We start from the raw sequence: 60,948 nt of genomic DNA on the forward strand, positions 1-60,948 counted from the left end.
TCCACAAAAATGCACATATAGTACGTCGTTCAAGATCTGTGTTATAAATCACTTATCTAATAATCAAAAATACTATTGAAAGATTTATATCAATAATCATGACAATCACAAGCCGTTTCATAGATGTTGGGTTTGGGGAATGGGGGGACTGGGCTTATAGAGTTTCCCTGTCCACCTTTTCAACGAGTACATACCATTGTATGGATGCACTTATGCTCGGATTCTATTTCTTTTTAAATATGAAATCTTTTTGTTGAACAGGTTTATTGATGCTAAAAAACGCTATTAAATTCCGTTGCGCCGCGCTCTGGGGAAACTGCGTTGAATGCATGTAAGTATGCACGGGCTAATCAAGGACGACACCTTCCGCTTTTACGATATGTCTTGTTAATTTTTTCGTCTCTTCTAAAATCCAGTCAAGGCGAAAACTATCGTATTATGTGATAAAAGGTTATGAAATCTTATAAACTTTATTTATCTGATACTGTATTTATTTTATTTCAACTGCACCAACAAGTTATAATACTGTTGCTCTAGTGTTTATTTACTATTGAATGATTAAGTTGTAATTATTTCGAATTTATATTATATGTATTACTTTTGAATTTTAATTGCAATGCAATAAGGTTAATATTTATTTACACGTACGTGTTTTTGAAATATTCTTGCTTAGAATTCTTGGTGCAGAATTCCTCCAATAGATAAGTGTGTGGTTAGGCTAGCCATCAACCGGTTTAAACCCGAGATGCGTTGAATTGAGCGCGCAAAGGCGGTGACTGAAGTTTTTAATCATTGATTTGTGGTTTGTGTTTGGTGTTTGTGAGGTAGTTTTATTCTGTGTGCAAAGATAACTTTACAATATCTTCAAATAAAAGACTTATCAAGATGACCAAGAATGATCTCCTGGTAACGTTTCTGAGGTTTAATGTGTCATTTGTATGAGGTAATTTCCGTCCGAATTAAAAACCACGCTCTCGTATTCTTTAAAGCTACTATGAACATACTACCGTTTCTTGCGTATTATAGATTGTTTGATTGACACGAAAATTCAAATCTAGACTTTGTGTGAAATATTCCAATAAGTTTGTTCCCGAGCGTGACTTCGCATTCTGGGTCACATGTACATGTATGCTGTATTAATTAAATCGGAAAAGTGAGTCTGTGAACACACCAATTAAATGTACAAACACATGGACGATTTTAACACTATTTGGTTAACAACCATTTTTAGGATTAAACAAATGTTCACATTATTTTAGTGTACACTGAAATCGGAGTCTGGTCCATTATAGTTGACCTTTTCCTAAACGAGTTAATACGATCTTGTTTTTTTTTCTCACGTTCTTATTCATGTATTGGTTTAAGATGGCGAAAATAAACTATCATTATTAAAATCGTCTATACTCGCTTAAACGTATGAAACGTTTGCTGGGTGGACATATAGTGCATCACGGTAATCATTATTTTGATCGATGGGTACTATCAGTATTGCACAACCGTGCATATAACAGCAGGTTAAAATACAGCACACTGTATCATTAGTGATAGCTATAATCAGTTTCGTATGTCTTACGTACGCTTCACATTGTAATTGCCTGTTAACGGTTGTTGAGCGGTCCGCCCTCATCATTTTAACGTTAAACGATTGAAGTATAAATTAAGTACCTTCTCTTAATATGAACACAGGCAGTTGTGCTTTCTGCGGTTTAGTGTATACCAAAAATAGGCCATATGGACAAAACGTGCAGAACAAGATGTGGATAATTCTGTAGCTGCAATATGATATGCTTGTTTATTATTAATGTTCTCATCAATGTGTTTGACTTAAGTGAAAGCTTGCCTTAATAATATAACGGATTTTGGAATACCGTTATGGAATATGTATACATATATACATACTAACACTGTTTAAATATCTATAATGACTAATTGTTCCAACGAATACCCTTCAACAGATGTGTACTATCCAGGTACGTTAAATGCACAATGTCCTGGCTGAGTATGTATTTTTTTTAAGCGTGAAGGTTTTATTTAATTTACGTTTATCCATAGCAAATATAATGTTGGAGACATTTCCCGCTAGACTCGTATGACGACAATCCCACTACCGCATTAGGCAAATTGAAAATGATATGAATGCAGCATTTTTTTTGCAAAGATGATAACCGAATGTTGAGCAGTTTAACCTCAACTCTCCAAATTAATAGATTGCATGCGTGTTCCTTAAGTCAGAGGGTGTTTACTTTAAGGCTGTGATCTTACAGTTAACAAGTATTTTTTATCTCACATTATGTGCATTGCTACGTTTTATATCATGCAGTTATTGCTATTTTTGTATTGATATCCATACATTTGTTAAAACTATTGGGTTAGCGTAGCCAGCGTTTCAGCATTAACATTTTGCGCTTTCTTTAAACCTAAGGCATTACATTTCATAGGATATCAAGGTTAAAGCACGGTCAGTCAGTATGGAAATCGTCCCTGAAAGCCAGAATAGGCTACGGGCATATTCCAGTTTTCTATTTATATCATAAACAGACTTAAATTTTCTTTCGAAAAGTATCGTGTTACATTTTTCATGTTACACACACAAGTTTATGTTAATATGTGACAATGTGAAAAGAAAACTGCGTCTATATGCAATTCTAAAATACCATATATTTCAATCGTGAAGAAACAAACTACTTTTAAATACACGGCAAAGTACCGAGCAATGATTGCGTTTTCCATATTTCCAGATGTGTCTTCTGACATTGTACTTGTTATTGGTCTCTGCATTGGAAGTATGCTTATGGTGATATGCCTGGCGATATTCGTCGAGGAAATCGTATTTATTCGAAAACATTACTATGACAACGTCTCGACTGGACGAATGATGTTGGTTCTTCTGGGACTATTTCCGGTACGGCATGTATACGTTGTTGCTTAACAAAAGCTGTATGAAAAAGACAAGAAAGTGTAAGATTTAAGTTTTAACAACCTGGACTGTTTTCTGATAAAGCATTTGTGTGTGCAAAGAATTATATATATTAAGCTTTTAAGTATTTGAAAGAATCTTGATAAACACTGGTATGAAAATATTGTGAATAAGGGATTTCGAAAAGATTTGTTATATTGAATATACCAATATATCCAATGATAATCACATTTGCTTTTATGAATATATTTTTTTTGTTTAGATATAAACTATATTATTATTGAGAATATATAATATGAATACATGGTAGAATAATTAAGCGGAAGCAATTACATCATTGTGCAAATAATGCTTACATGATTTAATGAACGATGTCTCATTATTAAGCTTAACATTTATATGTTTAGGTTAAATATATATATCGTTATGCAGATAAACATTTATATGTTTAGGTAATATGCACGACTCGAATGGTCTCAGTTTTTGTTCCAACTAGCAACGTGCTTATGAATCTTCTGTCTTCGTGGTAGGTTACAATAGTTTCTATCTTATAACAATACAAATTTTACCATTTTTATGCTCCCCTTCGAAGAAGAGGAGGTATATTGTTTGGCACATGTCGGTCCGTCCGTCAGTCGGTCCGTCTACCAAAGGTTTCCGGATGATAACTCAAGAATGCTTTGGCGTAGGATCAGGAAACTTAATAGGTACATTGATCATGACTGGCGGATGACGCTTATTGATTTTTAGGTCACTAGGTCAAAGGTCAAGGTCACAGTGACTCGAAACAGTAAAATGGTTTCCGGATGATAACTCGAGAACGCTTAGGCTAAGGATCATGAAACTTCATAGGTACATTGATCATGACTGGCCGATGACCCCTATTGATTTTCAGGTAACTTGGTCAAAGGTCAAGGTCACAGTGACCTGAAGCAGTAAAATGATTTCTGACGTATTCACACAAAAGCTGTCACTACAACTGACAGCCCATATGGGGGCATGCGTGTTTTACAAACAGCCCTTGTTTAAATAGTGTTTTTTCGTCGTTCTTATTATCTAAAATTTATTTTGATGTATTAACAGTAAATATATATGATATTACAACCAACTATTATTTATTGTTCAACAGCGGGCATAATTTTATTTTATAATTATCTAACAGAAAACAGCTTAGTGCCGTATTAAAATTCATACTAGCATATTCTTACGGTATAGATAGAATACCATGTATGCTATTTCATAAAGATTGGTAGTCATTTTTGTATTTTATATACAAGACCATTTACATTTAAGTACATGTACTCATTCGATTATCTAATTATATAATAAACGACTGTGATACGCTGTACTATATCCAATAATAACAATCGGAACGCAGTTCAAACAACATGTGGTGCACTTAAAATTATCTTAATCCAAAAAAGTTATAAATTGTCATTTTTTAAAACTGAAGTGACCTTTATTATTTTTAATAGGCGAATATTTATGTTACAAATGTGCATTACAAGAAAAATTTATTTTTATAAATATGTTGAGTTTCAAATAAGGTATATTGCATACTTATCATTGGGGCGAAATATATAAGAGCATCCGTTCCTTTTACAGCTATATTGCAGTGTGTATCTACGCTTACATTTCGATGACCATCAGTTTGTTTGGCGGAAGAGAGATGATGATAAGCATTCTGGCTAAATGCAAGATCAGCATCGTCCCAAAGTTATGCTACCGCGGCCTTCGTTGTTTATTTAAACCAATTAACATGACAAAGTAAGTGTGGCTAAAGAAGCATACTAGTGTTTATCGGGGTCTTCTCAACTTAGATAAAAACATGAAATTTGTGGCTTTAAAAAAGCTCGCTCCTTTTATGTACCAATAGATAATAATATAGTTATAGTTGATATGATAAAACTCAATGATTTTGAAAAGATTTGAAAATGGCCAGATTATTTTATCCCCCCCCCCCCCAATAAAAAAAATAACGTACTTAATTGAAGATCGAAATTTAAGAGTTAGTATATTAAACGATACCATTACACTAGAAAAACATAACATTGTATTGTTGATACTCTGCAAAAGATTGTTTTATTCGATAAGCTAAAAACATTCTTTCCATGTATACTATATTAGTAAACAAGACTATTGCCAAGCAATATAGTCCCCTACCGGCTCCACCATTGTCAGAAATTCCACCATTGTCAAAATTTTATTTTTTATTCGTTGCCAAAGCAACCAGAATTTTTTACGTAAGAACACAATGAAATGACGTGCATAATGTCCATATTGCCATCTTTCCATGTTTCAAGTTTCATGAAAAAATATTAAGAACTTTTAAAGTTATCGCAGGATCCAGAAAGCCACCATTTTCAGCAGTATTTCTAGTCTATTTGTTGCCATAGCAACCATAATTTTTGACGTAGAAACAAAATGAAATGACGTGCATAATGTCCATATTGCCATCTATCCATGTTTCAAGTTTCATGAAAAAATATTAAGAATTTTTAAAGTTATCGCAGGATCCAGAAAAGTGTGACTGACTGACTGACAGACTGACAGACTGACAGACTGACAGACTGACAGACTGACAGACTGACTGACAGACAGACAGACATAACAGACAGACAGACAGACAGACAGACAGACAGACAGACAGACAGACAGACAGACAGACAGACAGACAGACAGACAGACAGACAGACAGACAGACAGACAGACAGACAGACAGACAGACAGACAGACAGACAGACAGACAGACAGACAGACAGACAGACAGACAGACCGACCGACCGACCGACCGACCGACCGACCGACCGACCGACCGACCGACCGACCGACCGACCGACCGACCGACCGACCGACCGACCGACCGACAGACAGACAGACAGACAGAGCGCAAACTATAAGTCCCCTCCGGTGAAACCGGTAGGGTACAATAACACCAAATCTAAGGCTACTTTGTTCTCTAAGAGTACCAATTCTGACTATATAGCTTGGAAATATTAAGACTGTGAAAATTGTAGGTGCTGCGAGACTGAGGTGATTTTCAGATTGGTTAACACAGGTTCAAATGAATGTGTTTCATTCCATAAGGGTCTATAACAATCAGTACAATCTCAAAACATACAGAGAAATCGAAGAACCAATCGAGTTACGGTATACCGGTCGTTTGCAGTCTACGTATCCAACGATCGACTTATTTTTCGCATTTCGATAAATTGCCTTCTCTATGGGATTTCTGCGAACGCGAGATCGGCTTGCGGCAGACTCTGAAGCTCGACGTAGTTCTCTGTCGCTGTCAAAGCCAGTTTTAGCGTTCGCTCGTAAATGTTCGGATATCGTCGCGGGAAAGTCAAATGAGTACACAAAATTAAAACGAGCATTTTGAATCTTGTTAAATCTATTATACCATACCACATCTAGCGTTGACATTTTGGCTATTGCTATAAAGGACACTAATTTTTTATAAGGTAATTTTATTTTACGAAATATAGTACGAACTATTCGTTGATTTGAGTGTTTATGGGGCTTTGATCATTATTAAATTAATTTAAACAGAGTAGCAGAGAGTTAAACTCACACGTGATCTGCTTAAACTGTTACATTCCACTCAATAACCATGATAAAACAACGTGAATTATTGTCATTATTGCCTTATTGATAAGTATCATAGATCAAACCACATGCTAGGTTAATTATAGATTCAATATAATTTTGAAGGAAATCTTTCCGCACGTTCGAGCTCCTTGCGATGCAGTTTATGTTTGTCCGCCCCTTCCTACTCTTGATCGAAGCTGTATTCAGGACGGACAAACGCACCGAAACAGCAAAGGTGAGACCGTTATACTTGTATTTGCCTTATTTATGTAGTCTCCAACTCAGCATGCTCCTTTGCTTTACGTTATCTAATTGTGTTAAATTGTATAGTCCCTTAAATCTTGTCTCCATTTTTCATATTGATTAGTCTATTGGTCTATTTTCATGCATTGATTATGTTTTGAAATGGTTTCTTAAACTGTTGTTCGTGTTGGTTATTAATGTTCGTCTATTTGTGTTATTTTGGATGTACACTAGGAACAAGGTAGCAAATGCAACATTAATTTTGTTTTGATTAATAACAACATCAAATACAACAACAAATACCAAAAACAACAAGAAGATAATATACTGGCACTGTACAAACAACAATTAATAACTGATAACACTATTATGGATACTGTACCGGAAACAATCAATTTTTTGTCGATGTTTCAGGACTTCAAGAATCCCACCATATACATCTCACTTCTGTCTGCCATTAGCACGATTACGTCCAAGTATGCCCTAAGCGTTATCTTCAGAGCCTCGCTGTTACACTTGTCTCACTTCTGCATTGTCCTCAAGTTCGTACCTTTTATATCGGTCATTATTCTCGACGTCTTGCAGAACTTGGTGTTCAACATTCTAGCGGAACTCGATATCCCCGCGTGCCTTAACTCGTTTGGTCCAAGACTAAGGGCAAGCAGTAAGTAGTGTACTTGTTTCATTTGGAAAAAACCGAAATATGTGAAAAGAAGGGGCTCAATATTTATTTTCATTGAAAACAACCAGAACTAAATGAAGTTATGTCAAACTCACCGAACGAGTGCCACATTTAGATGTTTGGTTCTGTAAAAGCTGAATATATTCCATAAAATGATATCACTTAATTGTTTTAGTGTGATATGTGTGACTTCAGGAAGTTTATGACTAGTATTTTACCAACATTTTAGATAACTTGTGTTAATGTCTGTAACTATTCGATACATTTCTATTCTGGATTAATATCATTCATAGTTGGCTAAAGTGTATACCGGTTAACACTATGACACCTCATTCGTTCAGTTCTTAAGTTTTGCGATCGTATGAGGTTATTTTTATTCACACATGTACGTATGATTTCAGCCAATCAGGACATGAATAGTCATTTATAAAGAAATACAGTAGAATAATGACGCTTTAGAGGGAAAAACACTTTTTGGACCACACTGTTGGATACTTGTAGTTACACTTGCGAAATATACAAGTTATAGCTAATGTTATGTTTGGTTTCAGATTTCAACAATTTACTGCTGGTGTTGGAAAGCTTTATACTGTGCTTGATAGCTCATAGAGGCTACCGCATTGTGCCAACCAAACACATACTCGACCCAGGAACAACAGAAAACGAACCAAATGAGTTATACCATGATACTAACATGGCTGCAACTTATTTATGATTATTTAAAGAAAAATAAAACAGTTTAATGGGGTCAAATGACATCATGTTTTTATATTACATTTTTTCCTACTCACTGCACGGTCTTGCTCTGTAGTCAACTAACAAGCGGACCGTTATAAAACTGTTCATTTCCACTGCAAAATGTCCGATGCTGTGTGCAGCATACTAGTATAACATAATGTCAAATTAAACCACACGAATATACACTTTTAGTCGATGAGAGTTAAACTAATGTTCACTTTTTCTGTATTCAATATCGTGGCATCAATGCATACATTACAATAATAAACCGAAATATATTGATTACAAGACATAACATTTTAATTTGATTGTCAATACTTAAATTCTCTACAATTTGCTTTCATATAGGAACTAAAATTGTTATGTTAAGACAGGGCTGCGTTCAATAACGTTGGATTCGCTATCGATTCACACATGAGAAAGACAATGAGATTCCGTTTTCTTGTGCTCAACTTGACTAATATAATGCCATTAACAGAAACCGACTTGATATGTAATGTTGTTTTTCTGGTTGAAATTAGGATATCGTAATAATCGTACTGAATGTGTTGCTAAGGCGTCTAGTAAAAATATGAGAATGTACAATATGAGTATAGACACTCGCCCAATTCAGCAGCATCCTTAATGCATTTTACACACGTTCACGCTATTGTTGAACGTTATTGTTAAAATGACTTTTTAGCAGATCTCTGTACTAAACAATTTAAAGGTTTCACTATGGGTGTTTGCATAAACGACCACTGTGTTTACTATGGAATAATGGCCATTGATTTATCCGATATATACACTTTTGATCGGTTACAAACAAACTCTCTCAGTCAGTCAATATTGTCAAACGATATGGACAGTAACTTTTGATAAAATGTATACACATTCTAGTAAGCGTGCATAAAACCTTTTATCTAGAGTTACGTAAACCTTGTGCTTGAGTTATGTGTAACAGCCATGTCATTCTTCTTCTATTACAAGGCACATATGAAATAAAACTCTTTTCTTTTACAAACAGCTGGTCAACATTTACTTGACACTGACCTGCAAGAATACATTAAAGTACCATTAACAGCTAGAAGTTTTCTGAAGGATTTCACTTCCACTAGCCTAGAGGGAAAATGTGTATTTATTTTTAAACATATGCATTACAAGATGCATTGCAGCAAACGATACCATTTGTCAATCTTAATTACTTTTTTGTTGAAAATGTTATATATTTACAGAAATAAATCCGTTTTTAATTGATCTGATGATCAATTATTTTACTTTGAATCATCTTCACATAGCCTAGTTTAATTTGATTTGGTATGCCACTATACGAATTTACTTGAATTTTTGTAATTCCCCAAGGTCTTTTAATCTGACTGGGATGTGGTGACATACATGTAGATCGCTGCTTTAATTTATGATAAATATGCTATCCATAAATTGATTTATGATGAATATACAAGTTTCCATGCTGAAACCGGATTAATTAAATAAAAGTATATCCCTCAAAATTACTATTAATGTTACACTGTCATTTATTTGGTGGAACACTTGCATGAGCAAATCCGTGAATATTGAACACAATTCAAGCGTGCAAATTATGCCTAAAACTTAAACGATTTATCAGTAATTGTCAAAAGAAAATAAGTGTATTTTAGAAGTCTGACTAGTGAAAACTATGAAACATACTGAATTGCGGTAATATGTTGTGCCAGGTTAAGCATTTATTTTTGTACCAACTGTTATATTGACTGATGAGGATTGAAATAGCAAGCTGTTTCGCCCCTCACCTTTTTGCGCCCCCTTCTCTTCTGGATTGGTTAACGCGTAACGTGTTATCCTTTAAAAATTCAATTATTCAAATATCATATTGCAAATAAAAAGATTAATTAAAAAAAACGAATTCAGGTGTCAGGCTACGAAAATAATCGTTTTTAGCAAATAGTTTGAAAATATAACCAGTCTCGTCAGAATTGTCATCCCGCCACCCTTTAACAGAATCCTGGTCATTTTATGATCCTATATCTTTCCCTACGGTTTACATAACAATTACTAAAATTTGTATTTTCCAAATTGTAAGTTTACTGCGATATTTTATCCGGATTCAAAAGTTACAGGTTTTGCAAAATAAATATTATACTACTATAATGCATAATGGTCTTGCTTTTTTTCAAATTGCAAGGAACAATACAACAGGAAATCCTTGTTTTATGTCGATTCCATCAGTAACAATTAGTGGGTCGCCTCCTCCAAATTATGCTATTTTTCGTAGAATTAAATTATTTTTATGCAATGAGCCCGTTAACAGGTCTATTCATTTATATTTTTTCAACCAAAACATTTCAATTCATAATATATATATGATAATGATGATGATGATGATGATGACCATAGTACGTCTGCTATGAACAGTTCACTCACCAAATTTACGGTTTAGTTTTAGCGGTGTGTTAATAAAACGAAGTTTTGAGATTTGATTTTGATGTGGAATAAGAACATCTAATAATATAGGTGGTACATTAATAACGTGCAAAAGCTCATTTAACATGGTAAATAATTGTCGGCAAATTATTGTTGAACAAAACATGGAAAAATTGAGATTAATTGTATAAAGCTAAATTAAAAAAAGAACAGCACCAATTTTAAAAACATGTATAAAGCATGCAAAAACTTTAATCCTAGTTTTGACTTATATCAATAAAAACAATTCACTTAGCTAAAATCATGATTTAACATACATACTTATTCCTAGTCATGAACCACATACACACTAAAATGTAGTCAATTAAGATTTGGTAATACAGTAACATAAGAACATAATTTCACAACTAATAGATACCCTAAACATAATAACAAAATCTAATAAATATTTTAAATTTAGACAGCATCAAGAGTAGAATAATTAAATGGATTCCTCCATTATAAATGCAAAACCTGAAGACTAGACTAGACTTCATAAAATTGCATTTGCCATACATAAACCTAGGTTGAATGTCTACACCACAAAAAGACTTCGATAAAATCAGCATATATTTACTTAACAGATTAAAAAAAAAGTTATCTGAAGTATCAAGAAATAAATTTCAACTCATTCAGTTTAATAATTTGGGTACCAAACACACGTAGATGTTCACATGGAAAGCCTGGACTAATCAGAACTTAATAGCTCACCGGGTTGAAACGTGGTCAGTGTCGAACCGAGAGATATCATTTGAACAATCTTTGTGGAGCAACACAATCTTAAATCACAAACCAAATATAAATTCAGTGTGAACCAGTTCAATCCCACACACCAGACGGGGCATATTTGACCCCGGGACATAGACTATAGCCAGATTGCCTCAATTCACTAAGTCATCCACTCGAAACATGTAGATACATGTCAATTATGTACAGACTTTGTGATGTATATGTTTAAACTTTGGCTGTTCTATTGTTGTTAATCTGCATGAGACAGATTTGATATTGTCTGATAAAGTCATAATAAAGTGTATAATATAAAATATGTTATCCTTGGGATGTTCAAATGTTGACCACATGGGCTTGATTTCCAAGACATTTAATAGACGACCACCATATGATGTCCCACAACAAGTATTCAACAAATAAACCTTGCAATTTCAGAGAATAAGTGTTTTGTTGTAAGTTATAGTATGTAGGTCTATATAAAACATGTTACCCATGCGGCGTGGTAAGTTTTGATCATAGGATCCAAGGATTATTATTAGAAAAAACCTTGGTAAAGGAAGTCCATAGGATTTTATACACAAAATATTAAAAACCTTATACTTGAGGTTTCATAGAAGATTTGTCAAAGTTATTGAATATGAATTGACTACAAATCGTGTGGGACCATGGGCATAATTTTACGAAAAGTGTAGAGAACCACCATGTTAAGTTACTTGTCCATTCTCCAACCTTTCACCCATGCTGCTTCAGAGAAGAAGATTTTAAAGAGTTTCAATACATACACATAAGAAAATCAAGTAACCCACAGGACAGGGCCTATTCTGACCCAGGGACATGTTGTACAGGTTGTAGATGACCACTATACTATTTACAGAGCACACATTTAACCCCTGACACATGAGGGTTTTTACCAAGTTAGTCTATATAATCACATGACCCATTGAGCTTGGCCGGTTTTGATGCCAGGAAGATGGTTCGGACGAACTTAGTAAACGACAACCAGATAATATTACATACCATGCTCTTACCCTTGTGGTTTAGGAGGAGAAATTATCTTACGGTTTTTATTTTTGAAATCTAATTTGGGTCTTGTGACCTACACATTCAATTGACAAAAATGATCTGAACACTGAAAATGGTCATACAAGGGTAATGACTGTAAAATGCTGTTAAAATATGTCAAGATGTCTAGGAGGTGAAGTTAATCAAGGTAAGCTTAATAGTAACGACTACACTCACATTGTATTACAATGCTAATTGAAATGACTCAGTCGCGTTTTTTCTTCATTCATAGTTGCACTTAATCGAGTAAAGCAACAATGCCTGTTAATAAACATATATATTTTCTGCATAATTGTTTTGAAAAACATAAACGAAAAATACCTATTTCTCTCGTTTATTGCTTTTGAATTTTAATTGCGGTTCTATGAGTTTCATAAAAAGATCACTTTATTATATATCTATGGGATATATGGGATATATTAATAAGCCGAGTCTACTGGTTAGATGTTTATCACGTGACTATCGCTGCGTCATGGTGGCCATTTTTGTTATTGAAAGTTGCGAAATCGTTGATTGTTATGATTGAAGTGGTCTTTGTTAGGTATCAAAATGGACATTTGGGAATGTAAAATGGCGGTTCTTGGTCTTTGTTCGCAGGTGGGCTCTATTCGCAGGTACAATATAAAGTGAAATCGTTCGGGAGGAAATCGTTGTGGTCTTTATGGAAAGGTGGTCTCTATTAAAAGGTGGTCGCTGGGACAGGTTGGACTTTACATTAATGGGCCACTATTTCAAATTCACTTCCAACATGGAACTTCTGTCGAACGTACGCTGTCAGCTTGTGCTATGCCAAGAAACTCACATCTAAGTCTATACTACCGTGGCTATAAAATTAAAGTCGCCCAAATTTCAACAAGGTTTCGCTAGTTACAGATCTCAGTGAAAGTCAATATATATTTGAATATTTTTTAACGTAATAATGCACATGCTCATTAAAATTCTTAAAACTGACTAAAAATATTATACAAATAAGAAAAATTATACACTATTTTAATAATGACACATTAAAAATACCGGTCAAAAATTGCCCAAAGTGTTTGATAGATAGCAATTATGTAAGAACCAATGTCCGATTTGTGATAAAATCTGAATCCACACCGACTTAGAAAAGACATGCTGGGTTGATGAAACTCGGTATGAAGAAAGAAGGCCGTATTGGGGAATATGAATTTCATTACAGTATTATCTGTCCGTCCTTCTGTGTGTATGTCCAAAAAAAAAACTGAATCCTGTGATAACTCATAAAGCCATGTCAGGAATAGTAACATTATTTTAGTTCTTATATCAGACAAAAGTGTGGTTACTTTGGTTACAGACATATAAGAAAACTAAACTATGCGTCTTGGGACAACTCGAAATGTACTTCACTAGGTTGATTAAACTAGCTACATGTATGTGGATAGAGGGCTTTCTGGTGAATATGCATGTAATTTCACTATTTTCATCAGAACAGCAATATAGTTGTTTTGAACAAAGAAATAATAAAATAGCTAAAATCTGAATCCTGCCATATATAAAAAGTATATAAGCTAGGTTAAAAAACTTCTGGAGATCTTGTTCTTACTCTGACAGCATAAACATAAACACAAACATCTTTATTCAAGATTTTTTTTCCACGACATGCGTAAGGGACTTTGGTCCTTATATTTATGTGAATGTACTTGCTTAAGGTGGTAAAAAGTATGTTTAATTCTATATTTTTTACTGCAGCAATTTTGCCTCTTGGGGATTTTTTTATATTAAGGATTAATTTTGGTGTTGAAAGATGCCATAAACAATAAGTTGTTGTATAATTTTTAAAACCATTGAAGTTTTTATCCAGGTATTCAAAGAAATTGCAGAAAAGTTTGGCCTAATGTTTGACTGTGAAATTGCAAGAAGGTATTTTAAAAATAATATTCATAAAAAATTTGATTGATTAAAATTACATGTTGTTTCTTTCAATTTTTTTATTTACTAAAATAAATTTAATTCATTTTCTATTTTTGCATAGTTTTACTGTGGAATACATTTATGTACAACATAACCGACAGTTAACGCCTTTTTTCCCGATATAACAATAACAATTAAGCGTGCGTTACAATGTTCAAGCTTGTTTGGACTATAGCTTCGTCTTTATCATTACTCTAAATGTTCTTAAGGGGATCTATCTCATGTAACACCTGTTGCCCTACCTAAAAAAAGAAGATCATACTTTAGAGGTTAAGGATTCAATTTGGGTATGACTTGCCTGGATGGTTATTATGTCGTTTATAATGCAATTTTTAAATTACTTATAACAAATGACCACCATGCATTGCGTGAAACTTCTATTACTCCCAAATCAAAAGTCAAACTTAAAGGTATCTCTTCCACACTGTAACTTATTCATTCATCATGCAATTTGAACATTATTGGCCACAAATGTTCACCATGTTGAGAATGCATCTCATGCCTCATAACTGTCTCCCAAGCTCTAATGTAAACGTTGAAATAAAGAGGTAAAAGGTCAGTTTTTAAATTGAAACTAACAGGTCAATTTCAAATCTTGGCAAATTAAAGTTTGTTTTAACTTTATCATTTAAAATTCCTTTTTCACAAAATTTACAAAACATTTCTAATATATTGAGAAGGCTTGTAAACTATAGTACTTACAAACAAAATAGGCCAGTGGGCTCACCATGTTGCCTACAAGCAAATTATCAGATTGAAATATATGCATTTTATTTCATGTCTTAAAGCTGTTCATCTTTAAAGCTTATCATGTCAACCTTGTGATTATACGACCTAGAATTTTATCCCAGATCAGTGAGCATTCTAAAAAAATCTGTTGATAGACACCTTTCACAGGTTCTATCCAGGAAATGGGATTCATTGAATGGACTGCAGTGTCTTTGTAAGCTTAAAAGCTATTGACGCTATCAAGCTTTTAAGTTAAGGCTTTAACTAAGATGAGAGGCTAGCCAAAAATGCACAGTTTGCTATGTGGTATTTCAGGGGATATTACCCAAAGGGAGGTGGAGAGGTGTTTGGTACTGTGTACCCGGTCAAGCAGTTGTCCCCCGTGGTCATGTTGGGGCCAGGCAATGTCACACGTATATATGGGAGAGCTTTTATGCTTTTAAGGTTTACATTGTTAAGCATTAAACATGTCTATATTATTTTGAAAGTTTTAAACTTTTTACAATATATGTGATACATGTAATTTTGGCCATTGTTCTAAGATATATGAGTACCAGTTCAGTCAGCAAACAACAAACATAAAGGCAGTAAGTAAGTATGTTCTCAAGATTAAAAAAAGAAATTACATGCAAACGTGTTAAAAATGAATATTGGTTATTTGTATAAACCAACCATGGTGATGTTAAGGACACTACTGTTACTTGCCATGCCTTTCAAACCTAAGAATCAGATTTTCCTAATGCCCTTTAAAAACTAGAAGTTTCTAAAGTGTTTAGATCTGCCACAAGATGATACTGAGGTGATAATACCCTATCAAAACTATTAGTTTCTGAAGTATTTCACCTGCCACAATATTATTTGAGGAGTTGCATATTTTATTGAAGTTTCTGAGTTGTTTGATTGATAGATCTGCCATGAGATGGTCCAGAGCTGTCAGAGGGCAGTAAGACAGGATTACCGGGATGTGCCAGTCAAGATAGACGTAGTCAAGGAGCAGAACTGTGTGGGCAATGCTTGTGGTATCATGTACGTGCAAACGTCTTTCTGCAGTTAGGAGGGGGAATTAATCTATGCTTCCAATAACACATTGCATCATGTTTTGTTTTGTGACAGTAAGCATCTAGTGTCGAAGTTACATACCATTTAAACTTGTTATGCCTAAAAATTGACGGTCTACCATGTTGATGTCATTAAATGGGAATATAGCCTAAATTGCCTACTGGGGTGAATTGTGTCAGAATTTTCCTTGGCACAGTGTCATGATACATCAGTTGATCCTAATATTTGAAAATAACTTGGTCTTTGTGGAGAGAAATAAAGGGAGTTTTCTAAACCTTTGGCTTAGAAATTGCAGTTGCTAGTTTGATTTTAAACCTAAAAGGTATTGAGAAGTGGTAGTCATCATTGGTAAACTGTTCAAAGACTTATTAATGTAAAATGATCCATCATGATATCAGTATTATACGGCAATTATGTTGTTTTAGTGTGTGTGCAGAGACTGACAAAGTCTGTATATTTGGTGCGTCCATGTTGGGTAAAAAAATGTGAGATGTTCTAGCAGCAGACTTGTGTGATAGGGATTATATTAAAAACCTGCAATTTCTATTTGAGCCGCATTCTAGGAAAACTGGGCTTATTGCTTGTGCAAAAAGTGTCGTCCCAGATCAGCCTTTGCAGACCGCACATGCTATCTTGGAAGACACTGAGAACAGGTATTACCGTAATAACTGTAAGTTTTCGGACACTCTTAAGTTGTCAGACATCCTCTTTTTTAGCATTTTTTTTTTGTTCGTGACTAAATTTTTGGACTTACAGGTTTTTGTCCATAATTAATGTCTCTTAATTTTTTGACAGTATATTTTTACTGCGCCATTCTACAGACTTAAACCCTGTTTTTACTTATCCTATGGCACTTCGATCATGGATTATTACATCAAGAATAAGGTAATGAAACCTGGCATATGCATGCCTGAGGGCAATGGACCATTACATTTGCGTTATTTGGAAATTAACCATGTATACCGGTAGAAAATAATTGTTACACCCAACAGAATTTGAAACAGTGTCATCCTATTGAGAACGCAGAATGTTGTCTGTTTTTACTTTTTTGTTCAATATCAGTTCAGGCAAAAGTTAGCAAAGCTGTGAAGTTGTATTAATTTTTTTAAGCAGAAAAAGAAGAGTGAATGACAAGACAATTATTTTACACTGGTTTATTGCTTTTATTTAATATATTTATAATTTTTTGACACCTTAATGTTTGTCTCTAAATTTTCGACACCTGTAATGTTTTAATATTTTTCGTGTCTAAATAATCTGAAACGAAATAATAATATTATCTTGAAGTGTCAGAAATCTTACAGTAATTACGGTAAGTCCAGTATTACCAGAAAGCGGCTTTTGTTATGTTATGTATAATACAATTAGTATGTTTTGCGATTAACTTCAACATCCTTATTAAATACCATGTACTCTGTGCAAGAATATTGCTCATCAAGAGCTTTGAGGATGATGAGTAGTCCATTTTCCGCCAGTCTAACCCTTCCCCACAAAGTGTGTAACATGCGCATTTAATGCGTATAAACGCAACAGTATTGGCACCGTATTATTCACTTTACCAACTGCATTTTTTTCATCAAATAAGTTTTTTTTCTGCGTTTTTCTCAAATAACACACTTTTTGAGCGTACCAAAGCGCTTTAGTGTATTGTTTTTATAAAGTGTATATTCCAGGATTACCAGAAAGTGGCTTTTGTTATGTATAATTCAATTCGTATGTTTTGTCAAAACTTTTGAACTACATGCAGTAAAATAATGCTTAGAAGATATCACTTGCATGCTCATACTACTGGTTCTATAGTAACGAAACTGTTCTAGGAAGTAGGTTGGGCGGGAGATGGAACAACAGTTTTCTTGCAAAGACACTTAGAACAAATAATGCGTATATAGGAATAATTTAATCTGACAAATAATATATGAGCTTTAAGAATATTCAGGTCATTGTGTTGTAATGGGCATGCAGTCCTAATTTAATTCTCAATTTTGCAAGGGTTGAGGCAGGTTATCATTGTTGTGCTTCTGTAAATACCACTTCATCATACAAATGGAAGGCTATTTCTCCGTATGCAGGTGGCCCGGTCCATGTGGTGGGAAAGGAAGTGGGGAAGATGTTGCTTTACCAGCTCTGTCACGGTGGGTGTGTTGACGACTACCTTCAGGATCAGGTAACCATGGTATTGGGAATTCTAAACAACTAAGGTTGGGGCTCAGTGAAATAAAATAAGAAATATCTCGTTTTACACTGTAATTATCCTCTCTATTCCAAGCATAAACGGCCATTTTGAAATATTGTTAAATTTACTTTAAAGAAAATAAGTAGCTCGCCTGATCACAAAATGCTCAAGGTGAGTATTTGTGATCACCTTTTGTCGAGTAGCATCTGTTGTCAACATTTACCTTGTTAACACTCTAGAGGCCATATGTACATATATTGTCCATTCTTCATGAAACTTGGTCAGAACATTCATCTCAACGATATATTTGCTGAGTTATGAATTGGTTCTGGTCTGTTGAAAAACATGGCCGCCAGGGGTTGGGGCAGTTTTCCTTATATGGCTATATTAAAGCCTTGTTAGCACTCTAGAAGTCTTATTTTTTAATTCAATCTTCATGAAGCTTGGTCAGAATATTGGTTTTAAATATATATAGGCTGAGTTCGATTATGGTTGTTTTTTCTGATATGTATATAGAAAAATCTTGTTAACATGGTTAAAGTCACATTTTGTGACCAATCATCATAAAAATTGGTAGGACCATTTGTTCTAAGGATATCTTGGCTTAGTTTGATAATGTTTGCGTACGTTGAAAAACATGGCCACCACGGGGCAGGACAGTATTCCTTTTATTGCGTTAGTAGTTAAAATAAAACCTTGTTAACAGGGTAGAAGTAGCATATACAGTCTAATCTTCATGAAACTTAGTAGGAATATATGTTCTGAAGATATCTTGGCCGCGTTTTAAAATGTTTCTGTTCCATTGATGTTTTTTAATATATGGCTATAGTAAGACCTTGTTAACACTCAAGTTTAACTTAAATATTACTCTGGTGAGCGACCAGAGCCCCAATTGCTCTCTTGTTTTTTTTAAAGTTATGGCTCTTTTGTTAGTTTTATAAGGATCGAGAATGTATTAAGATGATTTTTGTGCGGAAGCAATTGAGCCCCCTTTTAATAAGTGGTTCTTTGGCTTTAGTCCAAATACATGTTTCAGAGCATTTGTGTCTGTGACACATTTAATTTTTACTGTAAAAACTTAATTACAGTCGAAAGAGTAAAATTGTGAATTTTGGGTTATATTGTTAATCCTATTAAATATGATTTAAAAAAAATGTTTTCAGCTGATCAGCCCTGGCCAATGGGAATTCTTCCATACGCTGTGGCTCGGTCACCCTGCACACTGAGACTGCTATACATGTGGCTACTCAATGTCCGACACTAACGGGAGTCCGGTGGTCCGAGACTCCTGGAAATGAGATTCGGACTCCTTGTTTTTGTGTTCAGAAAGTCCGTCGGACTCTTTCGAAATCATCTTTGAATTATGAAAAAAAATCTCTTCGTATCGCAAAAACACAATGTTTGAACAAAAAACCCATCTTACTCAGCATAGTTATTGTCGAACACTGTCTATACAAGCTTTAAGTTGCATTCGTTTATTGTCACATTAAACTTGTAATAATTTAATATTCACCATCTACATTCTGCAGAAGGAAGTTTTTAATTCCAAGTCATAACCGCACACTTCAACAACTGCTTGAGAACTGTAAGAGTTCTTCTTAACAAGGAAGATAATAGACACCTAGTCTATTTATAGTGAGAAGTGTTAAATTAAAACTAAGTAATATCGGAAGCATATACAGAACCAGAACAATACCGTCATTTGGACTATGCACTTGAATAAGTATTTTTCTTTAATCCCATGAAAACCCTTGTTTGTTTTCAGAAGATGAATTGTGTTTACTTATTATTGTATTATAATTATGAAAATACTTTTATTGTCAATTGTAAAGTGTATGTAAGCAACAAAAAAAATCATTTACCAGTTAAAGTGAAACGACTTGGAAAGTAAAGAACGCTAGTCTGTTAACACATTCGTTGAATAAAAACCCTGTTCACAGTGCTCTCTCATATCTTACACAGATGTACCTAGCAAGAGTCCTTATTAGTTTTAATGTGCACAACTATTTTACAGTAAGCTTTTGTGATTACATTTTGCACATTGTTATTCATCGTTCCTACATTGTCCGTTATCAAAATATTGTTAACACTCGAGAGATTTTATTTATTTCCAATATTCACGAAACTTTGTAATAAGATTGGTCTACACTTTGAGACTCTTAACGCAACACGTATTCAAATTAAATAGCTCCCTTATTTTTCAACGGATTACGTTGAAATTTGGACTCAGACTAATTCAACACATAACTAATAATTCAAGTAAATTGAATTGAAATTGATCAACGATAAAATATCAAACATATCAAATTAAAAAAATCATTGAAAAAGTAAAATTCGCAAAACGTACTTCGTAAAATAATATTGTGAACTGTAAAACGCATTTACTAACACGTCTTAATGACCGACCGGCTTGTAACATTGTGCTCATATAATCCATATTGTTTTTCCTTATTAATGTTATGTTTTCCTGGTGTAAAAACCCAACTAGAATGATGAACTTGAAATTAAATTGCAATTATATAGCGCGCTGTACTACCGAACGCAGCATTTTTCAAACTTAAATATCTCAGTTATGAGTATTTTTAAAAAAGTAAAATTGTACATGGGATCATTTGACTTCAACATGTACAATCAAACGATAAAATCATTCATCCATGACGATCGGATGCTTCAGCAAGTGGAGAAGGTAGCCTGCAACAACCGATTGCGCTGTTTCGCTCCTGACATTTAATACGTGACATATTGATTAAAAAAAAATACTTTTATGTTTTCCTGATGTCAACCCACCTACAATTAAGAAATTGAAATATAATTAGGATCATATCGCGTTTCACCATTTTCACGAGCAAAAAATGAAACTACACCTACCCCACGTGCAAAAGCGCCTGATTGTCACAGATGAATGATTTTATCGTAATCTTGCCCAAAATATAGTCAAATTATCACATGTGAAATTTTAAGTAAAACTCTTAACTCATTACTAAGATTTTCAAGTTTGAAAAGTGCTGCGTTAGAAAAATCTCCAAGTGTAAATGACAATTGGGTAAATACAAAAACTGCATTTAAAACTAGGTTGCTATGTCAAATTAAATCTTCTTAACATTCCAGTAGTTACATGTTTACCAAATCCTCACGAAACTTGCTAAGAACGCGTTTTTAATGGTATATCTGCTGAGTTTAAAAACGGTTCAGGTCAACTGAAAAATATGAGTGCCAGTGGGCTAAGACGTTTTCCTTATGCGGGTGAAACTTTGTGAGCAATCTAGAAGTCAAATGTTTTGTCAAATAATCATCAAGCAATCAGAACAGTTGTACTCATAACATTTCAACTGAATTCGAAATTGCTTCTATCCGTTCCAAAATACGACTTAAGGTGAAAATAAGTTAGGGAGGGATTATTTAGAAGCCACTCTTGTTGATCGTTCGATACGTGCGAAGTTATAAATGTTCTTTTTTTATAATTACCTGGGGTAAAAATTTGACATTGCCTGAGGGTTACTTGCTTTATATGTATGGAGCAAACACAAAAAAATATGCCTTCTCTGAAACCGGCTTTTTGACATTATTTGAATAAATTACTAGTGGATAAAATGGGTCGGTTTTAATTGTTAAATACAATTACCTTTAAATTAGATGAGCTTTTTAAAAGTTGTTGACATCCTAAGCCCCCAAGTAAATATTAGTAATTTACATTTTATATAAAATTTAATTTTAGTAATGTTCAAGGGTGGCTTCAATGGCTTGTATTCTGTACTAAAAGTTAATATCCACTCGAGATATCAATGGTGGTGTGATAATTAAACTATTGTATTGGCTTAATGTTTCTGTATCAAATACAATTGTTTCAGCTTGAAATTTGAAATTAACTAGACCTTTGATTTACTTCCTTTTTATCTGAGCATTCCTGTGATGTTTAATATGCCAACATCTGTTTTGGAAAAATTGTTTGAATGGAAAGATGACAACTAACGCTGCATACATTGACAAACACATGAATCCACATATTGAAGGCCATCACAAAATCTGGCCGTGAGTACTTTATTCTCAGATGGTTTAAAAAACAACAACAATAATAAAAGAAAAAGATGTGCTCAAATATACTATCATAAAGAATCTATATATAAATATATCTAACATTTTTATCACAACCAACAAGACAAAAGTCTATTGCCTGGTTTTTACTTTTCATACTTTTATTTCTGTAACCATGACGACCACATTTGTTCTGACGAAACACTGAAATAAGGTGGATAATTCTGATATTGCATAAGACCCTCTGTGCGCACATGGAGTTTCATCACCATTGCTTTAGTTATTTTTAAGGTAGCATGGTATTCGTATTTATGTTTTCCATTATTAATGTAACCATAGCAACCACAATTTCTGTAATGACTAAATAACTTAAATAACATGCATATTCACCATAAGGCTATCCATGCACACACAATTCATCAACCTTGTGCAAGTTCTTTTTAGGTACAAGAGGATCCTGATTTTAGTTTCAAATCATTTTTGCAGCCATAGCAATCATTTGTAATAGACGAACTACAATAACATACATATTCCTCAATCCACATACTAAGTTTAATCAACTGAGCTTAAAGGAACTACTTCACAGATTTTGGAACTATTTTTAAATGTCATTTAATATATTATAAATTATAATTAAAAAATTTACCGTGTTTCCAATAGTCTAAACTAAAAATAAGCGCAAGAAAAAAAGTTGAATAAAAAAAGAATGCCATAACATCACAACCCGTACCTCTGGGAGGATAAGCTAGTGTACTACCACTGCACCCGCAGGCTTTATTGTTGTTTTTTTATTAGCTCACCTGATCACAATGTGCTCATGGTGAGCTTTTGTGATCGCATTTTGTCTGTCGTGCGTTGTGTGGCGTCAACATTTGCCTTGTTAGCATTTTAGAGGCCACATTTATTGTCCGATCTTCATGAAACTTTGTCCAGAGATTCATCGTAATGATATCTTGGACGAGTTCCAAAATGATTCGGGTTGAATGATAAAACCATGGCAGCCAGGGGGCGGGGCATTTTTCTTAATATGTCTATAGTAAAACCTTGTTAACACTGTAGAGACCACATTTTTGTCCGATCATCATGAAACTTGGTCAGAAGATTTGTCCCAATGATATATTGGATGAGTTCAAATATAGTTCTCGTTGGTTGAAAAACATTGGCCCCAGGGATCAGAGCACTTTCCCTTATGGCTATATAGCTACAGTAAAATTTTGTTAACACTCATTTATAGGTCGCATTTATATTTATATTTTCATAAACCTTGGTCAGATGATTCATCTTAATGATATGTTTGACGAGTTCGCAAATGGTTCCGGTTGGTTGAAAAACATGGCCGCCACGAGGCGGGGCATTTTTCCTTACATGGCTGTAGTGAAACCTTGCTAACACTCTAGAGGCCACATTTATTGTTCATTCATCATGAAACTTGGTTAGAAGATTTGCCCCAATGATTTCTTGGACGAGTTGAAAAATGGTTCCGGTTGGTTGAAAAACGTGGCCTCCATGGGGCGGGGAATTTTTCCTTATATGTCTTTATTTGGCTTTAGTAAAACCTTGTTAACACTTTAGAACCCACATTTATCGTCCGATCGTCATGAAACTTGGCCAAAGATTCGTCCCAATGATATATTGGATGAGTTCGAAAATGGTTCCGGTTGGTTTAAAAACATGGCCGCCTGGGGGCGAGGCATTTTTATTACTTTGGCTATAGAAAAACCTTGTAAACACTCTATAGGCAACATTTATTGTCCGATCATCATGAAACTTGGTCAGAAAATTTTTCCCAATGATATCTTGGACAAGTTCTAAATTGGTTCAAGTTGGTTGATAAAAATGGCCGCCAAGGGTGGGGGCGTGGCATTTTTTCTTATATGGCTTTAGTAAAAACTTGTTAAAACTCTTAAACTCACATTTATAGTCTAATCTTTATGAAACTTGGTGAGAACAATTGTTCTAATGATATCTTGGATTAGTTCGAAAATGGTTCTGGTCTTTTGCAACACATGGCCACCAGGGAACGGAGAATTTTTCCATATATGGCTATAGTAAAACCGTTTTAAACACTCTAGAGGCCACATTTATTGTCCGATCTCAATAAAACTTGGTCAAAGATTCGTCCCAATGATATCTTGGCTGAGTTCGAAAATGGTTCCGGTTGGTTTAAAAACATGGCCGCCAGGGGACGGGGAATTTTTCCTTATATGGCTATAGTAAAACCTTGTTAACAATCTAGAGGCCACATGTATTGTACGATTATCATAAAACTTGTAAGAAGATTTGTCTTAATTTTATATTGGATAAATTCAAAAATGGTTCAAGTTTGTTGAAAAACATGGCCGCCTGGGGCGGGGCATTTTTCCTTTTATGATTTGAGTATTTAGTATTTTGGTATAAACTTGTCAACACTCTAAAACTCACATGTATAGTCCAATCTTTCTTCAAACTTGGTCAGAACATTTGTTCTAATTATATATTGGATGAGTTCGAAAATGGTTCTGGTCTTTTGAAAAACATGGCCACCAGGGGCGGAGCATTTTTCCTTATATAGCTATAGTAAAACCGTTTAAACACTCTAGAGGTCACATCTATTGTCCATTTTTCATGAAACTTGGTCAAAGATTGTCCCAATGATATCTTTGAGGAGTTCAAGTCATGCTATAATTGGTTGAAAAACATGACCGCCAGGGTGTTCACTATTCATGAAAGTTGGTTGGAACATTTGTTCTAATGACATATAGAGTTGCACAGAACAGGTCAGTTCCTTTGAATATCAGTTGAGTGACTTTGGGCCTTTCAGACCCTCTTGTTACAAACGCTATGTTAGTGCAACACGTTTTTCCAAACAGAAGAAAACGTTTTACAACAACCTATATTTTGCAAAATTTGGATGATTATTAAATATTAATGCATCACATATTTTAAGTTATTTGTCAGTAGTATTATTAAACATAATTCTTAGATGCATTTTTAAATTTAAGACTATTATTTTGAAAATGACAATTCACCATACCGTGAAAAGTTCCTTTAAGTAGTTTTTGAGTAAATGCAATACAGACAAACAGACAGCCAGACCGAGGGCACTCCTCAGGTGACCATTAATAAATGAGCTAAACATTGCTAAATCATAAATAACAATTAAAATAAGCAATATTTAAGTAAGATATGCTACAATTATCCTTGAATGAATGTAAATTAGTCATATTTTGCATGTAGAAAGTCTTTAATACAAATTAAATCTTAACAATGTCTAATAAGTCATGCAGTTATGGCACTTACATGTTTTTATTTACTGTTACTATTGATTTTCTTATACACAAAAAAACATGTTGTTACGGCCCTTGCAAATAAGTTATTTTCTATAAATTTTATAAGGTTTGTTATTCAAAACAAATACGTACGCCCAAATAAACAAACAGCCTCTTTTAATGGGGAAAATTAATCTGTTGTCCCATTCATAAAAATCATATTAGAACAACATAATCAAATTGCTATTTATAAGTGAAATATGTTTAAGTGGCAAAATTATAATGATATACTTGTATATGAAAATATATTGACAACATAACTCTATCAAAATCTGAATAAAAAAGAATTTAAAAAACATAGTGCATATTACTTTGCAGAAAAACTGATAAAGTCTCTAAATGTTATATCATAAATATGCTTACATGATAATCACTGACAGGTTATTCAGATGGAAGAATTACAGTGAACAAACTATTATACAAATAAAACTGACTGTTTAGTCAAGTGCTTTGTGACAAGAAGAAAATTGAAAAAGTGGGCGGGATAATCAATTATTATTATAATACTTTAACAGCTACATTTTTGTATGGTTGACCAATAAAACATTTACAAAGTTCTCATTTGAGGTATTGAATCACTGAAACAAAACAATTCAGAGTTCCCAATTGAGCTGCACCATGCAAAAATGGTCTTATGCTATATGAGGCAACAGTTGCTCTAGACCAGTCTGTGCATGGGCATATTACTGGTAAGGAGCAATGCTATCCGCTGATGAAAAAAGGAATCCTGCATGACTTAATACTTGACAGCGCAGCTCCTGGACCATACCGCATAGGCTGGTCAGAAGTAACATTGGCTCCATTTGGCATAATACCCATTTTTGCATGACATGCTTAAATTTATCAATTAGTTAAATACCAAGATATATAACAAGGCTTGTCAACTTCAGGACGACCATTTAAGTTTTAAGTAAAGACTGCATGATACAAAAACAATATTATTTACGATTTGACGATATACTATATAAAAATCAATCAACAACAAAATACTTGTTAAAAAAATAATACAATGTACATTAATTTTTTAGCATTTTCACTTATCAATTTACACAAACAGTCATCATCTTGTTCCAATACGTATTCTCCAAATGTTAGTGTAATGATAAGACCACAGCCTTATGTTAGCAATTAGTGTTCTGTCACACTTGATCACCCTGAGTTAAAACATTCATACACTACATACAAAGTATTTCTTTCTACTTTTTCTTTTTCTTGGTGTTTGATTCAGTGACTTTCTTTGCAATACCAGGGAAATGTTTCTGTACTTTCTTGTCAGGTTTTGTCTTGTCTACTTTATTGGTCAATCCCACTGTCTCATAGAGTCTTTCTTTCGGTTTCGTACCCACATCTAAGGGTTGGTCAGGTACATTACGCCCATTCTCCACAGATTGTCCATATGCTGCTCCATCATATTTTGTATTGCCAATACTTGATATATTCAGAAATGAATTTAACAATTTGTTTGTTTTATCTTCATGTTCAACAACATCTCCTGAATTGGATTTTGAACATAATGCTAGTTTGTCACTTTCATTCGTTTTAGTTGGTTCAGACTGAAATTCACTAAACATGCTGTACATTTTATCTTGATGTTTATCATCATTATCTTTTTCGGCTTTAGCAAATATTGCTTCATCATTTGGTATATTCCTTGTTTCTGATTTCAATTCAGACACATTCAACAAAACGTTGGCTTTATCTTGATATTCAACAGAAATGGTCTCATTCGCATCCCTAGATTCTTCTTTACGTAATTTAACTGTATTATTTGATTTGGAATCATTATTTTCACTGGTTCGTTCTAAAGTGTCATCTTTTTCTGATGAAAACACATCTTGTTTCGGCTGTTCAAGCTCCATGTTCCGATTGTCCTTTCTTTTGTTACCTGCACCGACCTCATCCATATCAAATTCCAGTTTCTTTTTCATTGTTCTTTTAGGTTTTTCTTTTTGAGCTTTAGCTCTACTGAGCTCAGGAAACTCCTCATCGTATTTCTGGATATCTTTAGAAGGAACACATATTTCTGCAGGATTGTTATTTGAGTAAATTCCGTGTCTTTTCATCAAGTGTGAGTTCTGCGTACAAACTGATATGGTTGAATGTTTTTTTCAGTACCTTTGGCTTCATAAAGTTTATTTCGCATTCCATGTCTATCCTTATGACCTAAAAGTTTATCCCGAATGCTTCCCATAACCGTATTCAAATGTGGTGCTGACTGCTGGTTGTCTTTAGACTGTAGCACCATGCTCTTATTACATGTATCATCAGAGCTACGACCATGCACATCATACTTTCCACTAGTATTATGTATGGCTGATTCATTGCCGGTACTGGAGCAAGGTTCATAAACTTGATTTATTTTACCAAAAGTCTGGTCATTTGGTTTATTGGTGGTTGCTGTTCTTTCTTCATTATCTTCAGTGCCTCTGGCGTAAAAGTGCTCATTACATTCATGACATGAATCTTCAGTTTCTTTTGATACATTATCTTGGCCACTGTTCTCAACAACTTCTGTTTTGCTATTATCTCTGGTCTCCCCATGTTCGCTGTAAGCGCCCTTAGCTTCTAGATTGCTATTGTTGCCAGTATCTAGAGGATGGACATTTTCAGTTTCACAACACTGAGTTGACTCCCTTGAATCGAGTTCAGCACAATAAGAGGCTTTCAATGTTTCCACAAACACCTGAAAATAAATATGTTTTATTGTTATGTGATACTCGCTGACTTTAGGTGAAAAAGATTGGATAATGACAGATGAATGTTTGCTTTTTTTTATAACAAATTATAAATATATTGCATGTTATATTTGTCATGGCATTTAAAGCTATAGCATTCTTCTTCCTGGTATAGTCACATTTTAAGTTCAGCAAACAAAACATTCAAAACAAATTGTTTGATTATGTACAATAAACACATTCAGCATATCTTTTGAAAAATATGTTCATTCTAATAGGTTATTTTGTACATTCTATATTATCATTAACTTTTAACAAAATGTAACTTATGCACTGCTAAAATTTATTTGATTAAAACAAAATAAGGCATCACTAAAAAAGTGTTCTGAATTTTTTTAATTATAGTAAACTTTGTCACACAGCCTATCTATATAGCACTCGTTTTTCAGGGATATCTATAATAATATGTGGCACATGCCTTTCAACTTGTTTATGTATATTTAATATTATGCATACAATATTTACCATTTTGTTCTAAGCTGTTATCTGACCCTCCTTGCACACTAGCTGATCCCTGACTTCAGTGAGAACATAGCCGAGAAGATTGTGTCCCTTCCACTTTATTTTATCAAAGGCCTCGGGCTCATCTTCCGCTAGCCCTATACCCCAGATCTTATCATATGGACTTGCTTCCACAAGAATTTTAGGGTATGTGTTAAAAAGCTTTTTCTTCAGCTTTTCATTCTGAGAAAACTAGAAGAACAAAGTTATTGTAGAAAAGAAAACCATTCCCATAAAAATAAATGTTAACATAACAATGAAAAATCAAGTTGATCAGGTTTCAGACAGTAAAAGTAATATTGTCCTAATAACCATGTGCAGAGTAAGACATATAATAACTGACATGAGCTGTCATTTCATACCAGAATTTTGCCTTTAACATGATAAATATTGACGGCATGTTCTATTACAATGCTTTTAAGGCCTAGTAAAATCCTTTTTAGGTCGGAATTCTTTATATAACATCTATGTATAGGTTTAAGCCCAAAAGTTCATCTGCTGCTTGAGACATAAAGTAAGAATGAAGTAACATCAAATAAATATTTTTACAGAATTTAAATTATCAAGGCAAAAAAAATAACATACCAACCTTAGCAAGATTTGCAGTTTTGACAACATCAAGACAATGAGCTCTCCACGTTGGTTCATGGAAATTGGAGACTTTCTTTCCAAGTGCCTTAATTTTCTTAGGGTCTGATGTCTTCATAATCTTGTCTGCTATACGGTCATCTCCAAACAGGACTGAAACATGTTTATCCAATGCCATAAAAACTGAAACTTCAACATGCAAGACTGTTTTGTTTAATTTGTAAATGTTGTTCATTCGTTTTATATCTATTAATTAAAGACAATAGCTGTATGAGCTAGGAGTAATGCCTGATCCATTGATGTATTAAATGCAGTGTGTGTGCTAAAATCTTTTTAAAATCAAAGCTTGCAATATTTAACATTTCAGCAAGATTGTCCGACAGCCTGTTGCAAAAATGCAAATTTATTGAGAAATTTAACTTTAATGCCTATATAGTTTGAACAACAAGGTTGAATTGTTTTGTTCTTATCAGAGTTTCTGTTATTTTTTTTTATCTTAATCTGTTTGTATAGCAGGAGCCAGTGTTATTATTGATATCAAGTAATTTAGTGTGTTTTATTTTCAAATTTGCAAATAATCCCTACACTAGATCAAACTTAACCCCTCAAACCTTTCTTTATAGCCATCTGTTACCGCAAACTTAAACCACTAAATGATGGTTTACTCCAAGTACACTTATAGTTTTGGTTTCATATAAGATTTTAAAAGTTCATTTTTTAATTCTATTTTTAGCTATAATGTCTTAGATATGCAATGGATCTGAATGATTGGAACCAATTTGAGAGAGATAACCCATGATCATTCCTGTAAATTGTTCATTATAATCTGCCAAGCGGTTCAGGAGAATTAGCCTTTAGAAGAACCTATTCATGCGCACACACACTGACGGATGGCAGACAGTGAAGAATCATGAAAGCTCCTTTTGAGCACTATATAATCAGGTGAGCTGAAGACCATGAAATATAAAAAACTGTCAATTACTTCATTTGCTTAGAACATGCTGTGATCTATATTTCAATCTTTAAATTCACGTCTCTTAAATTTCGTACAGTTATGCAACTGAATAAAAGGAAAAAAAGACAAAAAACCCTAAGGGCTCTTAATCTGATTTATAAAATGCAAAATAAGTCTAATTGTGCGTCCTTTTCCTCATTGGGATCTGCTTATACATACATATATGTAATGTTTATGAAGTAAGTTGCCGACACGCATTTTAAGTCAAAACAATGTACAGGGTTTTCCTGGCGTATCTATGGGTTCGTTTACGGACCAATTATCTGCGTAAAGTGATAACACAATTCCAATTTGAAAAAAGAAATATTTTTTATATTTTTACATTGTTTTAAGTAAGACGTTTCTAATGATCATTATATCTCAATCTTATTTCAATAACATCTATCAAATTATATAAACATAATTTTTATGATATTGTTCTTATTTTAGTTATTATAAAAAGTTATACTAATTTAGTTATCCCAAATTAGTCGACTTTTCATGCGAACGAATTCACACTTCATCCCAAAAACTAATCTAACAAGAGCACCGCCTTGCGGGTGCAGACCGCTCATCTATTTTCTTTTTAAAGGTGAAGGGACTCTCATTTTCAATCACAAAGGAGGGAGGGGTGGAGTGAAGAGGGGTGTATAGCATGGGAATGTGGACATTTATTACATTATTTTCCAAAAATGCGAAAAAAATGCTTAAAAAAAATCGGGGGGGGGGGGCGCGGGGGGGGGGTTTAACCATTAAAAAAAAAAATGAAATTTGGGGTGGAGGTGTGGTGGGGGGTATAGTGTGAGGGTGTGGTGGTCATTTGTGAGATGATCTTAAAAAAAAAAAAAATAGAGGGGGGGGGGGGATTCGGGTGGGGGGAGGGGGGGGGTGGGGGGATTCTTGGATGCGATGGTTGGACGGTATTTCAAACATAAAATAATAAAAATAAATATTTTTGTTTTTTATCGGTTTCAAAAAAAAATAATTTGGGGGGGGGGGGTGGGGGGGGGGGGGTATAGTGTGAGGTTGTGGTGGTCATTTGTGAGATGATCTTAAAAAAAAAAAAAAAAAAATAGCGGGGGGAGGATTCGGGGGGGGGAGGGCACGGGGGATGGTTTGGGTGGTGTCTATTGTGGTATGTCAGGTAAGAGTAGTTTTGTCAAAGTATCAATCAAATCTAATCATAAATAAAGAAGTTATGGCAATTTTAGCAAAAATTAATAATTTGACCTTGAGAGTCAAGGTCATTCAAAGGTCAAGGTAAAATTCAACTTGCCAGGTACAGTAACCTCATGATAGCATGAAAGTATTTGAAGTTTGAAAGCAATAGCCTTGATAGTTAAGAAGTAAAGTGGATCGAAACACAAAATTTAACCATATATTCAAAGTTACTAAGTCAAAAAAGGGCCATAATTCCGTAAAAATGACAACCAGAGTTATGCAACTTGTCCTTTTACTGTACCCTTATAATAGTTTGCGAGTGTTCCAAGTATGAAAGCAATATCTATGATACTTTAGGGGTAAAGTGGACCAAAACACAAAACTTAACCAAATTTTCTAAGTATAAAGGGCCCATAATTCCGTCCAAATGCCAGTTAGAGTTACATAACTTTGCCTGCACAGTCCCCTTATGATAGTTAATAAGTGTTGCAAGTATGAAAGCAATAGCTTTGATACTGTAGGAATAAAGTGGACCTAAACACAAAACTTAACCAAATTTTCAATTTTCTAAGTACAAAAAGGGCCCATAATTCTGTCAAAATGCTAGTCAGAGTTACATTACTTTGCCTGCACAGTCCCCTTATGATAGTTAGTAAGTGTTGCAAGTATGAAAGCAATAGCTTTGATACTTACGGAATAAAATGGACCTAAACACAAAACTTAACCAAAATTTTCAATTTTCTAAGTATAAAAAGGGAACATAATTCTGTCAAAATGCACGCCAGAGTTATCTTACTTTGCCTGCCCAGTCCCCTTATGATAGTAAGTAAGTGTACCAAGTTTGAATGCAATAGCATTGATACTTTCTGAGAAAAGTGGACCTAAACGCAAAACTTAACCAAAATTTTCAATTTTCTAAGTATAAAAAGGGCACATAATTCTGTCAAATTGCACGCCAGAGTTATCTAACTTTGCCTGCCCAGTCCTCTCATGATGGTAAGTAAGTGTACCAAGTTTGAATGCAATAGCATGGATACTTTCTGAGAAAAGTGGACCTAAACGCAAAACTTAACCGGACGCCAACGCCGACGCCGACGCAGACGCCGACGCCGACGCCAACGTGATGACAATAGCTCATAATTTTTTTTTCAAAAAATAGATGAGCTAAAAATGGCATGAAAAAGATGTGATCAAGTTCTCCAAATACATACCTGCTTTCATATACATCATATATTGTTTTGCATAACAAAAGATGTTTCCTGCCTCTTCAAATTTTGATTGATGCCTCTGACTAAAAACATCTTTAACCAAAAGTACTCAAACTTTTCCATAGCATGTTTTCTGTTTTCCTTATATTCTTCGTTTTCAAACGAATACTTGTTTGTTCCAAATGAAAAAAACCTCTTTATAAAATTTTTCTTTTGCTTTTTCTTGGAATGGCCATCATGGTGATCAGGAGTTTTTGTTGTTACTTCTGGACAGCCACCGTCTACATAACTAGATATACCGGAATCTATTATCTTAATTTTGCCAACTTTTACTGCTTCTTCTTGAATGGTGACATTATCAATGACACAGTCAGTTTTAGATCTCTCAGCTTTTACTGCTTCTTGACTCTTGACAATAGTTTTATTAAATTCAGTTATAGAACTATCCGCTTTTACTGCTTCTTCCTCTTGGTATGTGACATCAACGTTATCATGCTCATTAATTGTTTTTTCATGCTTTTTGATAAAAGCATTTCCATGAGTGGAACTCTCAGGATAAACTTCATAACTAGAACTTTCTGCTGAAATCGCAATTACATTTAAACATCTGCATTTGTCACCACCATTGGATTCACTCGCACACAGTTTTCTTTTATCTTCTGCATTTTGAGCGGTACTTGCCCCATCTTCATCAGAATAATTTTCTAACAAGTCTTTATCCTGCATCCAACCACCGGCAGTGTCAAAGACATCCAGTTTTTCTGTCTTCTTTTCAATCAAAACCATACTTGAAAATTCTGTATCAGCATTCTCAATGCATCTATGGCTGTCATTCTGAAAATCTTCATGATTTTTACAACTGCCATTTTTTTCACATGCCAGTATATTTTCTAACTGGCTATCAACCTCCTTATTATCCATATCAACAACAAGCTTGTCAAGGTGTTCAAACTCAACTACATATTTGTCTTCTATCATCAAGCTGGCTGAATTAAGTGATTCAATGTCTGTTACCATCTGAGCTTCTGGCGTATCAGTCATTAGGATCGAGGTTTCATTTAACGAATCCAGTGGTGTCTTAGTCGATTTGCAGGTATGCAACACATCTTCCCCATCTTCTGTGAGTTCCACAGTAAACATTTCTTTTGTTTTTTCTCCATTACCTAATGAAAAGCAAGATTATTGTTTAAATACAGATTTGTGGTTCAAAATGTTCAAGACATGGAGAATACAAAGTTTAGTAATATTTATAATAATTATGCTATTGCGCAAACAGTGTACATTAACATTTGCAAACAACATTTAACAAAAACAATTGAACTTGTATTTGTAGTTATAAGATAAAAATGTGCTGAGGAAGTGTCATTAAGATACGCTACAAATGTGACTAATAGAGTCTTCTCAAGTTTTCATTAAAGCAATATCATGAAAAATGCCCCGCCACAGACACATATGTTTTTCAATAGACCTTTAAACTTGGCTAAGATATTATTAAAATAGTTTTTTTGACCAGATTTTTTAATTGGTGATAGTACGATGGCAACAATGCGATAGTACGATGGCGATAAAGCGTTAGTAAAATGGCGACAATGCGATAGTACGATAGAACTACTATCGCGTTGTCGCCATCGTACTATCGCATTGTCGCCATCGTACTATCGCATTGTCGCCATCGTACTATCGCATTGTCGCCATCGTACTGTCGTGTTTTCGCATTGTCGCCATCGTACTATCGTACTGACGCATTTGTTCTAACGCATTGTCACCATCGTACTAAAGCACTATTCCATTTTTGCTATCTGGATTTTTATGTGTAACCACGAGAGCCCTAACGGTTTTCCGTAATCTAGGAAAAAATACGATTTGCGCATGTGTACCGGAAGGCGATAGACGACAATGCGACAGTACGTTGACGACAATGCGACAGTGCGACAATACGATGGCGACGATGCGATAGTAAGATGGCGACAATGCGATCATACGATGACGACAGTACGATAACGCGATAGTACGATGGCAACAATACGATGATACGATAGCGACGTTACGATATGACTATCGCATTGTCGTCATCGTTCTATCGCGTTATCGTACTGTCGTCATCGTATTATCGCATTGTCGCCATCGCACTATCGCACAGTCGCCATCGTATTGTCGCACTGTCGTCATTGTACTATCGCGTTGTAACATTGTCGCCATCGTACTATCGCATTGACGCCATCGTTCTAACGCATTGTCGCCATCGTACTATCGTATTGTCGCCCTCTGGATTTAACTGTGTAACCACGATGGCCCTAACGGTATTCCGTACATACATACTCTTCGATGTAACTTTAGTGGAGTCCTCAACAACTTGTTATGTGTTGCACTTTCGGTTTTGACAATGTATTAATTTTAAAAACACGCACAAACGATTCTTGCACGCAATATGTTACTATCGACCAAATAGGGGCCGATGTTTCAATGAACACTGAAAAGTTGATAGAAAAACATTCAATACTTACAAGTGTTTCTGAAAAACTAAAATGTTTATGGCTAAATTCAATCTCCTGCACGACGGTTACATTACATCCACCTCTGTGATGGGCTCAGAACGGACTATTTTTATGAGAGCGTCTCATTCATGTCATGATCATTCCAAGCGTTCATAATGAAGGTTACAGTATACTAAACAATCTCTTGCACGACGGTTACATTACATGCACTGCTTTAAAGAAAACTATCTTGTACCATAATATCTTATATCAGTCTGTATTCAATATTATAATATGGATATGGTTGTTTGATGTTAAAAAACCTTCATTTTATTTTTGTATCACAGAATATTTAAGATATACAATTACTGGGTATATATTTGAAAGTAAATTTTAAAAGGGCAATAATACATACAATATAAAAAGGTAGTATAAGAGACAAAACAGCAAATTCACAATGTTCAATCTATGCAGTTATTGATAATTAGAGAAAAATCACCATTCTAAACTATTAATATTGGAAGTGCTTATATCTTAACATCGAAACAAAATACTTGTTTGACAGTCTCTTGGAGCTATTAAGTACAGACTTACTCCATAAAGGCTAGATTTGTGTAAAACCTACTCATCTGTTGGAATAAAGGTCTCAAAATCACTTACCACATACATTCTTATTATATTAATGAATCTATCACTGGTTAATTTAATAAGTCAGCCTAAATTGTGCCAAAGGTGTTAATAAGTTTTTCCAAAGTGGTGGAGACCTTGATAACACCTATTCATCAAACATGAAAACCGGTACAAGTTTTTTTTCTGGAATGTCGTCATATGAGTCAGTGTATTAATTTTTCAAACACTTTAGATCACAATGTTCCGTTTGATCAAAAAAAGTTTGGGCACACCTTAGACGATAAACATAGAATCAAATTGTATGGCCTTGTTTCAAAATGAGGCAATTGTCAAGTGATACTGTCAATATTCCATTTAGCAAAATTTAAAAATTTGTATGAATATGAAATAATGTCTGTCTTCAGGAAATACACTGGATTTTTATGGAAAAAAAAAAACAAAAAAATTCCCCATAAATAGAAAGGCATTTGTTCACCAGTAACATAATCATTAGAAAAGTGTCAAAATCAGACATGATAAATTCAGTCCCCCTTTTACAATGTTGAAGATATCAAATGTGACCAAGAGCACCGCCTAGCGGATGCACACTGCTCATCTATTTTTCTTTTAAAAGGTAAAGGGACCTATCTAAATACTTCATTTCTTTTTTTTACTTAAGGAATAAAGTTGACCTAAACACAAAACTAAACCAAATGTTCAATTTTCGACGGATAAAAGGGGCCATAATTCTGTCAAAATTCCAGTCAGAGTTACATAACTTTTCCTGCACAGTCCCCTTATGTTAGTATTGCATGTATGAAAGCAATAGCTTCTATACTTTAGGAATAAAGTGGACCTATAAACAAAACTTAATCAAATTTTCAATGTTCTATGTATAAAAAGGGCACATAATTCTGTCAAAATTCCAGCGAGAGTTATATTACTTTGCCTGCCCAGTCCCCTCATGATAGTAAGAAAGTGTGCCATGTTTGAATGCAATAGATTTGATACTTCATGAGAAAAGTGGACTTAAACACAAAACTTAACCTAAACACAAAACATAACCGTAAGCCGACGCTCAGGTTATGACAATAGCACATTTAAAAAAATTAAATAGATGAGCTAAAAAGGGGATAAGTTATAACGAAGAAACATTCTACAGAAATAGTTAAGTAGCTGCATTCCTACTCTGATCTGATTTCCAAACCCAGGACATAACATAATGGCTTTTCAACAACACTGGAATCCAGTTCCAAGCCACATACTGCATAAATTCAATGAGAAGATATCCAGAAGTCATTTGTAAACCCAGTTAATTGTTTTTATCCTCTTTTTAGGCGGTTCATGTGCACACATACACAATTCTTATTCTTTACCCACAATTTCAAACCTCAAATTCATAAATGTGGTCATGGATAAAAAGGAATTTTAGACAATTGCATCAATGGTTTAATGGTTGTATGAGTCATAGTATTTCATTTGCCTAGTTTTTATTACTTAGATGTATTAAAATACCTGTACATTACTATAATCAGTTATTATAAAGTTAGAGGAAAATTAGCATTTTTAAAACTATAAACCTTAAAAAATATTTTATCTGCTGTATAATGTAAAACTTTCCTTAAGATCACTTTTCACTGGATCTTACTTACATAACACACATCTGTGAATCTGCAATACATTACAGCTTATTAAATAAAATTCAGTTTTTTGCATTGTTTATGTATTTTCGAGTATTGTGTTTATCCGGTGTTAAATACTGTTATTAAAATCTAACAAGATAGTACGGTTTTGTTTTTCTCTGTTAATATTCCAGAAATATGCCACCATTTTAAGGGGCTTGTTCTCATGGTTTAGTTTTTATCATAATGTCTATTTTGTTTCACTACCACAACTGAAATATCAAAATACTTAAACACCAATTACAGGAAACTAAAAAGACAAAATAAATAGTTTTTGATCTCAGTCTGCGAACATTTCTGATGAAAAATATAGATTTGCTGGTATCAAACCTTTCAGTACAAGTAGAACATAATGAAATAATTGAAGTGAGGAATTTCATGTTACATGTAGAACAGATGACTATAAATGAAGGGGTCAAAGGTGACCGTTTGCTACAATCACCGGTGGTGGTAATGTTTGAACTCATCTTTGTAATTTCAGTAATGCTCATCTTAAACTAGAGTGTTGAGAAAGGACAGTAACCACTAATGCTCATTTGGTAATTGTCGGCTTAGGTACAACATTTTAGTACCCAGAGTACTCTTAAGTATACTACAACGTACCCAGGGTATCGACAATATACTTTAAAGTATGGACAGTTTCCTTTATCAGTATTTTCCTAAGCCCGGTAAATTGTAGTATACTTCAGAGTTTCCGGGGGTAGTTTCAAGTGAAGTACATGTAGCACCTGAACCGACAAAGACCAGAGCTTGATCATTTTGTAATAAGGAGGATATTTGATCATCTCAAATATGCCATTTTTTCACAGGCAGCCTTTACTGATTTATATTTAAATCGCCAGCCTGAGAGCACGTTTTGCTTTTTGTCAAATTGGTTCACATTTATTTTGTCATAAGTAAAAAGCCGGCGTGTACGGATGTCATCTTTAAGTTTAAAGGGTGGAAAAAAGTATGCATGGGTAATAAAGTAATAATTATAAAGACTACATGCTGAAATATTTTGATGTTAAACACTAATCAACTAGTCCGTATGAATAATGTTCAAGAGCCTTCTACAACTAAGTACTAATCATAGTGTTAGACCATACTTAAATTACTATCAGATTTGATCACATTCTAAACATGAATTTAAAAATGTAAAATTGTAAAAAAGTCTTTTACGTATACAACTAGCAAAATAAGGTCCCCTTATTTGTTCGATAAATACAACAGAACTGACTGTCTGCTCTCTGTAATGACACGTTTGTCGTCGAAGCAATGTCCAAGGTGATAGGGCGATTACCTAAACTATTCCGTTCACCGTCGAACTGTATACTTGTGACAAAAGCTCCGTACCCTTCTGACGAAAAGAAACATGGCGGACGAAGCAATATCAGGTAACCGAGTGACAAACTACTTTATTATAAGACACTGCAAAATAATTGCCACTCGCGAAGCAATCCATTGAATTTCTGAACCAATATGTCGTCTATTTAAAAGTTTACCAGGCGTGAAATATTTAGCATGACTTTGAAATAGTGTTTACAAAAAGTCGTGTCGCGCTCGACACCATTCGTACTTGTTAGAAAAATGTAATAATCAGATGATTGTCGATGTCTCAGACCTGATGCGACAGACTTAAATCATTGTATATATACAAAGAACATTCCTTACGAACCTGTTTGTTTCAATATCTGTTAAATGCCTAATTTTTTGGTGAAAACATACATCACTTACATAAATATCGATGCACGGCGCAACACTGATTACAAAACACCGTATTTATATTCCGTGTCACTGAAATTCGTGGGACCGCTAACTTCTGCACATGGTTTTAAATGAAGTGCTAGAACGAGCCATCGTGAGCTAAATTTATTTAAGATAATCTTCCATTTATCAAAGTTACATGTCCCAGAATTGACATTGAAACCGAAAAGGTTCACCGTGATCGATTGTCTTGCTTTCCAGTACGTGGAGGGCACATGTTTAAGTCTCATGTTTCAATTTATGTATTGTTGTGGTAAAATACAATCATTATTGATAATTATTATTTATTGATTTCAGATGCATAATCTGTATAAATATTAGAAGAAAGACGTCCAGCTACGATTATGAAAAGGTATAAGCAAATGTTGATGTAAAACTAACCGAAGGAAATAATAAATTTAGTTATGTATAGAGTGTACAAAGTGATGTTGCATTGGTTAAATTTAGTGAAATATGAATTTGGTATATGAGGCAAAAACCAAAGACATAGACCAAAGATGTTCTCGAATACTTATATCAGAAACAAAGGGGTTACAATTATAAAAAAAACGTTTTTGAGACTGTCTATAGATGCTTGTGAGTGCATGTCTCCATAGATAAGACATTACAGCGCTGTCCCTTTTAACGAGATTTAAAGGGTTCGAATCATATATAGTTATTTATGTCAAGTATTAAAAAAACGCAATTGAAAACCAAATATTGTGATATTGCTTTAAACCGTTTGTACACTTGTTTACCATCATGATTCAAATTATGAAGCCATTATTTGACATTGTTTTAATATAAATTTAAACGTCTCTTCCTTCTTAAAGCAAAAAGATCAGAATAAAGTGGTGCCAAAACATCATAAAGATGCAATGCTTTACGGACATTATTGAGCTGAGGTCATATTTCTATAACGTCAGTGTTGAGCGGTGCATACTTGCTAACACGTGTAAATGTAAAATTCACAGTTATATTTAAAAACGCATGCGAGAATGTGTTGTAAATTGATTCTTCTACCATAAAATACCGTTTAACAAAAACAATCTTGTATTTAAAGGGTTTAAAAACTGCAAAAAAACGATTTTCGCGACTTGAATATCACTTCTTTCACGACATGCTCAAACTGTTTTCACTATTTTGAAGTTAAAAGCGACTCAATTTTGATGCGGTAAACGGCAATTATATGTAAAATATATACTTCGTTCGATGGATGAAAAATCATTTTATTACCAACTTAATACCTGCTTTTCACGTTGTTTTCATTGATTTCTGGACTCGCAAAAAAGTTTGCGGCCCATGGACCGGAGACATCCTGGTGTGCGAGAGACTCGTGTGTTACCCGCCCTATGTGACTGAGAATAGCCGATTCGTTGGAGACAACATGTCGAACGGGACAGCGATTGAGTTTGTTTGCGACAGGGGGTACAAATTACGGGGACAAAGTACCCGCACTTGTCAAGCGAACGGTATTTGGTCAGGAATCGCACCCACGTGTGAACTCATCTTTTGCCCAAGATCGGAATCGGGAAATGTAGTTATCATCGGTAACGACTATTCGTTTGGAAGTGTACTTGAGTACAGATGCAACGAAGAGTATGGGTAGGTCGGTCCTGCTTTCAGGAATTGTACTGAATCAGGGCAGTGGTCTGGAACAGAACCAACGTGTGTTCGAGATGAATGTCCAAGAACGAAGGATTTGACTAACGGACGATTCCAGTCGTCGGGAAACGGACCTGGTTCTCGTGTGACCTTCCAGTGAAACGAAGGTTACACGCTGGTCGGGTTGGGACTCAAACTGTGCCTCAAGCAGACACTGCAGTGGTCAAACGCTGATCCAACATGTGAAAGGGTTTCATGTCCCGATCCGCCTGCCATCCCAAATGGAAAAGTTTCTGCCAAGATATACTTTTACCTTGACACAGTCGAGTATCAATGCAACGACGGCTTCCAGAAGTTTGGTCTTAATGTGCCCGTCTGCACCTCGAGTGGGTCATGGGGTAGGTCTGACATAGAGTGCTTGAAGATCTCCTGCGGAAAATTAGTCGTACCTGAAAACGTTGTAGCCACACTTCCCAGAAACGAGAGCGAAGGTCGCTTTAACGAAACGGCTTAATTGACCTGTGTAGAAGGATACGTTGGTCGTGAAGTGAATCAACAAAAGTGTCTTTCCAATGGAGCCTGGACACGGTCTGATTTCCGGTGAGAAGTGGTAGAGTGCCCTGTTTATGACTCACTCAAAAACGGCCGAGTGAAAGCAAGCGGAAACAAGTACGGAAACGTTGTAGAACTGCAGTGCGATGAAGGCTACTATCTAGCCGGAAAGTCGTCGTTGAAATGCGGGGCAAATGGAAACTGGGACGACGATTTCCAGACGTTTTGCGCCGAGAACCAGTGCGTGGAACCCTCGGGAATCAGCAACGGGTTTGTGTCGGCTTCCTCCTGGAAGGTTGGCGCCACTGCCACGTATACGTGTAGCGAGGGATTTAGGCTCCATGGCTCTAATCAACGTGTGTGTAGTAGGAACGGCAAGTGGAACGGATCGGATCCGTATTGTCGTATGGTAATCTGTGAGGTACCCCCGCCCGTGGAGCATGCTAAGACTTTTGATGCACTGACTCAGTATTTGTACCAGTTTGAAGTGAGATACGTATGCAAAACCGGGTACTTCATTTCTGACGGTGACGCGTTGTTGCGGTGCTCGGAATCTGGGCAATGGATAGGGAAGGTTCCGAAGTGTTCGCTGGTCAAGTGTAAAGAACCAGTTGCGCCGGCAAAGAGTAAGGTTTTGGTTGCTTCCTTAACATATGGAAGTGAGGCACAGTACCTATGCTTTCCTGGTTATAGACTGAAGGGTTCGACAACCGTGCGATGTGACGAAACCGGAAACTGGAAGGGAGTTGTCCCCGAGTGTGTACCGATCGCCAGCGGTAACCCACCTGTGGTTGCAAACTCCATAGTCGTAGATTCTGGAGATCACACATATAACAATCAAATATTGTACAACTGGCATGTGGGTTTTATCAGCTAGTTGGGGAGAGTAGCCACAAGTGTCTTGCAACAAGCGTTTGGTCGGGAACTCCGCCTGTATGTGAGCCAATCTCATGCGGGGTTCCACCGAAGATTACACACGCCATATACCAAGGTTCTTCTCATCGGTATTTTGACAAAGTGACGTATATGTGCCTCGATGCATATAAATTAAAAGACAATAACGTGCTCCAGTGCGCATACGACGGCGCCTGGCAGGGGAAAAGACCGGAATGCGTCGAAATCACATGTGGTCCGCCGCCTGTGTTTGACCACGCGTTTACGTCAATGTCGGTCGGTGCTGCTATCGGTAGCGAGGCCACATTTGTGTGCAACGAGAGGTATTATCTCGTCGGAAGTGCCCGCGCCATATGCTTGGCCAACAAGACGTGGCGCTACGAAAACGACGTCCCAACATGTAGACCAATAGACTGTAGGCCGCCGCCAAAAGTGCCCCATGCTAGTAGTACCTTTACGTCAACGTTGTACGAAGCGCTTGTGGCTTATGATTGTGATCTAGGATACCGCATGGCGTCAGGGAGTCAGCTTCGATGCAGTTCAGCCGGCACGTGGGTGGGTCCGTCTACAAAGTACGAACCTGTCACGTGCGGCAAGCCACCGAGTGGGGAACACATGACAGTGATTGGAAACAGGTTCATTTCTTTATATGATTTATTAGTTTTTCGTGAGTAAAAGTAAGGAGATATTTCTAGTTTTCAGAATAAAAATATCGGCTGAATATGTTCGTTCTTGTACAGGATAAAATATGTTTTCTGTTTTTCTACATCAACAAATGTGTCTTAAACATCTTTGAAAACACTAGCCGCCACAGCCAAACATATTACATGTGAAATAAAATCTAAATGTTAACCTCTTACAAAAGTCTTTAACAAGCGTAATCGATACCAATACAGCACGTTTTACTTGTTCAATTGAGCATAACATTTGTTTCAATGTTGTTATGATTTTCTGTCGAAGCTCTACTTACGGCAGCGCGGTGTCCTACCAGTGTGCCAGCGGTTATGAACTAACGCACGAGAAGAAATCCGTCTGCCTGGGGACTGGGTCGTGGTCAGTCTCCTCGCCGGCGTGTCTATGTAAATATTAAGTTTTTTTGATATAAAATGATATAAAATATTAACTTAATGTTCTCGCCATTAATTTTAAAAAAGCTGTTGTTTTCAGCGATTTTATTTATTATGCGTTTGCCAAACTGGTAAAAATCAACAATGTATTAACCCTACTACTTTGTGGTATATACATTTGATATATTTTGGAAGAATGTATGGAAACATCGGCGCGAGCATGAGTTTGCATTTGGTTAACTATAACTGGACATTCGTCCATAAAATGACGTCATGCATGATTTTACAATTTTTTTTTCTATAAGTATGCATGCTGGGAATGTTCTAATTGACTTCACATATATGCCAAGAGAAATAACTGCCACTTATGATGCTGTTGGAAAATTATTGCTTTTAAAATAAAAATAAAAAATTGCATAAAATACAACTTAATATAAGTTGTTGTTCAACTGCAGGCATGCGATGTCAACAGCTGCGCATCCCCGAGAACGGCATAACTGTTAACGGCCACTTCAACACGCACAACCGGTATGGCGACCGTATCGTCCTGGGCTGCGCGAACGGGTACAAAATGATTGGGGAGGCGAGTTTGCAATGCATGGAGAACGGGAGCTGGAACAACGGGCTGCCCACGTGCAAACCCATATACCGTAATTGCATGCATCCATTTCATAATTAAATGGGACATTTATTTAGTTGGGTACTGGAAATAATCCACAGGCTCGATATTTTTGGACAAGTAAATGGGGTAAATTTCTAAATATCATCTTAAACAAAATTTTCAGTGGGAGTCACAATATAATATCATTCTTTTTTTATCGGAGCCTGACATGTCTAGTCTGACCAGATTTATCTAGACGGAGCAAGTGGTATGCTAATTTCATTCTTATTTGCATGAGATCGCTGCATAAAGTTTCGCATTGCTCGTTTTTTGTTTGTTTTGTAGCTGTTTGTCGCAAGCCATGTGCCTGTGGAGGGCGCTGTGTGGCGCCCAACAAGTGTCTGTGCAACCATGGTTACAGTGGGGCCTTCTGTGAGAGCAAGAGGAGGGCTTAGTGACGATGCTATCTGCGTGCAGAGATGTGCGAAAATATGCATACGCGGATATTAAACCCGTGCAGATGCAGTCGAGCAATGAACAATTGAACATATATACACAACTTAAAATATTGCATGTTCAGTCTTAAAATGATTATAAATTGTATTTGTATGATTTTCGGAAATAAACAAATGTGTGTACCATGTTTACCTTCGCAGATCCAATTGTGTCTCATTCACAGGACCACGTAAAATATGGCAAAGCTTTGCCGATCGATTGAAGCTTATACTTTTGTCATTTGAATATGTTCATATTTTTATTTCACGTAATTGATTTGATATTACAAACAATAAAATTGTAAATGTACAAAATTTTTAACATATTCTCAAACATAATGAAAGAGCGTTACGAAACAAAAGAAACACATGCCAATTCTTGTAAAAGACCTCACGAACAAAAACACCTTCGACTAAGGTTTTTCTTACTAGTTGACATTGTTATAAAAATGTTCTTTAAATAAAGGTCAATTAAAAAGCACTGAATTCACTTAACGTAAGTAATTATACATGTTGGTGCTAACATCCCCTTCCCATCGGACTTGCGTCTAATACGACTCTACCGCAACACATCTCGATTGGCTATTGTCTGCTCAGGTACTACTCAAAAGTATCCAGGGTACTCTTAAGTATGCTACAAAGTACCCGCGGCACAGAAAATTAACTGAAATAGAACTCCGGAGTATACCCGGATGCCTTGACGCGTATTTTCTTTACCCGAGCAATACATATAAACCCCACAACATCAAGTTATTAGTGGGCGCAAACAGACAGATTCGTGAAAAGTATGTTACATATGTACGGAAAAGTCTATGGATTAAAAAAAGAATTTCGAATTGCACATACGTGTTTGTTGTATAACATGTTTAAATAAAGACTTAACGTTATTCATGGATACATAAAGATGGTTCGAAAATGAAAGGAAATAGTATCTCACATGTTCCTTACAAACTCTTTCAGATAGTTAACAATTCAGCTTAACACTGGATATCAATCAAATCCTGTATCTTTTTTGTGTTTATGTTAGTTTTTGACGATGCGAACAGCATCGTCCAAGGTTTGATAACCATCCTAAAAAATTTCACAATGGCGGCCTATGTAAAAGACCGAGCCAGTCCGATTGAGATAACTCGATTTTTCAGTTACTTCCCTTTTGCATAAGCCACTGCGTAGGAGCATTGATAACATTCTCCTAGCAGAGTTGTCGTTCGTGTTTCAACATTCAACAATGGCCGCCTTAATGAGAGTCTCGATTCAAAACTTTCTTACTGCAAACATTGGCTTGTTTCGCTATTTAGAAGCTGTCATTTAGGATAGATGAATTATTTATTCACTAAATCTCCGCTTATGACAACAATAGTTGGAACTCGAAGGATATAAACTTGATGTGAATGAAGGACTTTCTGGATCGTAACAGCTTGACACGGCAAAACTGGCATACTGATTACTGGTATTTTTAGTTATCAAAATAAGTCACATTGTGCTTTATAAATTGTATTCGAACATTTTCCGACTTATTGAATGACTATGATACCCGATATCAACATTTCATCGGGGATTTGCAGATCACCAAGCTGTCCTGTGTTTCAACATTGATTTCAAACTCTTTACTGGTTAGTACTCTTTCTTAGTGTTAGTACTTTTTATCATTTTAAAGTTAAATGAACTCTGTCACAGTAAAAGAGACATTAAGGCGATTGTGGCCAGTTTGGATCTAGATCAGCCAGCAGTCGCTTGAAAGCTGTTTGCTTAAAATCGTTTTTCTGACAATAACAAATAATTTAATTGGATACTGATTTGACTGCGCTTTTCCTGTTACCTGGCTCAAATAACAGAATTGTCACTAATCAAATTATTTATTTCGAACATTAATCAATTGTTTTTCTTGTCCCTCGGGATCAATGACTCCAGCACTTTCCTGTTGAGAATTGAATACTGCTTAAGGCGATGCTAGGGGGCGTGAGAGATGTTGCACCTTCCAGTATCGCTCGATTGTTCATTGTCGGCTCGGGTACTACGTACATGTACCCCGGATACTCTTAAGTATACTTACATGTATCCCGGGTACGGTAAATATACTAAAATGTACCCGGGAAATTAAACCCTAAATCAGTCGTTGTCGACTATTTTTTTGTAAAAATTATATATACACATTTATGTCAATTTTCTGTAGAATGGCCTCTATATTATCGGAACACATACTCAAAAAGCATGTTGATGCAGTGTTTTTTGAAGAGAAGTGTGTTTAAGATAATCGGTTGCGCGTTTTACGACATCGGATTTTGGGCGCGAATACAACTCGGGTACAGTCTAATATGGACCGTGTACAATAACGTTTATTTACCGTACCTGGGGTACATGTAAGTATACTTAGAGTACCCAGGGTACATGTAAGTATACTTAAGAGTACCCGAGGTACATGTAAGTAGTACCAGAGCCGACAATGACCAATCAAGCTCCATTATCCCTCATGAACCGACTCAAAAAAACCGAGTCGGCAATATTTGACTTAATTTTTGGTTTGGTTGCTCTCAAGGGATCGAAAATTTCAGAATCTTCCTAAAAGTCCTACGGGTTTGATCCCCAGAAGCGACATTGAAAACTAGCATACTTTGTTATCTAAAAGGTTGCTAAACCTGATATACAATGATAATGTGAATTTTCTCTCACATGATGTTCATCAGTCATATTATATAAAAACTTACAGCAGTAGTAAACAACTGGACAAAAATTAATGAACGCATCTTTCATTTGTCTTTGACACTTTGATTTTGACATGGCCTGGATTTAAATATGTGACTGGACTTTACCAGCACTCTTGTAACAGAGCTAAAGTTTAAATGTACCATTGAAGATCGCCTAAATCCAGATTTGCTATTACAGACGTGTGGAAAGTTTTAAGGGTGTGACACGTAAGCAAAAATTGGTCATTACCCAGAGGCCACAACTGATCTATGACTGTATTAAAACAAGAAAAATCAGTGCCTGATTTAGATTTCCTTAAATAGTTCAATAAAAACTAATTTCATAAGCCTGGTAACAGTTTAACGGTAATGCTACCAATGTGTCACACAAGGGCCTTGAATTTGAAATCTAGGACATGCATGGTCATTTCTTCATGAAATCAGGACACAAAATTGTATTTTAAGTCCTTAATTGACCTGGCTATAGTTCTCAGATTATTATAAGCTCAATCAGTATATTTATATCATTATTTATGCTTTGTGTATTGTAAACATATACACAATCATGCAGTTACATGATAGCAATAAATAATATCAAAGCTACCCATACTATAAAGGTCATTGACAAAGCCTATGGTCAAAATGTGAACACATTGAGTGTAATCGCCCTCTCGTGCCAGCAAAAACAACACGTTGACAGGTTGTCATTTTTGACAGTCCTACTTTCACTTTCATTTTGTGATATCAATTTATTAACAATTATGTGGCTGAGAAAAATATCGCCATTGCTTTTTATGCTCACGGTAAGGTGGCCTATATCAGTTGAACTGTCAGTCAGTCAGTCAGTGTGTCAGTCTGTCCGAAAACTTTAATGGCCATAACTTTTTTAATATTGAACATAGCACCTTGATATTTGGCATACACGTGCATCTCATGGAGCTGCACATTTTCAGTTATGAAAGGTGAAGGTGAAGGTCATCCTTCAAGGTCAAATGTCAAATATAAAGCGTCTGTCTGTCTGTCCGAAAACTTTAACATTGGCCATAACTTTTTCAATATTGGCGTGCATGCGTATCTCATAAAGCTGCACATATTGATTGGTGAAAGGTCAATGTCATCCTTCAAGGTCAAGGTCAAAGGTCAAATTTTGCAATATTGAAGATAGCAACTCCATATTCGGCATGCATGTGTATGTCATGGAGCTGCACATTTTGAGTGGTGAAAGGTCAAGGTCATCCTTCAAGGTCAAATGTAAAATATATGGGTTCAAAGCTACGCACCAGGGGGCATTGTGTTTCACAAACACAGATCTTGTTTAATATATTTTCTGCACATTTCTTCAAAAAACTTACATCAATACACGATTTTCTTCGTTAATTCAATCATTCCTGACAGACTTGTGTACATATTTCGCTTACATTTTGACGCGCGTAGGTAGGACCGCATTACCGCTTTCGAAATGTGAATTCATACTATTGCCTTCGAGGAACTTATCTGATGTTTGACGGAAAGGGCCGAAAATGTGCGAGTGTGGGTCAAGTTCCCCACAGGTACTAATTTCCCGTTCCCCCAATTTTTTTTCCGTACCTAATATTTTTCGTACCCAATTTTTTTTTCGTACCCAATTTTTTTTCATCCCCAATTTTTTGTTCGTACCCAATTTTTTACGGTCCCAATTTTTTTGTTCCCAAATATTTTTTAGTACCCAAATTTGTTTTCATGCCCAAATTTTTTTCGCAAAATTTTTGTACCAAATTTTTGTTCGTACCAACATACACAATTGTGGTGATTGTGGTGATGTAGATAAACTTTACTTGATGCTTTTATATCCATCCTCTCAAAAGCATCGTCACACCAGTACTGTCAGTACTTTGATTCGTTTATGGAAGCTTTACATCACTTACTAATTTCTATTGTGCAAAACTAAAAGTGTGGGTTTTCAGAAATCCTAAACAATAGATTCTGGATTTACCAAAGCTTGCAAGTGATACAATTATGAGCCACGATGATCTTCTTTTTTAGTTAACATTAATGTACCAAATATACTAATATCATTAACGTGAGTATGCTGGCGACTAATCTCAGAAAGACGATAATTTAGAGATGAATAAACTCATATGATTACCGATATACTCTATTTTGGTTGCATGTGTTACTGGAATGCATGAATACAGAAAGATGTAAATTACAACTTAAAGTTTGTTTGAGCTCGATTCTTAACAATGCAGCTTCAAACTTAGTTAGATTTTAGACTGTAATTTAGGAACGACTACAAAATGGCTCGTTTTGGAAGTTGTGACAATATTTTAGATCGACGGCTATACGTGGCGATTTTATTTATACCCAGGATCTCACCTGTATTAATGAAACATTTCAATTGAAAACAAGTTTGTTGTATTTTCTCATACTTACCAGTATATATTGAGAATGCTCTTAATGAAATCTGATTTTTACACATCATGTTGTTTTGTATAACAATTGTGTGCCATCGAAAGCTTTAACCAGCCTCTTATTCCTGAAGCTGAAGAAAAATACAACACCAGCACACAAATGCGTGGTATCAGATTTAGTAGACTCGAAGTTGTAAAAAGCATTGTGTTTCACAAAGAAACGAATTACACTTACTTGTTGTGCTAAATTACATGTTTTATTTTGTATTAAAAGCGTGGACATTTTTAGTACAAGTAATGTCCAATTATTTATCGATTTATCGCCATACAAGGCAATCAAATAAGCTTTTAGGCATAAATAATGTAGCACCTTCTGTCATATTATGGTTGTAAAAACGTTGGAAACAATCTTTTAACAGAACTGTTGAAGACCTCTACGGTGGCATAGAGGTGACATTCACTCCTCTTTTTTAAATTGCACGCCTCTTTTTTCTATCTCTATACTAACTCGTGGCCACGAGATAGAAAATGAGGAGTGTAAAACTAAATAAAAGAGGAGTGCAATTAAAAAATGAGCGTTGCAGTAAATAAAGGAAGGGTGCATTAAACAAAAGAGCTTTAGTTATCTCGAGATCCCGACTTAGCTAACTCGTGACAGCTTACTCGTGACCACGAGTTAGTCAGCCAATCAAATTGTTCCATATGGTCGTCGATTGTGATATTTATACAAAGGGAAGTAATCATCACAGTAAAAGCCCGCTTTGGCCAGATATATATATACTAGTATGCGTACAATATATTCGCACATGTGACACAAAATTTGATTGGCTTACACTCCTATTTTCTATCTCGTGGCCTCGACTTAGTAACTCGAGGCCACGACATAGCTAGTTTGTGGCCAACAGATAGAAAATGAGGAGTGCAATTTAAACAAGAAATATCTTTAACAAGATATACGGCGTTGATTGTGGTCGGTGTTGATGAACGATAAAAAGTTTTATCTATGAGATCAAAAATGCTTTTTTCTGCGCAGTTCTTAGCTGCATTACACGCAAATCAATTACGGGTGTGGCGCCAGATATCGTGGCTTATTTCGCTCCATTAGATATTATTTATCATATATATATATATTTACAGAATAGAAAAACACAAGAAGAATGAATATAAATGAAAGCATATAGATCAGCCGGCAACACACGAATCAGTCGTACATATTTGACATATTTGTACGCGCGTTCTTCGAACAGACCTGTTTTTGTGGTGTGTCGGACATTGTTATATGATTCCATTATTAAAATAGCATTTTGAATCATCGCGCTCATTCTTAATAAATTGGTCCATATGGTTGAATATTTCAAATTAAATTGATCAAAACTGGTACTTATCATGCAATTGTTGAAAACACACGAGGAATCTATGATTGACATACCATTATAATATCGCCGAATATCGATCTTCATTTAATATATTTCTTTTAAGTTTACCCGATAGCGTTTATATAACGATTTCTGTAACTGACCGCGAACTGACTTTGATACCTTGCGGGTTGGAATGCAATGCATTAAAGTGAGGCAACGATTCCACTGCTGGAACGACGGCTTGTTTAAAGCTTAATACATTTACCTGTTTAACGGTAAATGTCGACAACAATTTTAAATATTTTCGTCAAAGCATATATCAGTTATTAAACAACAATACTTATTTTATATGAAATTTATGAGTGCACATAATGCAATATCGTAGTAATTACCAAATATGAGAAAACAGCCTTTAAGTACAAACGCTCTGTCGCTGACAATCTTCTAAATATAAAGGGGCACGCACAAACTGTATTGATGGCGAGAGTTGAGTGTGAAACTGCTCTATCTCTCAAGCCTTATTATTAGGGATACACTTGTTTCATGCTGAATACGCAGTAAAATATCGTTTCTTAACGAACTGCAGTATCCCTTTTCATACCATATACTGCCCCAAAATAGAAAGTCGATTGAATAACATATTAATTTAAATGTGAAAACTGTTTGCACGTTTTCTACTGCGAAATGTTTCATGCCTACCACGGAGAAATTTGATATTCAAATTGATTGGACACTTACAAAGGTCAGGTGCAGGTGAAAAGCTTGCGTACACAGCTTTGCCGAAAAAATAGACCACCATAGACCTCACATTCTCAACATGAATTAATTAGTAGTGTGTAACCACTTTTTCAAGATGGCTGCGCCCATGAAAAGATGTTTTAGAATGATTGGTAATAAATACTTGTTAAAATTACTATAAGAGTTAACAGTTGTATGTTTCGCTTATTCAATTGATTATGTTGTTTATGTTATTGAATGGAATCCTTCTTTAAAAAGTGCCGATTATAATGCCTCATATTAGGGAATGATTTCGGATACTTGATATTTCGGATGTTGCTTGAATCATCGTTTTCTAACACGTTGTCATTTTTTAAATCGATGTTTTACTTTACAATATTATGATCAATTACTAATTTAAACAAAAACAACAAAAGCAAGTAAACTGATATGTAATCATGTTTGTAACTTTATATTGTAGATATTGGTGCCAACTTGACAGGTGAGGTGTTCAGTTCTTCAGCTTTATTGGGTTTACATCAGCACTTAAATTCTTGATACAAAGCAGTTTGTTATTGAATATACTGATAGAAAATTGAGTCAAACCACATACTAACATGTGTGATAAGTGAAAAGACATGACTGATATACATTTATTTATGGCCATCTCAAATAATAAGCCATAACTGGTCAATATTTTGATATTTCATATTCGGCACATCCCCAGTGCCCCTAGCTAGCGCTCAATGGTCAATTATTAGCTCTTATACATGAGCAACTCTATGTTAAAACATTTTTTTAGAAGGGTCTGTATGTAAACCCATTAGATTTTAATGTTTAAACCCGGGATAAAATTTAATACATCTAAAATACACCCAAATATAAACAGAAATGCTTTCATGTTGTCACTGTTTTCTTATATAAAATAATAATTATACTACATGTATTTTGAAATCAATTTATTTGGATTTGAATGTTTCTGTTTCTTTGAAAACTATAGTGGTGTGGTGGTCATGTGGTAACACACTGGTCTACCATTCCAGAGGTCCCTGGTTCAATTTCTGGCCAGGGCACTGGAAATTTCAGAAATGCTTCAAGTGTTTCCCACCCAACCCAACATGTAATGAATGCATGTTTCATTGGTTGAAATTTTTTAAATCTTTCGAAAGTATTTGCTTCTTGATGTTTACAGATCCTGTTTTTCGTGGATTATACAGAGGGAAACAACACCACGAGGGTTCGCTAGGAAACAATGAGACTACAAATATATATAAAAAAACATCAAATAATGTCTATGTGCCAATCATTATCAAAATATTTTCTCTTATAATAAGTTTGCGAAATTAAAATGTTGACATTAAAAATATGTTTTAATATTTTCTTAATGAAACAAACTTGAGAAAGTTAATTTATTTGTAAAACTGGAGAAGTTAGTAGTCTAGTCAGAATGTTGACTTTAAGTTATAAAAAAGTATTTGTAATGGAATTTTTTAACTTGAAGCAGTGAATGGAAAACACATGTCATTCAATTAATGTAACTGTTTGGTTGTTAATTGCAGATGATTTTCTGGACATGTTAAAAAGGGCTAAGGATGTTGGAGTTGAGAAAGTAAGGTTTCCTATACAAAACAAACATTTCCATGATTTTAATGACAATTGTTGAATCTTGATAGTGTTTATATGGGAAGTTGAATGTTGTATAGATGGACAACTGCATATTCATTTTTTTTGCTCACCTGATTACCAATTCTGATAGTGAGATTTTGAAATCACCATTTGTTTGTCAAGAGTCATTGTTGTTAACATTTAGATTGTTAATGCTATAGTTGAATACTAGCACTTGAATCACGTTCATTGGCCAATGCTCATAAAATTCACACAAAATGGTTTATTGATTCAGTGAAATATCTAATCTAGCATGTGGACATTAAAGAGGCCATTTTTTAATCAACATCAAAGTTGCTCAAATATTTTTTATATCTCATGGTAGGCTGTTGTTGTTGGCTATTTTAAAGAACATGGTTGTTTTTATAAACAATTTGGTTCACATAACATCGCCTTAATCTTTGTCAAATTTTGCTTCAACTATGCAGAAATGTTTATTTTATGTTGCCTTAAACTAAAGTGAGAACCTAAGTGCAAACATGGTTTGGCAAAAAGTTAATCATGTTTAATTAAACAAAACGTTGATGTAAAACAAGCTGTTAAAATAAACTATGTATACTAAAATTAAATTTTTTTAAAAAGTAAAATTTTACATTTTCTGTACAGAAAGTGAATATTTGGATCTCTTATTGCAAAATAAGAAAGACAAGTGGCCTTTTGGTCCTTCATAGGTGCTATTCTCTACATAAATATATGATAAGTGTGCAATCAATGTCGATTTTATTTTTCAAATGTACTTTATGTTCAATTCTTCAGATCATGGTCACAGCTGGATGTCTAAAGGATGCCAAGGAGGCATGTGAGTTGGTGGGCAAACATGGTAAGTTTCAATTGTATTGTGGAGAATTGCTATGATAATGAAAGTGCATATTTTGACAGATTTATTTGATATACAGATATAGTATTTATAATCCTCTTCAAATGTATGCAGCAATGTTTAATAGTAGAGAAACGTGCATGATTAATCTACTTAAAAATCATAATTAACAGTTGTTGAACAAATTACCTATAAACTTACAAAAAATAATTCAATCAAATATAATAATGTTTATTTACAATCAGATTATCAATGCCATAGACCATTTTGAAAATTGCCATAGCAGGTCTTTAGGAAAACAGATAATACTATAATTACAGAGAATATGAACACCACCTCTGAGCTGTACGAATGTACCCATAAAAGCTCAGAGCATTCAAGAAGAACTATCATGTATGCATAAGTTATGTAAATAAACATGTCATAAGTTAACACATTTTTGAAGTGTTTTTGAAAAGAGATGCAATATATTTTCATCATTCTTGTAAACTTAATTATGGCTTAAACTTAATTTCTACGCTATTTCATATTGCAACATTAAAACGTTTATAAATTGTTACTTATCATATGAAGTTGGTGATAGGCCTTTTTTTATGTCCCCCACTATAGTGTTTTTGCCATGTCTGTTTGTTTGTTTGTTTGTGTGTTTGTTTGTTTGTTTGTTAGTTTGCCCTAACTTTAACATTTGCAATAACTTTTGCAATATTGAAGATAGCAACTTGATATTTGGCATGCATGTGTATCTCATGGAGCTGCACATTTTGAGTGGTGAAAGGTCATCTTTCAAGGTCAAAGGTCAAATATATAGCTTCAAAGCGGCGCAAAAGGGGACAAAGTGTTTCTGACAAACACATATCTTGTTTATCCTATTTTGAAAATTGCTCAAATCATTCCTATTTTTCAACTTTCTATACGGTGGATGGTTTCAAGAACTTTCTACAAATTACAGCACACAACATTTCAGACAACTGTAGCTATCTCGTTTGTCTTGTCTTGAGGGACTACAACTCTATGTGTGTTTTATTTGATAGCACTCAATAAAGTAATTTATTAAAGACAACTGAAAACTATAGCCATATACAACAGCAAGGAATATAACCAATAAAGTGAACCTTTAATAATAGTAACTTACTGTGCTATTGACAGATTATGACTGACTGCAGTTTTGTCCAAAGGAGACACAGCTGAAGTAAGTTCTGTAAATATTAATTTCGATCATTGAGAATGTAATTCATTATTGGGAAATACTAGAGTATCATGTGTTACACCAATTTAAGTTTAAATAAGCACTTATGCAAGTATGAACATGAAAAATTGGGTGTGTGTGCTATAAGACTCTTGATGCAAGTACATGTAGGCTCAACACATTAGCTGTTGTCAGATGACCCAAAGCTCATGATATACTCATAGCGGGTGAGATGGGAGGCAGGGATGAGGTGGTCTCACAATAGCTGTATTTGATTATTATCATGAAATAATCAAAACACATTAATGAGTAGGATTGAATTTAAAAACATTAAGGAAAATGAAAAGTCTGATTGAAATCACATTATATACAATATGATACACATATACATTATGACTAGTAAGGTCAAGTTATTAATGATTTGTCATTCTGATATATGCTGTAATTTAGGTTGAACTCATCTAATTTTATATGTAGTTACGGTATATAAGTTAGAATGGGTTGGATATTTTTTCTTCACATATTCACAATAAATTGATACTTGAGCGTGAACCTGATATTTTCTGAATCAGTCTATTACTGTTTCAGGTATTTTGAGCGCCAATTTGAGATGGTGGAGCAGCTACAGTTGCCGCTGTTCTTGCACTCTCGAAATGCTGCTGAAGACTTCTCAGCCATCATCAGGCGCCACAGGGACAAGATCAAGGACGGTGTGGTACGGAACAGGCGGAACTTTTAAATTTAATGAAAAACATGTCATCACATCTGTTAAAAAAATATTGAACAAATCCAGAAAGCGTGCACATTGTTTGTTTGTCACTTAAATAACAACAGATAATTTGATTGCTGTTTCTAATATTTAGCCCTATAGCATAAACAAAACTTGTTTGTTGTTTGTTTGTTGCTATACCACTATAATCGTTTATTCAGAATATTGTTTGTTATCAGAGTGTAAAACATATTACTTAGTGTCAACAATAAACATCTTTTAGGAAAACCCAAAAGAAATCACACTGTCTTACTTGTACATTACACTGCAGGTGAACATATTCACTTGTATCTCATTTTGCAGGTGCACTCATTTACTTGCATATTACATAGCAGGTGTAATTACTTAGACATGTAATAAGTTCTTTTTGACATTTTAGTTGCACCTGCTTGTGGAATTGAAAGTCAATTTGTTCACCTGTATATGACTTTTCAGGCGCACTTATTCACCTGTATGTGACATTGCAGATGCACGTATTCACTTGTATATGACATTTTGGATGCACAAATCCCCTGAATATGACATTTCAGGTGCATTCATTAACCTGTGTATGGCATTTAATGTGTACTCATTCACCTGTATATGACAAAGCAAGAGCACACATTCACAATATATCAATATATGACATTCCATGTCCACTAATTCTCCCATATATCATATGACGTTGCAGATGATTTCATTAACGTGTATATGATATTGAACCTGTTCACCTGTATATGACTGTCAGGTACACTAATTCACCTGTATATGACATTGCAGGTGCACCTATTCGCCTGTATTTAACATTTCAGGTTCATTAATTCACTTGTTTGTGATAACAGGTGCACTAATTAACCTGTAAGGTGCACACATTCACCTGTATGTGTAATTGCAGGTGTACTCATTCACCTGTAAAGACATTGCAGGTGCACTAATTCAATTGTATAGACACTGCAGGTGCACTCATTCACTTGTATATGACATTGTAGGTGCACTCATTCCGCTGTATAAACATTGCAGGTTTGGTGCACTCATTCACTTGTATATGACATTGTATGTGAACTCATTTACATGTAAATGACATTGAAGGTACATTCATTCAACTGTATAGAATTTGCAGGTGCGCTCATTCACTTGTATATGACATTGCAGGTGCACTCATTCACATGTTTATGACATTTCATATGCACTCATTCACGTGTATATGACATTGCAGGTACATTCATTCATATGTATATGACATTGCAAGTGCACTCATTAAAGTCTATATGACATTACAGGTGCACTCATGCACATGTATATGACAATTCAGGTGCACACAATGACCTGTATATGAAATTGCAGGTACACTAATTCACTTCTATATGACATTGCATGTGCAATCATGCAAAAGTGTATGTCATTGAAAGTGCACACATTAACCTGCATAAGGCATTTCAGGTGCACTAATTGATATATATATATATATATATATATATTATGTCAATAAGTGCACCTGAAATGCCTTATGCATGTTAATGTGTGCACTTTCAATTGCATACACAGGTGAATAAGTGCTCATGCAAAGTCAATGCAAGTGTATCCATTTACATGTAAATGACATTGTACTTATTCACTTGATTTGATATTGCAGTTACTTTCATACACCTGTATATGACATTGCAGGCACTTTTATTCACCTGTATATGATATTTCATTATCACTCATTCATCTGCATATGACATTTCAGTTGCACTCATTCACCTGCATATTACATTTCAGGTTCACCCGTTCGCATGCCCATGACATTGAAGGTGCACTCATACCTGTATGTGACATTGCAGTTGCTTTCATCCACCTGTATATGACATTGCAAGTGCACTCATTCACAATATATGACATGGCAGGTGCACTGTTTCAGCTGTATTTGACATTTCATGTGCTTTTATTTACCTGTATATGACATTGCAGGTTCATTCATTCACTGGCACCAAGGAGGAAGCTGCTGATATTCTGGATCAGGGACTTTTCATCGGGATCAATGGATGGTGTGTGTTGACTCAACTACAATAAGGATGTACCTCTTATTCCGTAAGAAATGTTTTTATGAGTACTTTATACTCAATAAATGTACGTTTTTCTAGTACTGCAATAATTGAGCATGTCAAATAAAGGAGATTTTTTTAAATATTTAAAATCATATATTGTACTAGTGTTATACACCTTTAGAAAAAAAGCTTTCGACTATTATAGACACGTGTTAGCATTCAAATTAAATTCCTGCAAAATGTTTAAATACTTTATGTTTAATAAATGTATAAGTCTCATAACGTACGCTAAACTTTGAGCAAGCCTTTTTAACTTTAAACAGTAGCCTTTATTTTCCCACACCAACTTACGGTAATGTAGATTTATTTGACAATTTATTTTTAGCGAAACACTGTTGCCTTATGTTTTGTTTCAGTTCCCTGAAGACCCAGGACAACATTGATTCCATATGTTCCATACCAACAGACCGAATCATGATTGAGACTTGTAATCTCATCATGTTTATAGAGTTTGTAGAATATTGTGTAGTCACTTACAAACAAGTGTGTAATGGATTTTGAGTGCAAAAAGTTGCCAAATATATGTGTTGAATGTTATAGCGATGTGTCCCTACATGTTCTGATTAAATAACAGTCATGGTAATTTGATTGTGTTTTTTGTTGTTGATGATGCTTATGATGATGTTGAGGAGGAGGAGGAGGAGGACAACGGTGAGGATGATGATGATGATGATGATGATGATGATGATGATGATGATGATGATGATGATTATGATGATGATTATTAAGGTGATTAAAGTAATGCTTATGGTGATGAGCAAGAGTATGAGGAAGGCAATTATCCTTATCAGAGTATTATATTTCTTGATCGTCATTACAGATATGATTTAATACAATGCACAATGCCCATGTCAATTCGCAGATGCGCCCTGGTGTGAGATCCGTAACACCCACGCCAGTGGCAAGTTAGTACAAACCCAGTTCCCAAGCAGGAAGAGCGATAAATGGCAGAAAGGGTGCTGTGTGAAGAGCAGGAATGAGCCAGCAAATATCATGTGAGCTCATGTAGAAGTTGATGGGGTATTCATGATTCACCATTAACATTTGTTTGTCCGTTCATCCTTCCGTCCGTTTATGTACAGAGGTTTGTCCGCCCTTCAGTCTGTTGACACAGACCTATACAAAGAAGCACTCCTTCAGTTGTAAAAAAAAACAAAATTCAAATGCTCACGTTTTATTCGTATGATGTGAACTTATGCCAAATCAATTTTTATTATCGGACGTTAATAAATGTTTGATATATGCCCCATTTATTAAGTTAGAATTTATATAAAATGATCAAGTTGGAGCCTATTACAACAAGTAGTGTTGTTGCATGTTCCACACTGCTGGGACCAGCTCTTGTCTGCCTTACATTATTACTCAGTATATTATTAGTTACACCGTTAGTTAGTGACCGTGTATGGGATATACACCCTCAGTAATTTCATTGAATTACTGAAGGTGTATATCCCATACACCGTCAGTAACTAATGGTGTAACGATTATATCTCAACCGACTCTGGTAGTATGGTAATTACTTTGACTGTATGGAAAATACTCCATGGGCACGTGACCGCTCTAAGCCAATTGGATTGGGTCATTTTTGTAGGAGAAGAGATATAAAGATATCTCTTCTGAGGTTTTAGCATTTTGAAAGTTTACACATGTGTTGGTTTTCCAAACTAAAATATGTTTAACATAGTTCTGTTGAAGACCAGGAAACCGGACTAAGAAACTGAGTTATTATATTCTGTTATTCTCTTCGTTTATGTAATGTTAATTTGTGGTCTATGAAATTCAGGCATAACTAAAGCTGAAAATACATATGCATACAGTAACTATAATATTGCCTGTAAATATAATGAATGCAAACATTGTTCCATTGGTTATGCTATTGAGAAAACACGTTAATATCATCATTAAGTTACAACTTATATGTATTTAATATTTCAGACAAGTGCTGGAGGTTATAGCAGCTGCTAGGAAAGAAAACATTACGGAGATGGCGAACACGATATTTGAAAACACGAGAAAAATGTTCTTTCCTGACAGCTCTCATTGAATGTTTGTTATTTTATGTACCTGTAGTAAAAAGAAAACTAATTGTTAAAAACAGTTTATTTATTGTTTATTTGTAGGATACAGATTTCAGGTGTTAAAGTATGTCGACAATTTTAAGTAGATTTTCTATGAAAACAACATAAAAAGGCATATATCCATAGATATATGGGATACAGAACACAGACCCACAATAAAACCTGGATGTAGTAATGTAAAACTTTATGATGACTTAATTGACTTTCCTGACCTCTAATCATACTCTTGTTAACTCTGTAAAAACTCTTCCAGGTATTTCAGACCATGATATTGTATCTTTTATTTCAGATCTAAAAGTTAAAATAGCAAAACAGCAACCCAGGGTTGTACCGCTGTATAGAAAGGCAGACTGGGATTCTTTTAAAACCCACGTTCAAGGAGTGAGTGACAGGTTTCTTGAAAAAAGTGAAAGCACCTCGGTAGAAGAACTTTGGTCAATTTTTTCAGATGAGATATCAACTGGTGTTTAACAATTTATTCCCTTAAAAACTATAGGTACAAGAAGATCACTACCATGGATTACACAACCGATAAAACGACTAATGAGAAAAAGAGATAACCTTTATTTCAGACTTAAAAACAATGGAACACATAAGACCAGGAAAATGTTTCTCAATATTAAAAACCTTATCAAACGAAATACTTAAACTGCTTATAATAAATATATCGAGTCCATTTTAGGCATTAAAGACC

General features: G+C 34.9%; 4 protein-coding genes and 1 pseudogene across 5 annotated transcripts; 4 read left to right on the forward strand and 1 right to left on the reverse strand.

The window, feature by feature from the left end:
* Positions 1-1,543: 1,543 nt before the first annotated feature.
* LOC127862696 (organic solute transporter subunit alpha-like) lies at positions 1,544-8,189 on the forward strand. 2 transcript variants are annotated; one of them, XM_052401948.1, is made up of 7 exons: positions 1,544-1,970; positions 2,739-2,902; positions 3,370-3,443; positions 4,523-4,684; positions 6,632-6,743; positions 7,337-7,415; positions 7,985-8,189. In XM_052401948.1, exons 1-7 carry the CDS (start codon positions 1,922-1,924, stop codon positions 8,146-8,148), a joined length of 804 nt encoding a protein of 267 aa, XP_052257908.1. In that variant the 5' UTR covers positions 1,544-1,921; the 3' UTR covers positions 8,149-8,189. The 2 variants fall into 2 exon arrangements, with proteins under 2 accessions (XP_052257908.1, XP_052257907.1); XM_052401947.1 differs by having other exon boundaries at positions 1,548-1,970; positions 7,166-7,415.
* A 19,981-nt stretch (positions 8,190-28,170) lies between these two features.
* LOC127862699 (uncharacterized) lies at positions 28,171-32,912 on the reverse strand. The gene is made up of 4 exons (XM_052401953.1): positions 32,825-32,912; positions 29,460-29,611; positions 28,835-29,062; positions 28,171-28,317 (listed from the first exon to the last, which is right to left on the reverse strand). Exons 1-3 carry the CDS (start codon positions 32,841-32,843, stop codon positions 28,844-28,846), a joined length of 390 nt encoding a protein of 129 aa, XP_052257913.1. The 5' UTR covers positions 32,844-32,912; the 3' UTR covers positions 28,171-28,317; positions 28,835-28,843.
* Positions 32,913-38,940: 6,028 nt separating this feature from the next.
* LOC127861686 (sushi, von Willebrand factor type A, EGF and pentraxin domain-containing protein 1-like) lies at positions 38,941-42,345 on the forward strand. The gene is made up of 2 exons (XM_052400373.1): positions 38,941-38,962; positions 41,525-42,345. Exons 1-2 carry the CDS (start codon positions 38,941-38,943, stop codon positions 42,343-42,345), a joined length of 843 nt encoding a protein of 280 aa, XP_052256333.1.
* A 149-nt stretch (positions 42,346-42,494) lies between these two features.
* LOC127861687 (sushi, von Willebrand factor type A, EGF and pentraxin domain-containing protein 1-like) lies at positions 42,495-44,485 on the forward strand. Its single transcript, XM_052400374.1, has 4 exons — positions 42,495-42,997; positions 43,323-43,441; positions 43,885-44,079; positions 44,376-44,485. The coding sequence occupies exons 1-4, from the start codon at positions 42,495-42,497 to the stop codon at positions 44,483-44,485; spliced, it is 927 nt and encodes a 308-aa protein (XP_052256334.1).
* Positions 44,486-51,809: 7,324 nt separating this feature from the next.
* Positions 51,810-60,256, forward strand: LOC127861688 (deoxyribonuclease TATDN1-like; annotated as a pseudogene).
* The last annotated feature ends 692 nt before the right edge of the window (positions 60,257-60,948 follow it).

Source organism: Dreissena polymorpha, chromosome 16, assembly GCF_020536995.1.
Source record: "Dreissena polymorpha isolate Duluth1 chromosome 16, UMN_Dpol_1.0, whole genome shotgun sequence".
Taxonomy (NCBI): Eukaryota; Metazoa; Mollusca; class Bivalvia; order Myida; family Dreissenidae; genus Dreissena; species Dreissena polymorpha.

Coding starts and splice junctions, on each gene's coding strand:
- LOC127862696 (XM_052401947.1), top strand. CDS start 1,922: ATGACTAATTGTTCCAACGAATACCCTTCAACAGATGTGTACTATCCA. Junction 6,744..7,165: donor AACGCACCGAAACAGCAAAG/GTGAGACCGTTA, acceptor TCGATGTTTCAG/GACTTCAAGAATCCCACCAT. Junction 7,416..7,984: donor TCCAAGACTAAGGGCAAGCA/GTAAGTAGTGTA, acceptor GTTTGGTTTCAG/ATTTCAACAATTTACTGCTG.
- LOC127862699 (XM_052401953.1), bottom strand. Junction 29,063..29,459: donor AAACTGCAAATCTTGCTAAG/GTTGGTATGTTA, acceptor TTGTTCTTCTAG/TTTTCTCAGAATGAAAAGCT.
- LOC127861686 (XM_052400373.1), top strand. CDS start 38,941: ATGGCGGACGAAGCAATATCAG. Junction 38,963..41,524: donor GGCGGACGAAGCAATATCAG/GTAACCGAGTGA, acceptor TCCGGTGAGAAG/TGGTAGAGTGCCCTGTTTAT.
- LOC127861687 (XM_052400374.1), top strand. CDS start 42,495: ATGTGCCTCGATGCATATAAATTAAAAGACAATAACGTGCTCCAGTGC. Junction 42,998..43,322: donor ATGACAGTGATTGGAAACAG/GTTCATTTCTTT, acceptor TTTCTGTCGAAG/CTCTACTTACGGCAGCGCGG. Junction 44,080..44,375: donor CACGTGCAAACCCATATACC/GTAATTGCATGC, acceptor TTTGTTTTGTAG/CTGTTTGTCGCAAGCCATGT.